Genomic DNA, 54,812 nt, shown 5'->3' on the forward strand with positions numbered 1-54,812 from the left:
TTCACAAAGTTTTGATGTGATCTCAACTTTGCTCCAGCTTAGCTTTGATATAATCGCTGCATTGCTAACGAAGCGTTGGTGTTATCAACTTCGCTCTGATACCAATTGATACGATCTCTTGAGTATCATAAGATTTCTTTCTTAAACATAAGAAAACTCTTCTTTATTATTTCTCTGTGTTATAAAACGGTAGTACAAAACGACTATTTAAAGATAATTACCTATGCTAATAAAATACTTAATAATTCTCCTAACCATTAAACACACGCCTATATCTATCCTTATAAGTATACTAACTCACGTCATCTATATATTTAAATATATTAATCTAATCTAATTATTAATAGAATACTAACTAAAATAATACTTAAATAATGTATTAAATAATATATTGTATCACCGTCCTCTACCAAAAATTTCATCGTTTTGCCCTCTTTGATGAGTCTAAGCAGCTCCTTGGCCAACGGGTCATGTTCGAGCCCTTCTCGAATGGTGTCTACCAAGTTTCCCTTGGTTGAGCTAATGGCTGCAAGTTCGGCCTCTCTTCTCCAAGCATCGGCCACAAAGTTTGCCTTCCCCGGTTTGTACTCCAAGACGTAGTCAAACTCTGCTAGAAAGTCTTGCCACTGTGCTTGCTTTGGCGAGAGTCTCTTTTGCGTCTGGAAGTAGCTTGTGGCAACATTGTCTTTCTTGACCACGAACGGCGCGTCTAATAAATAGTATTGCCACACTAGAAGGCAATGGATGATGGCGGCCATCTCCTTCTCTTGGACCGTGTAGCTCCGCTCCGTCTCGTTGAGCTTTCGGCTCTCGAAGGCAATCGGATGCCCCCCATACGTCAAGACCCGTCCAATGGCAAATTCAGAAGAGTCCGTATGTAGCTCGAACGACTTCCCAAAGTCCGGTAAGGCGAGGACCGACTCTTGGCTCACCGCTTCCTTTAAGTCCTCCAACGCCCATTGGTAGGAGTCGGACCACTCCCACGCATTCTTCTTCTTGAGAAAGTGGGTTAATGATGTTGCTCGTGTCTAGTACTCTTTTATGAGCCGTCGATAGTAATTTATTAGACCAAGAAATGAACGGAGTTCGGTTACCTTTGTTGGTGGTTCCCACTCGGTGATAGCCTTGATCTTAGCTCCATCCCTTTGGAGTCGCCCGTGACCGATAATAAGCCCCGAAAATTGGACCTGCTCACTGGCAAAGTCGCACTTCTCCTTCTTCACAAAGAGCTCGTCTCCCGAAGGACTTGGAAGGCGATGCGAAGTTTGTTGGCATGATCCTCCATGGTGTTACTATAAGCAACTATGTCATCAGTAGACCACCACGAACCGGTCCAAGTATGGATGGAAGATTTTGTTCATGAGACTGCAAAATGTTGTCGGGGCGTTGGTCAACCCGAACGGCATGACGAGCCACTCGTAAGAACCATAGCGGGCGATAAATGTTGTCTTAGGCTTGTCCCCTTCGGCAATGCGGACTTGGTTGCCCTTTTGAAAGTCCATCTTCGTGTATATCTTGGCTTTACCAAGTCTATCGAACAAATCGGCTATCAAGGGAATGGGGTACTTGTTTTTAACGGTTACCTTGTTTAACGTCTGGTAGTCCACACACATCCTCAAGGAGCCGTCGTGCTTCTTTTGGAATAAGACCGATGCATCGTAAGGTGACATTGATGGTCGGATCTTCCCCGTCTCGACCAACTTGTTGAGTTGCTTACAGAGTTCGTGGAGCTGCAGTGGTCACATGCGGAAGGGAGCCATGGCGGGTGGCTTGGCTCCCGGTTCCAACTCGATGGCATGGTCCACCTCCCTCCTAGGTCGAAGCTTGTCGGGTAAGGTCGTTGGCATCACGTCTTGGTTAGCTTCCAAGACGGTTTGGATGATTGGTTGCATTTCCTTCTCTATGTTTCCGGGTGGGCTGTCCTCTATCAAAGCAGCTAGAAACGTCAGCTCGCGCCGTCGAACTCCCTTGTCAACTTGCATGGCCGATAGTTCCCTTGGTTGAGTGCCTTCTTCCTTTGTGGTACCGTTGGTGGCCGACACCATGCAAGGTGTCCTCTTCTCTAAGATGCAAACTGAATTGAAACAAGGCATAGGGATAGCCATTACCTTGCAGAAGAAGTCCATGCCTAGCATCACCTTGAACTCATCCATTGGTGCTACCGAAAAGTCCACTTGGCCCTTCCAAGTGCCTAAGTGCAACTCCGTTTCTCGTGCTACACCATTGAGCAGATGCGCATTAGCGTTGACGGCTTTGAGCCAACTGTCCCCTTTGAGCTAACTGTCCCCTTTCTCGTGCTCTTGGCCTCGTCCTCGGTGACAAAGTTATGGGTCGCTTCCGTGTCCACCATCGCGTTAGTTGGTGTACCGTTGTTGCGGGCCTCCACGTACATCAACCCCTTGCTTGATCTTTCCGACATCGAATTAGCCTTAAAGTCGTTTAGAAGTTGGAGTGATCCATGTTGCCTATTGCCTCATTTTTGCCTTGCTCGGCCACCTGTTGTTGTAAGACTGCCGACAAGCACCACATTTTGGGACATTGACTCATCGCGTGCGGTCCCCGGGACACGATAGATCCTTCCTTGGGCACAAACGACTTATTTTTCTCCTCAAGTTTGAGGATGGCTTGTCTCCTCCCCTTTAGGTTGACGCTCGTCTTGAGTCTCGGTTGTCTCGGTGGTCTCGACCATGTCCGTCCCGTCTCTCTCCCCCGCCTTTAGTCGGGCGCTTCTCTTTTTGTGATTGATCTCTTGGTTGGTACTCGGTTAAAGACTCGACGGCGGCAATAGCTACATCGACGGATTTGATATCTCGTCGGTGGAGTTCTTGCTTGGCCCAGCATTGTAACCCGTCGGCAAAGTGGAAATGTGGATCCTCCTCAGAAAGATTGGGAATTTGAAGGGTGATGGAAGTGAGCTCCTTCACATATTCACGGATTGAACTTCGCTGCTTGAGTTCTCTCAAGTTCCTTCGAGCCTCATAACAACGTTCTCCGGGTAGAAGTGTCGTTTGAGTTCCCTCTTGAGAACCCCTCCCGAGTATCGATCCGGCGAGTACCCTCATCAATATCGGCATGCTTTCTAAGCCACCATGACATAGCTGTATCGAAAAGATAAAGGGAAGCAGTTTTACATTAGTGGTCTCGTCGACAAAGTCGATATCCTCGAAGTATTGATCCATTCTCCATAGGAAGTTCTCAACTTCCTTGGCGTCAGTTACGTCGTTGAATCCCGTTGCCTTCGGGTAGTCCACTCTTGGACTCGAAGTAACGCTAACGCTCACGCATCCCCTCGATGCTCTCTTGGGGGGATTGGATGATGGCCTCCAATTGATCCAATCGTTCATCCCGCAACGTCTGATTGTCCTTAGACAAATCGAGTTGCTCAGCGACATGACTCTTCAAGACTTCCGTGTCGTGCTCGAGCTTCTCAAAAATTTTCACCAAGCTCCGCTATGGCCACGTCATTCTCGAGCCTTTCACCATGATCCGTTAAGACGGCGTCGTTGGCGGCACTCTCCTCACGAGCTTTGTTGTGATCCCTCTCCTTCTTGTTGGTCACTTGGGCATCCCTGCCGCCCCTTGGTTACGTACAAAATGTCTTCGACGTTCGTCATCGCTTGAGAATTCGATCAACACTAAGCCCTAACATACTCTTTTACCACTTGTCACGGACTTGTTCCCTCAACAACGAACAGTGCGGTCTTAGCTCCTTTTCACCTCTCGAGATAGCTAATTCAGCCTTCCCCCAATGTGTTGCAAATGCTAAGTGATGGAGAACGAGTAAAGAACTTAAGAGAAGAGAGCTTTGTAAGAAAGTACTTGTATTGCTTAGAATTTCTTGGATTTATTGGATAGTTACAAATAATGTCCCTACTCCTATTTATACTAGGCCACCTCTAAGAATCTCCATGAGAATCTCTACAAAACCTACTTACATTTGGGCGTGAATGAAGAGTGAAACTCCATCAGGCTACTATTTAAAATTATTACGTAAATATGAGCAAACTCTTGATTTACACTTCGTATATGCTCAACTTTAATTTAGTTTTAGTTTTTGTATATAATCTTGGTATAAATGGGGGTATGCGGCCCCATTGCCTTGTTCTTTTTTTTTAGTTCTTTTTTTTTTCGAGTGTTAGAGCTAAGCTGGTTGGAGCTTGGGATTTCCTTAAGTAATAAGATGATATTTATGTGTTTAATTGATTTATATGTTTAGGAATCGGATTTAGGGGTCTAGGTCAAGAAATATAGATTTCAATGAATCCTAGTTCGAATTTCAGATTCGTAGCCTCAGCTTCCAGTGCATGTTTCATCGATGATTTATTTTATGAAAATTATTAGATTAATTTTGCAAGTATATGTTTCTGTTAGTTTCGTTATGATATATGGTATGCGTAAATCGGAATTATATTGATCAAGTTATGAACCGTTTTCCGAAATTGCACGATTTCTGAGTCATCTATGAATTGTGTGTTAAATTAGATTCTATCTTAGCCTGACTCATGCGATTCTAACTGGATATGATTGTAAACTTATAAATCCGATTCTCAGCCAAATTTCATGGTCTTTGGTTGAAAGAATGATTTATTTGGAATTTTAAAGTTGAATGCTCTGTTCTGAAATTCTGCTGGTGTTACTGTACTAAATTAATTATTTCTCTCCCATGGATAGGTATTTTACTGAACTGTTTTAATATGGTATAATTAACATATACATGAACATTGTGTGAAAATTTCATAAGGTTTGTATATACTATTTAAGATATATGAATTTTCAAAGTTGAAGTACCAAAGCTGCCAGATTTTCTAAAATATAGTACTATGACTGAAAAGTATTGTTAGGACGTTATTTAGAGGACATAGTTCTATTTAAGGATACCTCTCGATTGATTTAGGACTGATAACGGTATAGGTTCGTTTAAGTAATTTGAAGTTCATCATTAAGTTTTAATTGTAAATTGTTTTGGAATCTTAATGTGATTAGATTGCAAAGCTGATACGATTTCTTTATAGCTTTTTGGAATGGAGTATGTGGATTGGAATTTCATGTATTATGTGTGTATGTGCTATTATAGTTATCGTATGCCTATCCCTTAACAAAAATGTATAACCTAGAAAACGTATGAACGATGCATTTAAGATAATTACATTGGAACGTTATAACTGTGAAAGTGGTTATATGAAATAATATGATAATCCCCTTCTCTTGTATGTGACACGTAAATGTTAATTCATGTGTTTATTTGATTATGTGAGTTATTTGAATAAGAAACTGTAAGGAAGAAAATGCTTTGTATATGTTTGTTAGTTATGTGGTTATGTGTTTTGCAAGTTCGATCTAACATGGTTATATTATTGGAGTCAAATAATTTCTCATTTATGGTATTGCACGGTCAGGTATATGAAAGTCAGAATCTTAACATGGCTATCGGTCGAGTAGACACGGGAATACGAAGGGACCGGTATTTCAACTACAGAACTATAGACTATAGTGTGAAACCCGAGAAATTGTGAACACCTTGGTCGGGCGTTTTGGACTACAAGCCTCGACATCGACTCCTTCTAATGATGGTGGAGTATAAAAAGGGATGAAGTTTGTTTGCTTTTTGAATTAAAGTTTGAAACACTACATTATATGCTTTTAAGTTATTATGTACTTTTTGAATTTATGTTTGTGTGCTACCTTTTGATATATAATCCGTAAATTTGGTTTTAATATTTTTGATATAAGTGTTTATTTTTCTGTACAACAAAGCTGAATACAGGTTGAATTCGTCAATTGAAAATATAAATGAACCAGAATTTAATATAAAAAAAAACTTTGCGACTAAAATATGCAATAGTCGTAAACAAAAGCAATGACTAGCTTGCGACGAATCAAATAAATACACCGTCGCAAATAAGTTGTGCACCTTGCTACGAAAACTATTATTAGTACCAAACATATTTTCACACTTAGCGACGAAATCAGAACAAACGTCGCTGAATTTGGCGACGGAATAACAATTCGTCGCAAACATTACGCGACGGAAGTATGGGATCCGTCGCGAGGATTAGAAAACCATTTTTTTCGGAAAATACGAATTTGGCGACGATTTCCTTGATAAATCGCCAAACCTGGCATCGCAAATGATTTTTTGTGGCAGGCTTTGCGACGGGGCGTTTGGCGACGTTTTTTGTCAGATTTGGCGACCAAAAATTTTCGTCGCAAGTCTCAAAAAATCGTCGCCAAATATCTTATTCCGTCGCCAGTCGTTCATTTTGGCCTAGTGAGTAATAGGAATAATCAAAACCAATTATGGTTCACATATTCTCTTCCGGAGCAATTATTCAGTGAGGCGATTAGCATATATTCTTCCGGAAATATTTCAAGACATAATTTAAGTGAACGTCTCAACTCATACAAATATAATTTATGTTTCGTGGTCTGGAACTAATTGTGTCGGGAAAACAGAGTCCTTCAGGGACTTTCATATAATTATTTGTATCTATATCCTTGTAAGATACTTTGTGACCATGTATTTAATAACATTCACTATGAGAGAGTATACCTCTTTAAGATCAATCTCAGGTTGCTGAGGAAATCCTTGAACCATGAAATGAGTCTTCGAGCTCCCAATATCATTTGCTCATAAATCATTGTACTTATGAGATGAGTCTTCTGCATCCCAATCTCGTTCGAGCTATGAGATGAATCTTCTGGTTCCCAATCTCATTTCATTAATTGAGTTATGAAATGAATCTTCTGGTTCCCAATATCATTTCATTTCTGGAGCTATGAGATGAGTCTCATAGCTACTAATCTCGTTTGAGCTATGAGATGAATCTTCTGGTTCCAATCTCATTTCCTTCCTTGAGCTATGTGATGAGTCTTCTGGCTCCCAATCTCGTTTGAGCTATGAGATGAAACTTCGGGTTCATAATCTCATTTCATTCCTTGAACTATGAGATGAGTTTCATGGCTCCCAACCTCGTTTGAGTTAGGAGATGAATCTTATGATTCCCAATCTCATTTCATTTCTTGAGCTATGAGATGAGTCTCTTGGCTCCCAATCTCGTTTGAGCTATGAGATGAATCTTCTGGTTCCCAATCTCATTTCATTCTTTAAGAGTACTCACTTATATCCCATGGGTGAAATTTAAGGAGGTGTAGGAATTACTCATCCCTACACTCTTCATTTTATCAAGGAATCAATATTCAGTTTGGATTGTTTTTTTCTCATTTTGGCCCATCATCCATTTGTTTACACTTATCAATTGATCATCACTCGATAAAAATGTTCAGTAGCTACTGTTTAAGTAAAATGTCATTGATGATCATTTCAGCCTGATACCACATCTCATTCATGCATGAATAACTACCGAGATTTTCATATTCTCGGGAATGGATATTAATGTCAAGGTGTCCCCTGACTTCGTCTACAGGACGAATCCATAGTCCGGAATTATTTTATGAGATCGATCAACTGGGATTCCATTTGCACTAGTGCTAACCAGATTCAATTGTTGGGTATTCATCCACTTCCGGGGTTGAGAATCATTTGGTCCCATTGCGCTCCCCATCTCCTGAGCAGGGAGTCAAGACTAGTTAGCATAGAGTGATGGCCTACCCGTAATTGTCCTTCTACAACATCTATCCTTGCAGGCTTATTTGAGATCTCATCACTTTTTCAAATCAGAAAATGAGTCTGGAATTATTCGTCACGCACGACTTCACGTTGTTCTTCAGGAACATTAGTGTTGACATTCTTTGCAGATTTAGTAGTCGTCCCACACGACTTCACGCCATTCTTCAGGAACATTAGTGTGGATGACTATTAATCTATATATCAATTATCTGACGTAGGGGGTCTTGATGAGACACGGTGGGGTCGTCCCACACCAGTTCACGCCGTTCTTCAGGAAAGTTAGTATGGACGTGCTTTCCTCCCCCTAAGGGCGGGAAGACAGTCTCATCAAGTGACAATCCGCAATTAGAGGGGGTAAGTGATCGCCTGTCTAAGGTTCTAAATTTAAGTTATAGATGGTGATACATAGTCCACATATATCTTCTTGGATTGCCTCCAAGAAAGGAATTGAATCATTACATGTATGTGCATATGCTGATATATAATCAAATAACTTGATTTTTGAGCAATCGACAACTTATACTTTTGGCATTCAAATTGTGGTTCTACATAACCGTGTCGAAAATTTCTCTAATTTTCCCAGTACTCTTCTGGCCGTACACGTTAGAGGTGATGCACGCATATTCGATTTCTTTTCTTCAATGGTTTCAACATTATAACCATAAGCTCAAATATTTTTTTTAAAGTTCAACAACGTTCTACTAAAATGTGGAGAAAAAAGAGCTACTTTAATGGCAAAAAGTGGACATTACCAAAACCATCTATCAAAACTACATCTGCCTTATTTAGTTATCAAAGAGGTCTTTGCTACTAGTATACATAAAATTAATTAAGTAAGTTTGTACCAAATCACACAAAAAATAAGGTCTTAAGTTGTTATTCCCGATCCATAAAAAGGGTAGTGAATTTAGCAAAATGGTCGAATATATTTGTTGGTGAAAATACGAAAAAATTAGCCGATGCGAGAAAGTTCTTTCCTTAAGATGATATTGCCCCGCTACGGTGCTTACGGTTATTTGACAATCGTCTCCCAAGATACAATGGCTAAACTTGGAATATGAGCACTCAAAATCCCGAGTACATCGAACGTTACTTTGTGTCTCAAACTCTCGAATCGAATACGGAAGAAAATATTCTACAAAGAATATTTCCGGGCTAAAGAAATAAGAATTCCATAAAACAAAATTATGGAATTGAATTGATTTCTATGTTGTAAAATCAAACATGTTTTATTTATAAGTTTCCAATGGTTGTTATTTTTAGACACAACCTTATGAAATTAAACAAATAAAATGGTATGGTCACACCTCTTAATATTGTCACACCTATTTGATCAAATATGTGTCTAAAAACTTTTTAAATTTTCATTCAAAAAACAAATATATTTTAGTAATAAAATTTAAATTGTTCACTTTCTACTACAACTACAACTACATATAGTTAAATACATCATTTTGCCACCAACATTCGCAAAATTATCTTCTTCTTTCACATAATAAAATACATCTCACGCTATGAAGCTACTAATGCCATCAATATAAAAATATTTACATTGATGAATATTATAAATCAAAGGGTGGTGATAAATGCAGGACGTGTTTTAGTAAATATAGGATATTTTAAAAAAATTCAAGACCTAATATATCTATTCTTATTCTTTCAAACTCTTTTTTATAAGTTTCCATTAACATTAGTTTGGAAGAATATCACACAATTAATCATCATTAATCACCAAGAACATGGATTTATTGGTTTTGGATGGTTTTGGAGGATGATAAGGCTGAAAATAAGGTAAACAAATTCATTTCGGTGCGATTTTTTTTTCCTGTTTTCTGTGCCAAATTTTCCGTTTTCTATTTTATGTGCCAGATTTTATAATATATATTAATTTTGTTACTACTTTGGACCGGGATCATCTCAAGACGTTTAAAGAAGTCGATTACAGTAAATATTTCCATCGAACAAAATATTTTGTAGTATAAATGAATGTAAAGAGTTTCTTCAAATGTGTTGAGACTGAAAATTGTAGATAATAAATGTCTATAGATAGTTAATGATAAATATTTGATGAAAGTTAATTTTTATATTAAAATGCCTATAGCTACTAAAATACATTCTAAAATAAGGATAAAAATTAAAATAAAATAAAATGTTCTACATTTACTAAAAGGCGTTTTGTATTCATCATTTCCCTAAATCAAATGATGATAAATCATACGCCTTTTATACTAAATTTTTTTCTTTTATTGTGTCAAAATTGGTCCATTTACTATGACAAGAAAAGGACACTATAATAAATATTTACATTGATGAATATTATAAATCAAATGATGATAAATCATACGCTTTTTATACTAAACTTTTTTTCTTTTACTATGTCAAAATTGGTCAATTTACTAATACAAGGAAAGGACACAGTACTTTGCACGTGTTTATTTAATCTTTCATTTGAGACCAGTTCTATAATTACATGGATATTGGAACGGTGGCGATAATATGCAATCCCAAAATTTACTTTGGTCATGACCAAATTAAATTTTATACAAAATTAAGTATAAAAAGACTATAATGACCTTAGTAAAATATAAACAAAATAAAACTTATTTTTATCAATTACTCTTGCAAGACCAAATTAAAAAAAAATAAAAAAAAAATGAAAACACAATTGAAAAACGGGAGGGAAGAAAGAAGATGACCACTTGCAGATTTGCTGCCGCGCCGTCTTCGTCGCCGATGAAGTTGACCACCGCCTTGTAAAATTTCGACACACTGGTGTCGAATTTTTCACTAAATTTCGACAATAATTTGTTGTCGATTATTTGCATTTTTTTCGACATTTGTGTGTCGATATTTTGTTCAAAATTTGACATCATGTGTCGAGTTTTTGCTATTAAAACGACATGCTGGCGTCGATGTTTTCAGAAACTGAAAAATTCGACTCTATAACGTCGTTTTTATAGCTAAACATCGACCTGCAAACGTCGAATTTTTGTGTACGGGAAATTATTTTTGAAGAACGTGAAAAACGATCACAAAGCTTAAAAAAATACAATATTTCTTATCTCATTGAGTTCTTCGACCTTAGAATCATCCATAATGATGTCTTGTGTGTCCATAATGTCCTCATTTGCAAGTTTTAGTAAGATTTGATGGTTTTATTTGATAAGGGTTTTTGGAGAATATGAAAGAGTTTTTTTGGAGAAAATGTGTAGAATGAGTGTGAAGAAGAAGAGGTTGGGTTTTGTTGGTGAAGAAGAATGGTCATTTTTCATATATATATATATATATATATATATATATATATTTGTCTTGCAATAGCAATTAGGCCTTTTTTGAATTAATAATATCAAAATTAACATTGGGGGTTATATTTGTAATTTTCAGTATTAGTCTTAGCAAATTTATCTATATTTGGGTCTTGCATGAAGTAAGGTCTTGTCCTTAGAAATTTTGAGATTGCAAATAGGTGCAACCTATTGGAATCAGTTTGCCAGTTTTCAACTTTTCGATTTGAATCTTAATAGAAATCCCATTTGACATAACTTATCGTTTTTTATCATTTCGTGTGATTTTATACAATTTTTATGATCCTATCGATTCTTTGCGATTCAAAACTTTGATCTTATCTTTTTTGTTTAAAATAAAATCTACCAGCTTATTTTAAACAAATCCAAATAAATAAAAATAATTATAAAATGTAAATCAAATAAGATTTTTTCTTAAATGAACTCTTAAAGTTTACTTAATAGAAAATGATATGTAGTAGGCTTAACATACAAATATTTCTTTACACCTTCAAGCCAAACATAAATATAATTTCTTGCTATTTTTCACCGTCTGATAGTTGCTATATAATTTTTTTGAAGTGTTATTACTTCTTAAATCATTAAATATGAATACATATATTTATATTTCTAATATTTTTAGTAAAAAAAAAACTATTGTGATTTACAAATTTAAAATTTAGCAAAATGATTTTTGATTAATTTGCAATTTAACAACAATGAAAATATGGTCTATTAGAGAGACCCTCCTCAATATTTGTGTTAATCGAACTAGACCTAATTTGTTATAATTTGCATTTGAGCGATCCCCTAACTTCTCATAAACCCATTTTACCCTTATATTATTGCAATTCTCCACCCCTCTTACCCACTATCTATATATCACTATATTTTCTACATTTTTCCTTTTTTTTTTTTTAATAAATTTTATTTTTAAATAAATATTTTTTTAATAATTTTTTTTTTTAATAAATTGGTCTTTTTATCCAGGCAGATGTACCATATCTTAAACAACTACAAATTACAATAATCAACTGCAATTTACTAAATTCTAATCGACTACAAATTTCAGTAATCAACTACAAAACTATAACGCGCCTACAGTTTATAACAAAAACAACTATAAAAACACGTCAATCCAACTACAAATTTTATCAACCAACTACGAGCTACAATTTATAGTAATTCACTACAATTTACCGAAAAAAACTACAAATTCATCAAAATCAACTACAAAATCATCGAAACCAACTACAATATTATCGAAATCTACTACGAAAATAGCAAAATCAACTACAAAATAACCAAAGCCAACTACCAATTATCAAAATCAACTATAAAAAATTAATTGTATCTTGTACCACGCGACTAAATCGTAAGAGAAGCGCCGCAACCAATACCAAACTTTAACCTCGCCGTGTAAAAACCATCGACGCAAAACCTAGATAGCAATCAATACCAAATGCTAGAGTCGTTGCGCGAAATCGTCGTTGTTGGAACCAATATTTTGTTAAATTACATATATCTTCAATGTCCAGCTTTTATCCACAAAAAGTTCAACGATTTGAATCAACTTAATTGCAGACTCCAACAATGGTGGGATTATAATTTTACCTTTGACTAAAATTATAGAAAACACCCGCTAGAATTGAAATTCTCCATCAAATCATACATCGTCCCTCAATAAATCGTCGCTCTAGCTTCTCTGTAAGGAGCGGAGATACGGTCATCGGCGTCAGAGGAGGCGTCAACGATTACATGCTACTTGATCATTATTTTTTACGGAGGTCTCAAACTCATTCGAATTTAATGGCAATATAGCTATATGATTTTAACAACGAAAAGTACAATTACAAGTATCACGCGCGATACAATCTCCTCGTAAGTCAATAGCTCCTGGCAATGCCCTTTGACAGAGTGGAATGCAAAGCTCTATACTACACACAGAACCAGCCCCTTTCATGAAAATCTTTTGCGAACAAACTTTTACCTTATTTTCATTATCACCTGCGAAAAAAGAAAACAAAAATAACTTTACACATATAACATTCATTTGTTTATTATAAATAAAATATTAATAAACATTTAATTTAGATCAAAAAAAAAAAAAAAAAAAAAAAAAACTTTTGTATGTTTGACGAATGATGTGATTTAAATTTCGACAAAAAGAAAATCGGTGTAAAAAAATCACCTCGGCAAAGTAGAACTAGAAGCATAAGAACAACGAGGCGAAATGAGCTTTTCATTATTTTGAAGTTTTTCACTCTAATTCTTGAAGGTGGTTTAGGTTTATGTATATTAGGGCAAGATGATTGAATTTATAGGTAAAAAGAAACCATTCATAGCAAACTTGTCTAATTTTCTTTTTTGTTTAATCAATAATTGTAGGATTCATACAACTATAGATTTTCCATATACCACTAAATATTAATTATAATAATTGTACATATCACTGTACACTTATACATGATTTCTTCTTTCATTACAATATTTGGGTGAAATAAATAGAGATTGAAAGAGTCAATTTAGAAAAACACATTCAATAAATTGTTTTTTTTAATCGGATATGATTCCATATCTATAAGCCTAACTAGTTAGAACAAAAAGAAATAAAAAGACCTCGCATAATTAATTGAGAAAATCGTCTTCTTATATATTGTCATTTAATTCAGTCAAATAATTTGAATTTTTTTCTGGGCATCAAATTAGAATCATGTTTTGTTTTTCAACTTTAAGAGGTGTTTGGTAATGCATATTGTAATCACCTTGGGATATCACATATTCGAAGATTTATCCAAAAATAATCAATAAATATGAAAAATTATACAGAAATTTTAGTTAGTCTTTTATTTTAAAATCTAAGATTATAATAATATAAATAATTTATAATAACAATAAAAAAATTATGTATAAAAAAAAATCAAAATGAGTTGAGCTCGAGTTCGATAAAATTGACTCTCGAGTGTAGGAAATGAAAGCTCAATGAGCTAGAGCTCGTCAAATTCGTCTCGAGCACAATTCGAGCTGCGCGATTCGAGTTTACACCCCTAAAGGTTCAAATTAGTGTGTTCATGTCGAATTCAATTATTCGTGAACATAGTCTGTACTTCAATTGTACTTCAGTTATGTGATTGCATACAATATAACTAAATAGTATAGCACTGCTTGATGCCAATTTTCAATCGCATCTTATTATACCTATTTATTTTATGCTATCGAGTAAAGTTCGGAGGTTAAAATTGGAACAAAATTTTCAATTTTCGTTGGTTTTGATCGGAAAAGTTCCGATTTTAAAACAATTTTTTTTATTCCGATTTTCCAATATTTCCAATTTTTTTTTGAATTGGAATTGGAATTAATATAAAAAGTATTTGGAATTTTCGGTTTTCAATCCGATTTAATTAATGAAATTAATTCCAAAAAATACACCAACTATATATATATATATATATATATATATAATTCTTCAATAGTTTGGACTTTTATCACGTAGAAGGTTTAGAAGTTTGTACTATCTAAAAATAGGGCTACAAACAAGTAGAAGGTTTAGAATTCTGTAAAAAAAAAGACCTATTTTTACCTACAAGTATATCGGGGCAATTTTTTTGTTGGTGTTGTTTTTTAACGTAGTAATTAAAATGGGGTTGTTTTCAAGTTGGTAAATAAATTGGGGTTGAGCGCCACCACTACTGGCGGCACCGGTTAGAGGCGCCACCACCACTGACGGCTTCAATAAAATAATAATAATAATAATAATAATAATAATGTGAAGCCACCTGCACTTTGTTTTGTCATTTTTAGTTTTTTTTTTTTTTTTTGACAAAATAAAACAATTCCAACTAAATTCATATTATATTTTTATATATTTTCTTTATTAGCATTAAATTAATCATTGCATATTTTAAAGCTTGAAAATTTTATTTTTATCTAATTAACACACTAAAATAGTGTACAATCTTAAAAACATGTAGACAAAAACAAAAGGAGTTCTAGAAAATAAAAGAGTCATACAACATAAATATGCCCAATAGCAATAACAAAATAAGTACAAGTAAATAAAATTGGCACTATGAAGTCAGTGCCTATGTGAACCAGTGCCACAGGCAGGTGCCCGTCCAGTCCTGCGCGGCCTACCATCTCGACAAATGTCAGGTTCTGCTGGTACATCATCAACAAACTAGGTGTTATCCGCTGGATATGGAATAGGGGAAACATTATTGCTTCTCAATTCTGACATGGTACTAGAGTTATGACCACCACCCAATATTCTCCCTCCCCGGTGGTGAAACTCTTCTCTTCGTTTTTCGGTCATCGGGGAAACTTCCACTAATCAATCTGTTATATTTCCCAAAGACGGGCCCACTTAATCGTGTGATTTCGCAGGCAGTCAAGTTTTCTTTTATAACTATCTCTTTTTTTTATCGGAGAAGATCTTCAAACAAGAACCTCATGCCAGAATTAGGGTTTGAGAGATAATTATCGAAATAAATCGTGTATGTCTTGTATATATTTTTTGAATGCCCCTACATCTCCTTCGACGAGCATATATACAAGGTAGATTTCTCAAGTCCATCGTTGGTAAGTCTTTCTTTTTCCTTATTTTCAGGATACGTCTTCCTTATGTAACGAGATTTCCTAGATTTGAAAGTTCTTTGTTGATTTAGACGATGCTTGATTAATGAACTCAAGTTAAAGATGCATGTGGTTTTTCAACATCGAACTATTGTGTAATTACTTTTTTCGTAAACAACGATCTTATGCTTTCATAATAGTGAGAAAAAAAAATTGGTACTATAAACATTATATTAAGGGGTCTTTACAAATAAGCCCATCAATGGGTACTTATTTATAAAGAGATCAAGCCAAAAAACACCTTTACCAATAAGTCCACACATGGTCCAGATTTTTGTAAAGGACTTAAATAACCCCTCATACTTTAATATGCTCCAATTTCATCCTTAACTTTATTTAACCTCAATTTGACCCCAAATTTCACAGATTATTCAATTTTGACCAAAATCTTTTATTTTTTCAAAAAAAATTATTTTTTCAAAAACTTTTTTTTTTCACGCCGGATTCCGGCGTTGACTTTTTCGATTTTTTTTCTCTCTCTTCTTTTCTTTCTTTCTGTAACTTTTTTTTTTTTCGTTTACACAACAATATTGCTGTGATTGACAGTAATATTAACTATCTTACAGTTAAACACAGTAAAATTAACTAAACTACAGTTTAACACAGTAATATTGCTATATTAATCTCTAGCACAGTACTATTAACACAACAAAACTCATTATTATTGTGTAATAGAGTAATATTCCTATGTTGACCGTTCAACAAATGTAAACATAATAAAAAGCCAAAAGAATGAATATTACTGTGAGTGAAATGTAATATTACAATAACAACAGTAATATTACCGTCAACCACAGTAATATTATTACGTTACTCCGTGAATAGTTCTCAAACAAACAAAAAAATACAAACAAAATAATAATATTGATGTGGTTGACAGCAATATTACTATAACAACAGTAATATTACCGTCAACCACAGTAATATTATTGTGTTTACATTAATATTACAATAACAGACAGTAATATTATTACGTTACTCTGTGAATAATTCAAACAAAGCAAAACCCCCAAAAAAATAATAATATTGATGTTGTTGATAGTAATATTATTGTGTTTACAGTTATTTTACTGTCAACGACAGTAATAAAAGTTGACTTGTCAACAAATCAAAAAAAAATAACAAAAAATAAAATATAATAATATTACGTTAATATACTGTCAACGGCAGAACAATTACATAAAATTTATTGTCAACGGCAGTATAATTACGTTAATTAACTATCATTGACAGTATAATTACGTTAATTTACTGTCAGTGACAGCACAATTACGGTCAATGTTTAGCAACGGACGTAAAAAAAAAAAAACAAACAACACAAAATAAAAAAAATAAAAAAAAAAACTTAAAAAACTCTAAAAAAATTCAACGCCGGAGACCGCCGGTCAACGCCGCAAACCGGCGAAAATATCCGGAAGACAAGAGAAGAAAAAAGAAAATAAAAAAAAAATGAAAAAGTCAATGCCGGAGACCGGCGTTGACCGCCGGTCAACACCGGAAACCGGCGAAAAATCCAAAAGAAAGAAAGGAAAAAAAAAGAAAAAAAATTGAAAAGTCAATGCTGGAATCCGGCTGAAAAAAAAAATTTGGAAAAAAAAAATTTGGGGTCAAAATTGAATAATTTGTGAAATTTGGGGTCAAATTGAGGATAAATTAAGTTAATGATGAAATTGGAGCATATTAAAAATTGGGTATAAAGGGTTTAGGGTAATATTGGGATATACTTGAATGTTTTCCTTATTTATAATAAATATTAGGGAGGTGATAAATGTCGTTTCAGTTTTCATAATGTCGTTTTGACTTCAAACGTGATATTGACCATTTTCGAGTTTGAATTTGGCAAAATTCAGAACATGGAATTTGTAATTCTTTGAGTTAGCATTCTAATATAATTTGAATCGCCAAGATTGGATGTCCGTTGAGAAAGTTATGCATGAATTAATGAACACTGCCCACAACTTTGATGTTTTAAATTATGTAAAATCTAAAACGTAACTCATTCATGCATAACTTTGTCACCCGACATCCAATCCATGTCATTCATGTTGGATTAGAAACCTATCTCAAAGGACTACAGTTTCCGTCTTTTGAACTTTGCCAAATTCAAAATAGAAAATAGTCAAAATAACTTTCGAAGTCAAAACGACATTAGTAAAATTAAAACGACATTTATCATTTCAGTAAATATTAAAGGGTTGGGCTTATTGGTGAAAGAGATATAGCCCCTAAACCTAGAATAATAAAAGTGTATGTGGTTGGGGACTTTATCACAAAAACCCCTTATATTAATTAGGGGTAATATGCTAGGAGTCCCTCAAATGAAACTTAATTTGAACTAAATGACAAGTTCAAATCCAACATTTTAATTAAATCCTTAATTTGAAATAATATATGACATACATACTTAATTATTTTTTTATCCCTAAACTGCCCTTATACCCTAAATTTTTTAATCTACAAATTCACTCACGTTTTTTTTAATAAATTTATTTCTATATGTTCTTCACTTTTTCTCTCTTTATCCCTCTCTCGCCTCTTTCTCTGTCTGTTTTTCTTTTTTCGCTTTTTTTCCTTTTTCTCTTTTTCTCAGCATTCCTCTTTCTTTCTCTCTGTTTTTTTTCTCCTTTTTCTCCCAATCTCTCTCTCTCTCTCTCTCTCTCTCTCTCTCTCTCTCTCTCTCTCTCTCTCTCTCTCTCTCTCTCTCTCTCTCTCTCTCTCTCTCTCTCTCTCTCTCTTTTCTATCCCGATCTCCATATTCCTCGGGACTAATTTTTTATTTGGGCTCACAAATCAATTATGCCGTATGCTTGGAGAAGCAAACACGGGCGGCAGCGGCGGCGGACGAGAAGGCGGCGGTGGCGGACGAGAAGGCGGCGGCGGAGTGGGCTACAGTGAATCTTAAGGTGGCGGCTGCGGTGAATGTATGGTGACGGTGGATCTGAAGGCGGCGAGGCGGCGACGAGTGGGTAGCGGTAGCGCGTTGGATCTATGGTGGCGGTGGTGGATCTGAAGCGGCGATGGAGTGCGTAGCCACTACTAGAAAATCACGATATAGTGATGGATAAATCCGTCACTAATTCATTTAATCCGTCGCCAAAATATAGTTATCGACGGATTTAGGCCGTCGCAAATGCCATCACCAAATCCGGCCTCGCTAAATTTAGAGACAAACAGCAAAATTCCGTTGCTAACGTAGCTACGAACATATCTGTCGCTAATGCATAATCAGACGTCGCTAAAATTGACAAGTGATATTTGAGTAGTGATGGCCATGTCCGTCGCTAATGGAAAAATTTACGTCGCTGGTGTTTGTAGCAAAATCCGTCACTACATCCGTCGGAAAAATGAATTTTCAGAATTTTATGTATGTCGCTAAATCCGTCGCTAATACAATTTTAATTAAAAAATAATTTCAAATTTATAATTCCCTGTTCCAAAACCATTTCAATGCATTATATACTGAACCTCCTTACAAAAAATAAGCACCACACTTTCTCCCATAATCCACCAATCAAATCAAGACAGCAAACACATGATAAAAATCAAACACTATTATTTCTGCCATAATCAACATCCAGTCAACAATAAGATAAAAAACACCGACCTAAAAATCCATAAAATTAACCCAAACACAACTTCGAAGAGCTAACATATCTAAATATCCACGTAATGATAATTCAAAACACAATCTTCAAGATTGTAAGGCTAAGCGCCACTACTCGTCTTCCAAACGATAAAAAATAGTCGTGATAAAAAAAAAAATCTACCATATAAGTGCGATGCTACTGTCCATCTCTACCAGCTCCTCCAGGTTGCCTTTCACACATCTCTTAAATGGTTGTTTTCAAGGCTTGCAGTTCCTCTTGAAAAATAGCCTGCATATCGGTTAATTTTTGCTCCACCGCTCGATTAACAGCTTCTTCGAATGAAGGAGTTTCAAATAAGCATTGAGAAGGTACAATTGATGCTGATGAAGAACCTGTTGGAGCATGAAATGTAGGACCACCTCCTTGTACAACAGAACTGGACTCCGATCCGAGACCGTAAACTCTTATTTTTATTGGCCCTCCAACTGCCTCGAGCCACGCCTTATCAATAACTTCTTTAGGAAGAGCAGATGCTATTGCCATGAATGCATCATCTCCATCTTCTTCTTCGTCTACCTCCTGATTTTCGATTCTTGCGTCTTCATTTCCTTCGCCACCACCCTGTGTCCCAAACATGTCACTTGAATGACGACTCTTGAAATGATTTGAAATTTAGCTTGAAACATCACAAATTTTAAGAACTAATACATATTGAATAAATATACATTTCTTCATTAAACTATATAATACATTATCAAATAAATGAAACTTGTCTAACAACATGATCAATATTCAGAAGCAGTAACTGAAAACACACAAAAAAATATTAAAAAACAATCATAAGAAATTTCCTCCGGAACTCAATTCTTGCAGCATAACATTTTTATATTATAGTAAAATAGATGCTTACCCAGACATATTTTGATTTTCCATCAACCCAATCATTATTCTGTTTCGTTTTGTGAATCATCAAAAATAACTCAGAAGCAGTAGGCTCTACTCCTTTCTCTTTCACCTAAAAATAAAATAAAAAACATAGTTAATTGGTGGTAGTAAAATAAAATATAATTATAAGATATCAAAATTAACACTTACGAATTTTATTTTATATTCTGAAACTGGAATTGATCCTCCTGTATGCAACGAGGGACCTAAACCATCATGACTTGAGTTTCTGTTATCAGAATTAATTTCCGATTTATCTTTAAACTTTTGGGTGTTCCAATAGGCCAACAACTCATTCCAATGATTCTGATTGATCCACTTCGTTATTATATTTTTCTCATGAAATTGTTTTCTCGCTTTGTTCGAACTATTGCTCAAACTTACACTTCATTTATGTTCAAAATGTCTTCTTATTGTCTTGTGGTCTTCCGCGGGCCAATAGTACAACTTCTGCATGTATTCAATATAGATAACACATAAATAATTTTCAAATTATGACCGACAATGAATATTATATTATTTTTAAAGAGAATTCAAAGTAATGAGAAGCTCTGAAATGCAAGACATGTTTTGTGAAATATTAATTAGACAAACTAAAGTATTCAAGATTATACAAGACTATAAATTACTGTGTTGCACATATATATGATGTTATATTACTATGACAATCACCTTCCACGCTACCATATTCAGCCTACTATCACTTCGAATATACAGTATGTTGAGGTACACTTAGAAAATTCACTCAAGAAAAGTGCATAAACATAAAATGCAGCTTCAAATCAACACCAGTAATTACTCAAGAACTAGTTGTAGATTTTTTTCAATCTAAAGTGAACATACCTCAAATTCATTAAACCAACGGTCTCTAACATAATCCGATACCTTTTTTCCACGTAGGCCATGAACCACTGAATGCTCTTTTGAATATTGCAACCAATTTTCTGTAGCACTTGAAGGATCAAAGTTGTTAAATAAATCAAAAATATTTATGTTAACACAATATATAACTATTAAATAAGGTGATCAAAGTTTACCTATCTCTGTCCACTTTCAATAAAATTCGTCTGGTACCAATTCTTTCTTGTGAGATAGTCGTTTCTGAAAAGATATAAGTTCACCAACACCTCTTATAAACTCATCTGTCAATCATTTTCGACTTTTCACAAGTCTATTATACATCCAAGTACGATCACTTCTAATAGAACTCATTATATCTACATTCAAAAAACGAAGTTGATCGATGAATTACACACAAGAAAAAAATGTTAAATAAACAATTGCTCTTGTGAACAGTGCCACAAATTATTGTCAGCATATAATCAGCAATATCCCAAAAATTATACACATAATCCAATTAGTAGTGAAAGATAAGAGTTCCCCTAATATTTATAAATTTTGAGTAATTCTACATAATCGAAATTCCCGTAAGTTCTTGTGCTAAATTTACTCTTTTAACTACATAATGTCCCCAAAGTCTTCAATCAATATACACCGAGAGAGACAAGAGACATAATTAATTCAAGAAAATCAATCACATTAAAGATAGAAGTTAACCTGATTTTGGACCTCGCTTTGAGAAGTACGTTCGCGGGAGGGGAAGTTGAAAGAGAACTCGTCGGCGTGGAATGTTTGACGCCCGTTTGAGTCGAGAAACAACATCAGATTTTTTTTTCTTCTGAAAATTGGTGTTTGCTCGAGATTAGAAATTGGGGATTTTTTTTTTCTTCTCAAAACAACGATATAAAAGTTAGAGAGAGAAAGAATCGAAAGTTCTGGAACAAGGGTTTAGAGAGAGACAGAATCGGAGTTCAAATAAGAAAAGGAGAGATAATTAATGACTTAATTAGTTTATAATAAGGACTCTTAATTTAATTTAATAAGGAATGGTATCAGCATCGTATATTATTTCTATACACAATTTAATAATTGCATAAAATTGTTAATTTGCTCCTTATTTTGTAAATTTATAATTTAAGCATTTTTTTTTCCGTAGCTAATTCTGTTGCTATATATTAATTAACAAACCGCTTTGTTGTTCGTATGTGATCTCCGTACGTGAAGTTTTATATCAAAGGGACAAGTTTACTATCCGTCGCTACATCTGTCGCTAAAATATTTTAATTAGAGACGGATTTAACGTCCGTTGCTAATGCCATCGCTATATATAAACTATAGTCATCAAACAAACGGATTTATAGTCCGTCACAAATTCCGAAGCTAACTGGTCAATTTTGAAACGGATCTATATTCCGTCACAAAAGTTCGTCGCTAAATCGTCATTTTCTAGTAGTGAGCGGAAGCGCATCGTGTTTGGGAAGAGATGAGTCCAAATATATGAGTCGTGTTGGGTTATGGTGGGGGTGGTTATTGCAATAACGGAGGGGGTTATGGCAGTGACGGAGGGGGTGGTTATGGCAATAACGGAGGGGTGGTTATGGTGTTGGCGATGGTGGCATGGAGATGACTATGAGTTACTATAGACTACTATGAATTTCTGTGCGGTGGCGGCTAGGGTTCAAATAGAGGCTAGGGTTTTCAAAGTGTGTAGAATACTATGGATGACTACAGACTACTATGGATTTCTATGAGCACGGACTTCTACGGATTTCTATGGTATCTATGGATACTAGAGTCGAAAAACATTAAAAAAATTATTTTCATAATTTTCAATATTTATTCAGAAAAAATAAGGTTTTTATAATAGTGAACAAATATGGAAAAAAAAAGTGTACTACGTAAAAAAAATGAAAAATGTAAAATAAAAAATGATAAATGCAATTTAAATATTACTTTGTGCATATTTCATTTTTTGTATAGGAGGGCATTTTTTGAATGAAATTTATAAAGGATGTGAAGCAAATGTTTAGTTTAACTTGTCATTTAGTTCAAATAAGTTTTGTCACTAGGGACCTATATCTTAAGGCCCCTATTAATTATTATATATTTTAAATATATATGTTTATTTTGTACAGGGTGGACTATTGATTGCGAAAGTTGCATTGGACTCTCAAGAGATGAACATAGGCCTAATAAGGCACAAGAAAAACTAAATCTCAAAAAGGAGGTCCAAAAGAAGTCCATAAAAAGACTACAAATGTCGAACGAAATGTTAGACTAGACACAACCACGGGCCGGGTTTGACCCGGACCCGCCCCAGCGACCGCCCCGCCCCGGTGACCGTTGCCCCAGACCCGCCATTGTACGGGTCGGTTTCGGGTCCCCATTTTCAGGACCCGAGACCCGACGGGTCTACCCGTTGCCCGAGGACCCGGGTATTAAATAACATTTTTATCCAAAACTTAGACATAATGGGGTTGGAACCGGGCAAGAGTGGAATTAATGAGCAATTCTTATCACTGGGCCAACCAATATGTTTGATAAAATGTAGACACCAAATATATATAATAAAAACCCCGGTGTAAAATGATTTAAATGATATATAAATATGTTAAATAAATTATTAAGTTTTATATTAATTAATATTAAATAATTTTAATTAAATTATCAACAAATGCAATATAAGAAACTTTTTAAAAAATATAGAGCATCGAATATCATATAATTGAATCATTTTTTTTTACATTTACATTTTATTCAAATATTAGAATCGAATCGTAAAATTTAAATGGATTAAGCTCAAGTCCTTTCAATTTATTTTATTTTTTTATTATATTATATTTGTTAATTATTTAATTAAAATTATTTAATAATAATGAATATGATAATTAATAATCTATTTAACATTATTTATTATAATCATTTTACACTTTTTGTTTATATTATATATATTACTTGTTATAATAATTCTAACTATAAATATATAAATATAAATAACACTGTAAATTGATTATAATAATTGTATAACTAATGTTTAATAAATTATTAATTGACATGTTCACTAATATTAATATTAAAAATCTCCATTAATAACAAACGCATATATATTTAATTTTGAAAAACATAAAAAATTATGATTTAATTTAAAAGAAAGATTGAATTTTGATTTTTTTTTTTAATTATGAAAAATTTCTCAATCATTATTTTCATTAATAAATACTCATAATCCAATCTTCAAAACTTTCATTTTATTTAGTTTATGTCTCGAGGTTCTAATCGTTTTATTTTTTTCTAAAATTGTTTAGTGTTTAAATTCAAATTTTCTTTTGTAATTTTGAATAAAGTTAATCTCAAGCTTTTTCAAGTTTTAATTTAAGTTTTTTTTTCTTTCTTGTAATTATTTGGAAAAAAAAAACAAAGAAATCAAAACCGGTTTGGACCCGGAACCGGATGGACCCAGGTGGACCCGCCCCGGACCCGCCTCCCCACGGGGTGGTTTCGGGTCCTCCAAAAGTCGGACCCGAACCTGAACCCGCCCCGTCCTGTGGTCATATCTATGTTAGACTGCCCATGATTCATTTACTGTTAGAGATAGCAATGGGTACCGGTTTGGCGGGTTTTGGACCCGGAACCGACCCGTTTGGAGCGAGTCTGGGTCAGCTAAATGGTTTTGGATCGGGTAATGGGTTTAAGTTTCTAGAACCGGATGGTTCTAGGTCGGGTTACGGGTGGAACCGACCCATAACCGATCCGTATGTATATATATATATATATATATATATATATATATATATATATATATATATATATATATATATATATATATATATATATATATATATATATATATATATATATATATATATATATATATATATTCAGATTTCATTTATCAAACTATCAATTTCTATTTTGTCTATTTACATTTACCTATTTTCACTGTTTTATTTTTCGAATCTCATTTCTCAGGATTAATATTTATCAATTGTCGACCACCGCTAAGTCTTGCATTTTTTATTTTACTTTTTATCGAAGTCAAATATAATTAATTGTAATCGTATTGTTCATGTTATATCACTTGTAGAGATTTTTAAAATATTGTATTTTAGTATTGGGATTATTTCGTAAAATTATACAAGCAAAATGTTATGAAAGTTAAAAAAAAAATATTAAACTTTTTGTATGTTAACGGGTCTAGCGGGTCAGAACCGTTTAGTTAGGGTTTGGGTTGAGGCGGGTCTGGGTCTATGCTAAAACAGGTTGGGACGGGTCTTGGGTTTATATATTTTTCGTGGGTCGGGTCTTGGGTTTAGGCAAACCCGACCAAGAACCGACCCATTGCCATTCCTATTTACTGTTAAGTGTGCATTGATTTATATACTTGTGCTTCACTAAACAAATTTCAACCGAAATAGCTGGAATAGCTCAGTTGGTTAGAGCGTGTGGCTGTTAACTACAAGGTCGGAGGTTCGACCCCTCCTTCTAGCGAAATTTAAATACTATTATTTACATTTATGTACTGAAGAAAAAAGAAGAAAATATATTTTTAGAAATTTATTGCAGAACGAAGAAAAAAGAAAAATATATTTTTAGAAATTTATTGCAGACCGAAGAAAAAAGAAATGTTGGGGGTAGGTGAGTGAATATGAAATGACGTATAGAGGGGAAAATGGAATATGAAAATTGTATTATACATATTGATAAGGTGAAATACCAAGAGGAATATATAGAAAAATACATATAGAATAATATTTTATATTTATAAAAATAGTAAAATAATTAAAAAATAGAAACTTGGAAAAACCCGGGTTGACCCCGGTTGAACCGGTCCAACCGTGACCTGAATGCCTATCTGGTTTTATGTCTGGTCCGGTTCTGATAACATTGCATCTAACTTCTTTACCCATCACAAATTTAAAAATGCATTTTCTGTAGATTATGAGACATTTTTTTGTTGTAAAAAAGAAAAAATAAATTGAAGAATAGCAGGTACTAGTAGTTACCTCTATTTGCGATAATGAATATGATCATAATTGATATATTTTGCACTTAAAGGTGATCCGTGTTTAGGGGAAATAGGCTAAACACCCCTTATTTCAAACTTATATAGGTGGGGATCCAAGTTGTTAGATGAATATAGGTGTAGGTCCTTTGACTCAAAATAATAATATAAATTAAATAAAGTTGTTAGTATAAACACCCTTAATTAATTAGGGAGCAAATCCCACATATTACTCTCTCATTTATCTCCAATCTCACGTCTATATTTATTTATGATCTCACATCTCTCTTTCTCCTGGTCGTCTCTCTCACGTGCGTTACTCTCTCTTTCTTTTCAAACCTTTTTTTTATTTTCTTTCGAATTCTGTTTTTGTGTTTTTTGTTGAAGAAATACACAGACAAGAATCCAAATAATTTGTATGAGGGATAATGAATACATAGAGAAAAAAAGAAGGGAGCTTTACATTATGAGATTATCTCTTGGTCGACAACAAACACCTCATTGGTTACAAAAAAGTTAGTTATTTGCTTCTTTCCCTCTCTCTAAATTTATTTATAGTGAATTTATATTTTTTTTGATGCATTTTTAATTGATTTTTTGCTTCACCAAACACCAAAAAGAATTTCAATTGACAAACTAATTTTTGAAACATAAAATTGAAAACTGCAAATAGAAATCCGTAGCAAGTTGTAAATTCTATTTTTTGGCATTGAAAGATTTTGTTGTTGTGTTTTGTATTTGCGTACTGTGTATTTAAAAAAAAAAAACAAATTCTTGTTTTTGTTTGAATTTAGATGATGTTAATCATATTTTCAATTTATTGTTTACTTAGATGATGCATATTCGACTTTGCACTTTGTTGTTTGTATTTAGTCGAGTGTAGTATGTTGTTTGCAGTTAAATAATACATATTATAATTTTTTAGTTGGTGTCTGTTGTTTGAATTTGACGTTTGTATTTGATGAAATTTGAGAGTTTGAATTTTTGCAGAATTTTTTTTTCACGGATGAACTTGTTTTTTAATTAAGAATTGGAGAAGAGAGAGAGAGAGATTTGGGGGAATTTTTTTTGGTTGGGAGTTTAGGGAATTTTATTTAGTAGAGAGATTTGGGGGATTTAATTTGGTAAAGAGATTTTTATTTTTTTCTTTTATTAGGGGTATTTTAGACACTACAAAAATAATAAATATAATAAAAATAGAGAATTAGTAATTGGATTTATACATATAAAAACTCTTATAGGAGGACCTATAGCAAATTTCCCCGTGTTTAATCGCTCATTCTATAATTGCAAATTTGTGATTATGTTAATGTGAAAAATTAAACATTATTTACAATCCTTAATACGCAATTAAATGTTTAGGCCTATATTTTCGTATATTCATTTTGATGCGATTTGAAAGTCATAATAATAAATATTGCATTCTAATAAAATATATTCGTCGAATCTTAGCTTTAAGATTTAATTTTGACAACTCCAATTAAAGTTACACTTTTGAAAGTTTTATAATTTTTTTACAAAGTTGCATTTGAATACATAAAAATTGCATCTAAGTTGTACATTAGATTTTATAGAAACTTTTAATTATTTGGTATATATCTAGATTAAAAGTATTCTCTAGTGTTTTTGTTTTCTTGTTAAAATTCCAACATGTTATATTTTCTGAATTTTCGTAATTCCCAAGTCCTTCAACTTTTCAAACATTTCAGTCCAGCCCGCAAAATGGTAATAATCTGCATTTTACTGAAGTAAACAAAATTTATAATTTGGGCTATAAGGTATGAAAAAAATTACAAATTGTCCCTAAAAGTTTGGAATTTGCAATGTGATATTTGAATTTAAAGAATCTGTAATAATATGATTTTATATTATCTCGAATTGATAAACAAATGATGACATGCTATATCAAGATGATAAACAATTTGAATTAAATGTTTTGAGATCATGATAGGTGATATTCGTAATACATACTTTGTTAATTGTCTTGACAATCTTTCCATCGTTGGAGGGAGATAAGAAGTCGGTTCCTGAAGAACAACCTGAAATTGTATTACTCTCATCTTGATTTGTGCAAAACAATTTTAGCACAAAATGAAAAATAATCTGTTTGCAACAATTTTAGAAGTAAATCCAACATGCATTTATCCATAAAATGGCAACTTAAAGTTAATAATAATCTATGTGTGTGTGCGTCTCTCTCCCTCCCTCCCTCCCTCCCTCTCCCGCTCCCGCTCCCGCTCCCGCTCCCGCTCCCGCTCTCTCTCTCTCTCTCTCTCTCTCTCTCTCTCTCTCTCTCTCTCTCTCTCTCTCTATATATATATATATATATATATATATATATATATATATATATATATATATATATATATAATTCCGACTCATTCAAACTTGTTTGTAAATAAGGAAAATCCTTTTATATATACCAAAATTACCACCGAATTCTTTGAAACGCAGTTCAACTCCAATTTCATGGTTTACACCCCAATTAGCCTAATTTCCCCAATCAACCAATTTTGACCTGTCACTGCCGGAGACCGTCGGCCAGCCGCCATTGATAGCCGAAGACCATCGGTCTCCAGCGTTGATTTTTTTTTTAAACCCTTTTTTTTCTGAATTATTTTTCCAGCAAGTCAATCACTGTTGATTTTTTATTTAATTATGTTTCTTCTTAAAAAAAGTATTTTATTTAATATTATTGTCCTGGCTGCTAAATTACTGTCTCCAACAGTAATTTAACTGTTAATAGATTTTTTTTTAATTTTTTTTTTCTTAAAAAAAAATAATTTTAAGTAATATTACTGTGTTGGCTGCTAAATTACTGTCTCCAACAATTAACAATTTAACTGTCGGAGACGGTTATTTAACTGTTATTTAACGGTCTCCAATAATTTTTGAAATTTTCTTTTAAAAAAAAATATTTTAATTAATATTACTATCTTGGCTGCTAAATTACTGTCTCCAATAGTCATTTAGCTGCCGGAGACAGTAATTTTACTGTAATAATTAGATTTATCGTCTTGGCCTGCAATTTTGCTATTTTCGACCGTAATATTACTGTCTTCGACCGTAATATTACTATTCGGGAAGTAATATTCATAATATTACTGTCTCAAACAGTTAAATTACTATCTCCGATAGTTAAATTATTGTTGGAGACAATAATTTAGCAGCCAAACAGTAATATTAATCAAAATATTTTTTTTAAGAAAACAAATTCAAAAAAAAAAGTGAACGGCGGTTGACTTGCAAGAAAAAAACTTAAGAAAAAAAAGTTTTCAAAAGAAAAAGAAAAATTCAACACCGGAGAAGAACCGCCCGGTCAACGACGAAATCTAGCTGAAAAAAAATGAAAAAAAAATTATTTTCTGAAAAAAAAAATTATTTTTTCAACAACTTATTAAAATGGGGGTTAATGTGATGTATTTGTTTAAATACGAGGTTAATGTGTAATATTGAGAAAGTTAGAGCATAATGGATAGAATTCATAAAAAATATATTATGGTGGGTATTTTAGACTAAAGACATGGGGTTGGTTTATTTGAAAGACTATTTTTTGTGTGAACCAATGTGCATTTAAGTTCCTTATCATGTCCCTCCTTGCCATTTGACACACACACACACATATATATATATATATATACTAGTATTTCACCCGTGCGTTGCACGGAGGTCAGTTTCAAAATGACAAAATTAAACTTATGTAAACGACTATCTCTTTATAACAATACCAATTCAAGTAAAACAAAATGGAAGGAAAAAAAAACATAAACTTTATCTTTTAATTTAGAGTTGTAACATATGAAATTAAGTTAAATATTACAAATAAGAAAACATGAAGCGCGCAAAACACGATATCAAGATTAAGTGAAATCATTTAAAACATATGGTATAACTCTATTTCTTTGATTGCAATCTACTACACCATGTGAATCTTCTGCAAAATAACTAAGGTAACAACAAACATGGTAGGAGAGAAGTAACACAATAGATATTCAAATAACCTACAAATTTATCACTAATGGCATTCAATTAGTGATGCACATTACTCAAACAATAATAAAACTTATAAATAAAGAGATATGATGTATACGCCACTACCAGTACCGATACCAATGTTGATACCAATACCGATACCAATACTGATATCAATACTGTTACCAATAGTGATACTAATTCGACTAATACTAATACTAATACTTATACTAATAATAATACTAATACTAATACTAATACTAATATTAATATTAATACTAATGCTAATACTAATAATAATACTAATACTAATACTAATACTAATACTAATACTAATACTAATACTAATACTAATACTAATACTAATACTGATACTAATATTAATATTGATACTAATACTAATACCGATATTAATACTTATATTAATACTAATACTGATACTAATAATAATACTCATAGTCACACCAATACTAATACTAATACTAATACTAATAATAATACTAATACTAATATTCATATTGATACTAATACTAATACTAATACTAAGAATAATACTAAATCTAAGAATAATACTAATATTGATACTAATAGTGATAATAATATTGATACTTACATTGATAATGATAGTTATATTGATACTAATATTAATACTAATACTAATACTAATACTAATACGAAGAATAAGACTAATAATACTAATACTAATAATAATATCGATACTTATAGTGATACTAATAGTGATATTGATACTAATATTAATAATAATTGTAATACTAATATTAATACTAAGATTAATACTGATACTAATAACAATAATAATTATGATACTGATACTAATACTTATACTCATAGTAATATTATATTAATATTAATATTAATACCTATATTGATATTGACACTAATACTGATACTCATATATAGCAATATTAATATTAATAGTAAAACTAATACTAATACTTATATTTGATATTGATAATGATACTAATACCAATGCTCATACTGATACTCATACTACTATTGATACTCATATTCATACTGATACTCACAATCATACTAATACTCGTATTAATATTGATACTAATATTGATATTGATATTGATACTGATACTGATACTGATACTAATATCGATACTGATACTGATATTGATATTGATACTGACACTCATATCGATACTAATATTGACACAAATGTTGATACTGATACTGATACTAATATTTATACGAATACGAATACTAATACTGAAACTGAAACTGAAACTGAAACTGAAACTGAAACTGAAACTGAAACTGAAACTGATACTGATACTGATACTAATATTGATACTGATACTGATACTGATACCCATAGCGATACTGATACCGATGCCGAGGCCGATACCGATACTGATGCCGATACCGATATTGATATTGATGCTGGTATTGATATTGATACTGATATTTAGACTAATATTAATATTATTATTAATACTAAAACTAATATTAACACTAATATTAATACTAATACTATTAGTAATACTAATATTAATACTAATACTCATACTAATATTAATATTATTTCTAATACTAATATGTTAATATTGTTAATGTAAATGCTAATGTACATATTCTAATGCTAATACTAATTTTAATGTTACTATTAATCTCAATATGCTTATGCTGATTATAATTGTAATACTAATAATATCCAAATCCTTATCATATTCATAATCCTATTCATAACACTAATCATGATTCTAATCCTAATCATAATTTTAATCCTAACCCTATTTCTAACATTAATTATAATCCTAATAATTTTACTACTAATAATACTAATTTTAGTGCTAATGTTAATTCTATTTATAATTCTAATTTTAATTCTAACCATAATCCTAATTCTAATGCTAATCATAATCATAATACTAATACATGTCACTAATTGTAGTACTAATCAATAATCATAATCTTAACTATAATTCTAATACTAATATTAATCATAATTCTAATATTAATTCTAATGCTATATTAACCCTAATTACAACCTGAATCTGAATCCTAGTATTAATACTAATACTAATTCAAAGAATATTAATTATAATCCTAATTCTAATGCTAATCTTAATCACATTCCTAATTCTAATTTTGCATCAATGTTTTTGCAATTATCTATTATTTTTTATAAAAAAACAATTATATTCAATCTCGCAACTTTTATATCTAATTCTTTATGTGTGGTACCTGAAACATCAAGAAACATATATTAAATATATTAGAAATTAATATTTACTTATATTATCAAGCTGACATTAAAATAATTTAAAATAACATAAGGGTATAAGCAAACGTTAAGACGTGAAAAGAACGAATCGTTGTTAATAGGATAAATTACGAAAATCCTCATGAACTTAGGGTAAATTACAGAAAGCACCCCCACTTATCGGTAATTACCAAAATCCCCTAGATGATTGTTTATGTCTTACATGACCCCCTTATGGTGTGTTTTTTTACGGAATCTTTCTTATTCCATGTAATAGCCCAAAAATTGTGGATTCTACCCTAGCAGACGTGACATTTCTTTTATCTTATTTTTTAAATAAGAAAATTACCCTTAGGGGAGGTAATAGTAATACTAAAAAGTTGTGAAGATATTATTTAAGAAGAATAAATATTTCGTGTAAAGTTTCCCCTCAGGTAATTTTTGTCTTTAAAAAGTACCATAAACTAATGTCGTGTGCAGGGTAGAATTTGCATTTTTCGGGGAATATTCCACGTAATAAAAAAAATTGCGTGAAAAATCACACCGTAAGGGGTCGATGTAAGACGGAAACAAACATTAGGAAAATTTTGGTAATTACGAATATGATATTAAATTAGTAAAAAGGATAAACATTATCTCTGGTCATGTTCATGTAAAATGTATAATATCAAATAATTTATTATGCAATATTTTTTTTATATAAATCCAAGTTTATGAATTAAAATACAAAATTTTCGTAACACCATCAATCATACAATTGTAATAAGTGAAGATTTTAAATTGAATTTAAATAAATTTAAATTATATTAATTACTATTAAAATTAAATTAAAAAATAAAACTATTTAAAGTTTCCAAGAAAGTTGATATATTTAGAGCATTTTATAAATGGTATGATATAAATATATAATAAAATAATTTAATATCTTTTTAATTTTGGAAAATGGTGACATGTTTTTTGATGATTTATTTTCACCAATCAATTTGCCACATGGGATGAAATTGAATACATGTCACCAATTGAAATTGACAAATGTCAATCAATTAGGTGTGGAATTCAACTTTTATATATTATATATATATATATATATATATATATATATATATATATATATATATATATTATATATATATATATATATATATATATATATATATATATATATATATATATATATATATATATATATATATATATATATATATATATATATATATAAAGCCCACGAGCTAATAAAAATTCAAAGGAGGTGCTAGATTACCCTATTTTAGTTTTATTAACATGCTTAGATTATTTTAAAGCGTAATAAATCTAATCTATCAACTTACGTTTTAGTGAACATATTCGTTTCAGATTAGAGAGATATGCTCGAAATTGTGGACACATCCAAAACTGTTGTGAGATTCCTTCTTCCAATTTGATTTTATTTCCTTATCTACAAATTTTTCCTTTGTTTTTTGGGCAAATGACAAATAAGCCCATGACAAGAGCACTTAATTAAAAGAGGGACATCCAACTTTTTTTTCGTTTCAGATTAGAGAGATATGCTCGAAATTGTGGACACATCCAAAACTGTTGTGAGATTCCTTCTTCCAATTTTATTTTATTTCCTTATCTACAAATTTTTCCTTTGTTTTTTGGGCAAATGACAAATAAGCCCATGACAAGAGCACTTAATTAAAAGAGGGACATCCAACTTTTTTGTCTATCAAATAAATCTAGTCCATTCAAATTTATTTGCAAATAAGGAAAATCATTTTATATATAGCAAAATTACCCCCAATCTATTGAAACCCAATTCAACTCCAATTTCATGATTTACACTTCAATTTCATCAATTAACCAATTTTAACCATAATTTCAATTTTAACCCCAATTTTGACCCGCCACCACCGGAGACCGCTGGTCAGCCGTCGTTGACCGCAGGAGACTGCCGGTCTCCGGCGTTGACTTTTATATATATGTATATATATATATATATATATATATATATATATATATATATATATATATATATATATATATATATATATATATATATATATATATATATATAATTTTGTTTTTTTCTTAAAAAATATATTTTAACTAACATTACTGTTTTGGCTACTAAATTACTGTCTCCAATAGTTGTTTAACTGTCAGAGACAGTAATTTAACTGTTAATTGATTTTTTTTTCTTCAAAAATATTTTAATTAATATTAATGCTTGGCTGCTAAATTAGTGTCTCCAACAGTTATTTAACTGTCGGAAACAGTAATTTAACTGTTAATTGACTTTTTTTTTCTTAAAAAAATATTTTTAATTAATATTACTGTCTTGACTGCTAAATTACTGTCTCCAGCGGTTATTTAACTGTCAGAGACAGTAATTTAACTATTAATTGATTTTTTTTTTGAATTTTTTTTCTTAAAAAATATTATTTTAATTAATATTACTATCTTGGCTGGAATTATTGTCTCCAACGATAATTTAACTGTCTCAGACAATAATATTAATAATATTACTGTTCGGGAAAATAATATTCATAATATTAGTGTCCCAAACAGTAATATTACTGTCTGAGACAGTAATTTAGTAACCAAGACAGTAATATATTAATTAAAATATTTTTTCTAAGAAAAAAAATCGAAAAAAGAAAAAGAAAAAAAAAAGTCAACGCCGCAGACCGGCGGTTGACCGACCGGAAAAAAATTTCAGAAAAAAAAAAGTTTACAAAAAAAATAAAAATAAAATGTCAACGCCGGAATCTGGCCGGAAAAATAAACAGAAAAAAAAAAGTTCAAAAAATTATTATTTTGGGGTTAATGTGATATATTTGTTTAAATCCGGGGTCAATGTGTAATATTAAGGAAGTTAGAGCATAATGGATGGAATTGATAAGAATTATATTATGGAGGGTATTTTAGACTAAAGACATGGGATGAGTTTATTAGAAAGACTGTTTTTTTATGTGAACCAATGTGCATTTAAGTCCCATGTGATGGGCCTATTTGCCATTCGATCTTCCTCGCCACATTAGGGCTCTATTTCTTCAAGATAGGACCGGAATTCCTGCGTTTCATTCAAGATGAAAAGGAGATTTGGCAGGTGGAGTTGGTGGTTTGATTAGAAATTTCGATATTTACACTTTCAGATTAGGTGGGATCGGCACTACTGTAGTCTGACTAGGAAACTCCCCTTTTCGTTATTTCATTTTCACCCCAAGTTGGGTTGTTGCGTAATAGACTAAATTAGGTGGGATCCCCTCATATTTTTATTTCCATTATAGGGGTACTTTTTTTTCTTTTCTAGGCCTACAATGTTTTAATGAGGACCCAAAACTCTTTCAAATAATGGAATAATAAATCCTTTTAGCAGAATAAAAAAGGGCGAATGGCAAAAATGTCCATCAATGGGATTTAAATGCACATTGGTCCACAAAAAAAACAGTCTCTTAATTAAACCCATCCCCATTTAGTCTAAAATATCCTCCATAATACAATTCTTATCAATTTCATCCATTATGCTCTAACTTCCTTAATATTACACATTGACCTCGGATTTAAAAAAATATATCACATTAACCCCCAAAATATTTTTTTTTCAGAAAATAATTTTTTTTTCTGAAATTTTCCGGCAAGATTCCGGCATTGAGTTTTTTGTTTTTCCTGAATTTTTTTTCCGGCTGGTCAACCACCGTTGACCGCCGGTCTCCAGCGTTGACTTTTTTTTTGTTAGAAAAAAATATGTTAAGTAATATTACTGTCTTGGATACTAAATTACTATCTCCGACAGTAATATTACTGTTTGGGACAGGAAAATTATGAATATTATTTTTCCGAACAGTAATATTATTGTCTAAGACAGTTAAATTACTGTTGGAGACAGTAATTTAGCAGCCAATACAGTAATATTAATTAAAATAATTTTTTTAAGGAAAAAAAATAAAAAAAAAAGAGTCAATTAACAGTTAAATAACTGCCGGAGACAGTAATTTAGCAACGAATACAGTTATATTAATTACAAAAAAAAATTTAAGAATAAAAAAGTCAATTAAGAGTTAAATTACTGTCTCCGACAGTTAAATAACAGTTGGAGACAGTAAGTTAGCAACAAATACAGTAATACTAATTAAAATATTTTAAAAAAAAAAGTCAATTAGCAGTTAAATTAATATTACATTCTTCGCTGCTAAATTATTGTCTCTAACATTTAAATAACTGCTGGAGACAGTAATTTAGCAGCAAAGACAATAATATTAAATAAAATATTTTTTTTAAGAAAACAAATTAGTAAAATAAAAAGAGTCAACGCCGGAGACCCGGCGGTCAACGGTAGTTAACCTACCGGAAAAAAAAAGTTTTCAAAAAAAAAAAAAATAAATAAATAAATAAATAAGTCAATGCCGGAGACCGGCGGTCAACGGTGGCGACCGACGGTCTCCGGTGGTGACGGGTCAAAATTGGGGTCAAAATTGAAATTATGGTTAAAATTGGTTAATTGATGAAATTGGGCTAAATTAGGGTGTAAATCATGAAATTGGAGTTGAATAGGGTTTCAATGAATTGGTGGTAATTTTGGTATATATAAAAGGATTTTCCTTATTTGCAAATAACTTTGAATGAACTGCATTTATTTGAAAGATAAAAAAGTTGGATGTCCCACTTTTAATTAAGTGTACTTGTTATGGGCCTATTTGGCATTTGCCAAAAAAAAAAACCTTATAAAATATAAAATCTACCTATTAAAGCACAGATACAATTAAATGTCAACAAAACAATTCATGTACGTTAAACTTACTGAGTGTAAACTCTACACTCAAAACACTCCTAAACTCGAACTTTTGTTTGTTCTCAAGCAAAGACTAACGACTTGAAAAACAATAAATCCAACTAATGCATGTACTCACATAGATTAATGGCCAACTTTTTCAGAACATGCAATTGTCATAACCATTCTAAAAAAATAAGAACCAAAATCATGTTATCGCTTCAAATGTCCAATATTTGTAAACTTAAAATGTAGAAAATTTATACTTAAATATAATATTCGACTCCTAAGACTCGTCAAATTCCTCTACTCTGCTAAAGTTGAATAATTGAACTATTGCAATCAATGGGATTTTTTGGTTTTTTTTTTTGCAAGGTAGGAATCATAGGTATATGTGTCTAATCTTCTCATTTTTCATCTAACCATTTTTGACTAACGAGTTGCACTGAAGGGAGTTTTACCCTCTTTTCTTGAATCGATGTATTTTCGCCGATATTTGAAGATTTAGCTTTTTGGAACTATTGTTTCACCTCGAAGTACTTATTACTCTACTCGATTCTTAAGAGTTCAAAAGTCTCCACTTTTGCTCTTGAGGTATGGTTCGAGTTTTATTTTCGTCTGTTTTCTTTTTCATGTCATCTCTTTGCCTTCTAGTTCTCTTTTTTTTTTAAGAAGAAGAAGAACGCAACAAAATTTCCATGCACTACTTTTTTTGAAATGGGAATTGCGAATATTGGAGTATGTTGAACTGCCCATGATTCATTTACTATTAATTGTGGATTGATTATTTAGTTGTTCTTCACCAAACAAAATAGTTGGAATAGCTCAGTTGGTTAGAGTGTGTGACTGTTAACCACAAGGTCGGAGGTTCGGCTCCTCCTTCTAGCGAAAGTTATAGCTGGGATACTTCAGTTGGTTAGAGCGTATGGCTCTAGAAATAGCGGATACTAGGTAGTAGTGTGACTGTTAACCCCTCCTTCTAGCAAAAGTTTGTTTCTAATTTTATGTTTTACTTATTAAAAATAAAAATTAAACTGAGAAATAGCGGATACTAGGTAGTAGTTACCTCTATTTATCTCTTTCCATGGTTTAAATTTAAAAAAACAAATATGACACGGTTCTATTGTGGTCATCTAACTTTTTCTCTCCGGAAAAATTTAAAAATACTTCGTCGTATATCACGAGACATTGTTTTTGGTAAAAAAAAAATTAAATTGAAGAAGGTTCGGCCCATCCTTCTAGTGAAATTTATAGCAGGAATAACTCAGTTGGTTAGAGCGTGTGGTTGTTAACCACAAGGTCGGAGTTTCGACCCCTCCTTCTAGCGAAAGTCTATTTCTAATCCTATCTTTTACTTATTTAATCTTAATACCTTATCTTTTACTTGTTAAATATAAAAATTAAATTGAGAAACAACGCATACACGGTTTTATTGTGGTCATCTAAGTTTTTCTCTCTTTCACAAATTTAAAAAGGCGGCGGATATATGCAAGCCCATTTTTTTATTAGTTCAAGACCTCCAATATAATAATACTAATTTACCCTTAATGAAATTCAAAACCAAATAAAAAACAAAAAATATTAAGAAAAAAGTAAAAAATCGGCATTGCGACCCCGATTTTGACTTGTAAAGTCGACATTGTGTCGTCGATTTGGTTAACAAAAATCAGCATTATGACGCCGATTTCATGTACAAAATCGGTCTGGGTAAACCGGTTTGGAAAACCAACGAAAAACACAAAAAACCAATTCCAATCTCCATTTGTTTCCAAAATCGGCTAAAACATTGCAACCCAATAAGAAATAAGCATAGATTAATGTTCATCCACACATATTTATCAAGAATCGATGCTCGATTAATGTTTTCGAATTTACGAAGAAAAAAAATTAGTAAAAAGGACTTACTTGTTGGTGGTGGTGGTGATGGTGCGGCGTGGTGGAAGTCTTGCTCGTCGACGTCGCGGAAGTCGTACGGCAGGCGTGAGTTTTATTTATTTATTTCCTTTTGTTTTTCTTTTGTTTTTTGATTTTTCGGTTTTGAACAAATTAAAAATAGAGTTTGTTTGTATTTGGGTATTATTTGTGGATAAGGGTATTATATTCGTCATCTTTGGTCTTGATGTAATATAATTAAATTAATTTACGGGCTTGAACTAATAAACCCCTTTATGTGGGTTTGAACTAATAAAAAAATGGGCTTGCATATATCCGCCGCCATTTAAAAATACATTTTTGTATATCACGAGACATTGTTTTTGGTAAAGAGGAAAATTAAATTGAAGAAGGTTCGACCCCTCCTTCTAGTGAAAGTTATAGCTGAAATAGCTCAGTTGTTTAGAGCGTGTGGTTGTTAACCACAAGGTCGGAGGTTCGACCCCTCTTTCTAGCGAAATTCTGTTTCTAATCTTATCTTTTACTTATTAAAAATAAAAATTAAACTGAGAAATAGCGGATACTAGCTAGTAGTGTGAAATTAAACAGAGAAGTAGCGTCTAACTTTTTCTCTCTTTCACTAATTTAAAAATACTTTTTCGTATGCCACGAGACATTGTTTTTGGTAAAAAGAAGAATTAAATTGAAGAAGGTTGGACCCCTTCCTTCCAATGAAAGTTATGGCAGGAATAGCTCAGTTGGTTAGAGCGTGTGGCTGTTAACCACAATGCCAGAGGTTCGACCCCTCCTTCTGGCGAAAGTTTGTTTCTAATTTTTTTTTTTACTTATTAAAAATAAAAACTAAACTGAGAAATTGCGGATACTAGGTATTAGTGTGGCTCTTAACCCCTCTCGACCCCTCCTAGCGAAAGTTTGTTTCTAATTTTATGTTTTACTTATTAAAAATAAAAACTAAACTGAGAAATTGCGGATACTAGGTATTAGTGTGGCTGTTAACCCCTCCTTCTAACGAAAGTTAGTTTCTAATTTTATGTTTTCCTTATTAAAAATAAAAAATAAACTACGAAATAGTGGTTACTAGATAGTAGTTACCTCTATTTATCTCTTTACATGGTTTAAATTTAAAAAAAAACATGACACGGTTTTATTGTGGTCATCTAACTTTTTCTCTATTTCACTAAAAATACTTTTTTTGTATATCACGAGACATTGTTTTTGGTAAAAAGGAAAACTACATTGAAGACGGCTCAACCCCTCCTTTAGTGAAATTTATAGTTGGATAACTCAGTTGATTAGAGCGTGTGGCTGTTAACCACAAGGTCGGAGGTTCGACCCCTTCTTCTAGCGAAAGTCTGTTTCTAATCTTATCTTTTACTTATTAAAAATAAAAATTAAACTGAGAAATAGGGGATACTAGCTAGTAGTGTGGAATTAAATTGAGAAGTAGCGTCTAACTTTTTCTCTCATTCACTAATTTAAAAATACTTTTTCGTATACCACGAGACATTGTTTTTGGTAAAAAGGAAAATTAAATTGAAAAAGGTTCGACCCTTCCTTCTAGTGAGAGTTATAGCTGGAGTAGCTCAGTTGGTTAGAGCGTGTGGCTGTTAACCACAAGGTCGGAGATTCGACCCCTCCTTCTAGCGAAAGTTTGTTTCTAATTTTATGTTTTACTTATTAAAAATAAAAACTAAACTGAGAAATTGCGGATACTAGGTAGTAGTGTGGCTGTTATCCCCTCATTCTAGCGAAAGTTTGTTTCTAATTTTATGTTTTACTTATTAAAAATAAAAACTAAACTGAGAAATTGCAGATACTAGGTAGTAGTTACCTCTTTTTATCTCTTTACATGGTTTAAATTTAAAAAAAAAAATATGACACGGTTTTATTGTGGTTATCTAACTTTTTCTCTCTTTCACAAATTTAAAAATACTTGTTCGTATATCATGACATATTGTTTTTGGTAAAAAGGAAAATTAAATTGAAGAAGGTTCGACCCCTCCTTTAAGTGAAAGTTATAGCTGGAATAGCTCAGTTGGTTAGAGCGTGTGGCTGTTAACTACAAGGTCGGAGGGACCCCTCCTTGTAGCGAAAGTTTCTTTCTAATTTTATGTTTTACTTATTAAAAATAAAAATTAAACTGAGAAATAGCGGATACTAACTAGTAGTGTGGCTGTTAACCTCCTTCTAGCGAAAGTTTGTTTCTAATTTTATGTTTTACTTATTAAAAATAAAAACTAGTAGTCACCTCTATATATCTCTTTACATGGTTTAAATTAAAAAATAAAATATGACACGTTTTTATTGTGGTCATCTAACTTTTTCTCTCTTCACAAACTTAAATATACTTTTCCGTATATCACGAGACACTGTTTTTGGTAAAAAGGTAAATTAAATTGAAGAAGATTCGACTCCTCCTTCTAGTCAAAGTTATAGCTGGAGTAGCTTAGTTGGTTAGAGCATATGGCGGTTAACCACAAGGTCGGAGGTTTGACCATTCCTTCTAGCGAAAGTTATTAATTTCTGTTTTTAATTTTATTGTTTTACTTGTTAAAACAAAAAAATTATTGTGAGAAATAGCGAATATTGGGTAGTAGTTAACTCTATTTATCTCTTTACATGGTTTAAGTTAAATATATATATATATATATATATATATATATATATATATATATATATATATATATATATATATATATATATATATATATATATATATATATGTATATATATGACACGGTTTTATTGTGTTCATCTAACTTTTTCTCTGTTCACAAATTTAAAAATACTTTTTCGTATATCACGAGATATTAGTAAAAAGGAAAATTAAATGGAGAAATATCGGGTACTAGTAGTAACCTCTATTTGCGATAATGAGTATGATCATAATTGAGATATTTTATTTTAAAGGTGATCCGTGTTTAATTGCTTAATCTATAATTGCAATTTTTTTATTATGTGAACACTTACAATCCTAGATATCCAATTAAATATGTAGGCCTATATTTTGATGTATGTGATTTTGAGTGGCCTAATAATAAATATTGAATGCTAATAAAAAATACTTGTCGAATTTTGGCTGATTTAATTTTGACAACTCCAATTAAAGGTACACTTTTGAAAGTGTTTTATTTTTTTTCATAAAGTTGCATCTGGAAACATAAATATTGCATCTAAAGTGTAAATTTAGATTTTACACACACTTTTAATTATTTGGTATATACCTCGATTATAAATATTTTCTAGTGTTTGGGTTTTCTTGTTAAAATTCTAACGTGCTATATTTTCAAATTCTGGGAATTCCAAGCTTAGTCCTTCAACTTTTCAAACATTTCAGTTTAGTCCTCAAAATGTTAAGATATTGCAGTTCAGTCCACCACAGTTTTACTTCAGACCTATAAAAGGGGGGATAGATTGTTTCGAATGATTAAAACTCCAGAAGTGGATACACGTGTAACTAAAGTTTACTAGAGCTTGCAGTATCGTACTCTAATCATACTATCTTATTATCTATTTCATTATATTAATACGTCTTAAAGACGATGTTGGGGGACGCCTTAACACCAACATATATTCCTAAGTCTTGAGAGTTCCTTCAGCGAAACAAATTTGAAACAAATCAAATTTAGCTAGAAGATCTAAATTAGCCGGTTTTAATTTAAGTAAATATCACTTAACCCCATGTGGTTACAAGCTTTTGCAGATGACCCTCTTGTACTTGTAATATCAGCACATGGTTGATGGGGGTGGGTAGCTGCCGTTAGTTTTTCCGTCAAACTTAACCGCATGTGTCAAACGTCAATTTTTTTTTTTTGTAGATGACCCCTTTTTCTTTCATTTTTCCTTTCATTTTTGCAGATGACCCCCTTGATGTTTGACACATGCGGCTATGTTTGACGGAAAAACTAATGGAAGCTACCCATAAACTACAAGGGGGTTATGTGCTGATATTACGAGCACAAGGGGGTCATATGCAAAAGCTTGTAACCACATGGGGTTTAAGTGCTATTTATCCTTTTAATTTTATTAATATGTTTTGATTAGATTCATTTAAAGCGGAATAAATCTAATCTAGCAAATTGCATTTTTTGTGAGCAGATTCGTTTCTATCTTTAGGTATACGAACGAGTCCTCCCTTTTGGAGTTCGGATGAGAGAGATATGCTCGAAATTCTTGACACCGCCAAAGATGTTGCGAGATTGCTTCAACGAATTTGATTTTATTTTGTTATTTGCAACAAATTTTTTTTCGATCAATGTTCCTTCATGCACACCTCATTCTCGTTTTTCACCTATAAAACACAAAATCAACCTATTCAAGCACAAATACAGTTAAATACAAACAAAAAAGTCCATGTAAGGTAAACGTATTGAGTGTAAAATCTACACTCAAAATACCCCCAAATTTGAACTTTTGCTTGTTCTCAAACAAAGACTAACAACTTGCAAAACAACAAATTGAACTAATGCATCTCATAACATCGATTAATGGCCAACTTTCGCATTTTCAGAACTTGCAATTGTCATAACGATTCTAAAAAAATTACAAGCTCGCAATTCAGAGACACTTATTTGACTACGATTGCCAAGAACCAAAAATCATGTTAGCGCTACAAGCATCCAATATTTGTAAACTAAAAATGGAGAAAATTTATACTTACATAATAATATTCGACTCTAGAGATTCATCATCAAATTCCTCTACTATGCTAATATTGAGTAATTGAGATATTGTGATCATTGGGACTTTTTGGCTTTCAATTTTTGTGCTATTAGGTGCAAGGTAAGAATTATGGGTATAAGTGACTAGTCTTCTCCTTTTCGATCTAACCATTCTTGAATATTGAATTGCGCTGAAGGGATTTTACACACTTTTCTTGAATCGAGGAGTTTTTGCACAGATTTAAAGATTACTCGATTCTCAAGAGTTGAAAAGTCTCCACTTTTGCTCTTGAAACATATGGTTCGAGTTTTATTTTCTTCGAATTTTCTTTTGCTCATGTCTTCTTTTTGTCTTCTAGTTCTCTTCTTCTTCGTCTTCTTCTTCTTTTTTATTCTATTTTATTTTATTTTATTTTTTTGTTCAGAAGAAGAAGAACGCAAACAAATTTTCAACTATAATTCAAGGGATAATTTTCAACAAATCCTCCAACTCATCTACCTACTTTAATATGTAAAAATAAGGAACAACGTTTTTCCAATACACAATCAAGGTTTTAGGGAAAAATATGTTAAACTTATGCTTGAAAGGCTCAAACGGTTCAAAGAATGCCCATAGCACTCCCCGCTAACACGGCTTACTGCACTACAGTAAAGGGCTACACATAATTCAACCGTTGACAGAAGGAAAGAAAAATTCAACAAATTGGTTTTTCTTTATAGCTTGAAATAATTCTTAATTATATTAAGAATGAGGGATTTTATTAAAAGGTTTTATCTCATCAGAAGGTTCGGATTGGTCTATGTGATTCCTACATCTATGTTCTCTAAAGGTATATGGAAACGCATATTGTCCTAAGAGGAACATATGACCTAATTGTATATTTAATTACATTAATTAATTATTGGGTTCTTCAAAATAATTATAGAACCTCAACTAGCATAAATCAATCAAATAACGTTGAGGTACTATTAATTAAGTTGAAGTATAATCATTATTATATATGTGTTCTTTTAATTGAAATCAATTTAACAATTTAAATTAATAAATTAATCTAACACCTATTTACTAAAATAGATGATTGTTGATTCGATTATCTAATTGAGATTAATTGAAAATAATTTTACGAAAATTAAAATCAATTTGTTTTAAGTTTAATTTTAGAAATCAGAAATAAGTTTTTATTTTTTTCAATGAACCGGTTTGGCCCGACAGATCTGACCGGTTCGGACCGAAACGGTCCGGTTCTGCCCGGTCCAGTTAACCCAAATTAGTGGGCCGGGTCATTTGGACCGATAACCGGTTTGACCGACTCGAATCCACGTGGATTCGGTCAAGTGGATCGCACAGAACCATGGAACCGGCCGGTTCGACCGGTTCGATCCGAACAATCAAAAAACCGATGTTTAAAAAATAATTTCAGATCCGATTTTCCAATTTTAAACAATTTTAAAGCTGGAAAAATTCTAAACAATATTTCAAAAATATTTTAAACTTTCGAAAACTCCCAATTACATAATACAACAATCGCTACTTTAATAAATCGAATATGCATAAAAATACGACATATTAAAACGACGCAATTAATTGCGCAACGAGCTCTGATACCACTGTTGGGAATCGGACACGTGTACGCAGCGGAAAAAAAAAATGCGATTTAAACAAATTTAAAACACATAAACACATGCCCGATAAGTGAAAACAATTAATTGCGTACCTCTGCGCTTCCAACGAAATTAAAACAACATACATGCTTAATTACTTAATCGAAATCAATTAGCATGCTCGCGTTTAAATCAAATCACATGCTTGCAGTAAATCATGAATTTCATGTAAACATACAAAACATACAAATTCACGAAACGTACTATAAAAACGAACATGCGTAATTTTAATCTAATTAAATCATAATCAAACGAATACCGGATTCGAGAATACCTCTTGAAGCGTGAGGTAGGCGTGCTAAGCGAAGCTAGATTGCCACGGAAACCAATTCGTTCAATCCGGGGCAGCAACGGCGAAACGGCAGCAGCGGTGTGTGTGGCTCACGCGCTGTCTTCGGGCGGCGCGTGGGAGCGCGTGCGACGTTGGCTCGTGGGGCTGCTCCTCGATTCTTCGATCTTCCTCCTCTCGGATTTCACCTCGTATACTTCGATCTACTATAACGTGGCACTAGACACGAAGTAGTTAGAATAAAACGAAAGAAACGAAAAGGGAAAAGAACTACCAATATGGATCGGCCAAGGGATGGCCGATTCCGGCAAGATGGCGGCGACGGACGGCGGTGTTGGCCGCGGGGGGAGAACGGCCGAAAGAGGGAGCGGCTAGGGTTAGGTTTTCAAGTTATGTTTTGTGCAAGACCTATAAATCAAGTGTTTATAGTGTCTTGCATAAAACCCTAACGGGCTTAAGTTGGACCGAGCCCAACAGCTTAAGTTCGTTAGTTCTTTTTCTCGCTCGTCTCTCTCAATTCAATGATCCGAAAATTTTAACAATTACATTTTCGAAATCATTATAATGTCCTCGTCATTACGAGTGCCAATTCTCGATTTCCAACTTTCCAAAAGTGGAAACCCTAATTCAGTGCACTTTCTAAATTTAGAAACTTCCCGATTTAGAAAGTCCACTAAGATCTTCGCCTATTCTTTTCCTTTTCTTATTCTCATTCATAATTCCAAATTATGAATGTTGGACCCAATCTTATTGACTTCCAATCATGCAAAGATAAACCATTTTTACCTTTGACCGTTCATTCAAAGATCTCATGTGCACGAGCAGTGTGACCCTCGATGGTTCAGGTGTAAGCTAGCCGTGGGCCCACAACCCTTTGTGGTCAAAACTTGTCCCTTAGAGTTACGATTAAGATGAAGCTCGTTTCATCTTAACCACCCAACGAATCAAGATTGGCGTCTAGCAACTACGCGCCATGATTCCCTAGATACAAATGAAGTGCCTGCAAGAACCTTTTGATATAGTTAGCGTACAGTACGATCCCTTCTATATATGTTCCGATTGAAATGGAGACATTGGTTCATCGAGACCTCCTTAGTAGTTCAATGACTGTGTGATCGTTCTAAGTGTTGTAATCGTTACATGCATGACTTAGATAATCGAATTCTCTAATCATCACTTAGTCAGCTCTGGCCAGAGACTTAGAGATTACAAACTATGAGAACAAACAGGACATCCAAGACTATTCTAGCGATCGAATCCCCGACTAAAATGCACAGACCTCCCACTAGATTTCATATTGCACGAACACTGGCCCTTGGGGTGGTCCTCGGTGGAATCAGGGACAGGTCACGATACAGCTGGTCCTCTTGTGAAGTCACGGTGATGTCTAGGTCATAAGGACTAATGGTGTACAACTATACCATAGATATCTCTACTTGATTATTGAGAACCACTTAGAGATTTCTAGGGTGAGGGAGTTCAGTGAACTCGTCAACTGACGAGCACCCACTTAAGCATGCCGATATCACAATACCGTTTACTGATGAGATGCAGTACACATACACTAAGTGCTAGTCTCTTAATGGGAAAGGTCGATATCCTCATTGGTGGCGTAACCCTTCGACTAGGAACACGTTTAACAGTTATAATACTAATGTAAATATCTCACGATCCTAACGATCAATTACTCGTACTTGTAATAACTGTAAGGACTATATCTATGCTTGTGACAAATGGACAAAGATATAGAATGCCAGGGTGTTTTATCATTAATACGAAAAATGTTTGTTTATTACAATAAGAAATGGAAAGAACACATCCTCAAGTTGGCTTGTTGGTCACCTACTCTAACAATCTCCCACTTGACCTAAAGCCAACTACCCATGAATCGCAATCCCATCGACTCTCGATATTTCTCGTGGACCAATCTCGGTAATGGCTTCGTGAAGGGGTCTGCAACGTTCTCTTCGAGGTGACTCGTTCTACTTTAACTTCACCTCTATCAATGATAGTCGGATCACATGATAATTCCTCAGAATATGCTTCGACTTCTGATGAGATCTCAACTCCTTAGCTTGCGCCACGACTCCGGTGTTATCACAGTACAACGGTACTGGATCATTAGCATTAGGAATGACACCCAACTCTTGGATGAATTTCCTTATCCAAGTCCCTTATTTTGCAGCTTCGGATGCTGCAATGTATTCCGCTTCAGTAGTAGAATCAGTCGTAGTGCTTTGCTTGGAACTCTTCCAACACACGGCACCACCATTAAGCGTGAATATAAATCCCGAGTTCGACTTTGAGTCATCCACATCCGATTGAAAACTAGAGTTGGTGAAGCCCTCTAATTTTAACTCGGCACCCCCATAGACCAAAAATATAGCCTTAGTCCTTCTAGTGAGCTGGACCGGGGTTAGACTTATATCGGCTTGTGACACTCACAGCATACGCAATATCGGGTCTCGTACACAGCATGCCATACATTATGCTTCCTATGGCAGAGGCATAAGGCGTCATTTTCATCTCCTCGATTTCACTAGGTGTTTGAGGACACATAGATTTCGAGAGACGAACCCCATGGGACATTGGCAAGAATCCCTTCTTGGATTCTTCCATGCTAAACCGTTTCATAACGGTGTCTATGTACAGGCTTTGGGATAAGCCAAGCATCTTTCTAGCTCTATCTCTATAGATGTGTATTCCTAATATATAAGATGCTTCTCACAAATCCTTCATTGAGAAACGTGTGGACAACCATGCTTTCGTTTGTTGCAACATTCATACGTCATTCCAAATGAGTAGAATGTCATCAACATAAAGCACCAAAAATATCACTGCCCTCCCACTAACCTTCTTGTATACACAAGGTTCCTCCGGATTCTTCTCAAAATCAAACTCTTTGATAGTTGAGTCGAATCTAATGTTCCAACTACGGGATGCTTGTTTCAATCCTTAAATGGACCGCTGGAGCTTGCAAACCTTTTGCTCACTTCCAGAAGATACGGAGCCTTCCGGCTGCGCCATGTAAATTTCTTTCTCAATGTCTCCATTAAGGAAGGTGGTCTTCACATCCATTTGTCATATCTCGTAGTCGTACCACGCAGCTATGGCCAACAAAATCCTAATGGAATTCAGCATCGCGATTAGCGAAAAGGTTTCCTCATAGTCAATACCTTGCCTTTGAATATATCCTTTCGCTACCAATCTAGCTTTATAGGTCGATACCTTTCCATCCACTCCAATTTTCTTCTTATAGATCCACTTGCAGCCTATGGGAACTATTCCCTTAGGTGGATCTACCAAGGTCCACACCTTGTTGGAGTACATGGAGTCCATTTCGGATTTCATGGTAGTTAGCCAATGTCCATGTCCGCATCCGATACGGCCTCATTGTATGTTCTTGGATCTTGTCCAAGATCAACATGATCTTCATCATTTTCGAGGAGAAATAACCTATCCGGCATTTTCCGAACTCTTTCGGATCTACATACAGTAGGTTCAGGGGGTATATTAGTGGATTGTCGTATTGGTTCGATTACTTTTTCTTGCGCTTGAACTTCACTTTGCGGTTCTTGAACCATTTCAAGTTCTATCATGCTGCCTTTTCTATCGGATAGAAACTCCCTTTCCAAAAAGGTGCATTTCTCGAAACAAACGTCTTTGCTTCCCTCACATAATAGAATTCGTATCCCATTGAGTCTTCGGGATACCCCACAAAGTAGCACAAGTCGGATTTACTATCCAACTTATCTCCCACTAATCGCTTCACATAAGCAGGACAACCCCATATCCTAATATGTTTGAAGTTGGGTTTCCTGGAATGCCAAAGTTCATAAGGTGTGGATTTAACTGGTTTGGTGTTAACTCTATTCAGCAAATACGCGGCAGTGCAAAGTGCATGACCACACAAGTATGCTGGTAAGTTGGGGGTTTGAACCCCATCATAGATCGAACCATATCTAATAAAGTTCTATTCTGACTTTCGGAAACTCCATTGAGTTGAGGAGTTCCTGGTTAAGTCCATTGAGATTGTATTCCATTCTCGTTTAGATAGTCAATGAACTCGATGCTCAAGTATTCTCCACCACGATCAGATCGTAACTTCTTAATACTTCGTCCGAGTTGCTTCTCTACTTCGTGTCTAAAATCTTTGAACTTTTCAAATGTTTTGGACTTGTACTTCATCAAGTACACATACCCATACCTAGAATAATCGTCGGTAAAGGTAGCGAAGTAGTTGTATCCACCCTTCGCACTAACACTTAGTGGACCACATACGTTTGTATGGATAAAATCCAAAAGACCCTCGGCTCGTTTCATTTTCCCTTTGTAGGGTGACTTGGTCATTTTCCCTTTAAGGCAAGATTCACAAGTTTGTAGTGATTTCACGCCCTCTAAAGAGAACAATCCTTCACTAACAAAATCGTTCATCCTTCTTAAAGAGACATGACCTAATCTAGCGTGCCAAACAAAGTTGTGCGGGATTTTGATCTATCTCCTTACGTTCTGCTGATATAACATTAATAGGTATTTCATTTGGATTTAGTTCATACAAGTTGTTTAATATTCGTCTCTTGCAACTCAAATTTTAATTCTTTTGTATAATGCAAATCAAATTTCCAAAAAAAAAAAAAGTAAAACCTTCAATATCTAATACAGGAATAGAAATAAGGTTTCTAATGAGAGACGGAACAAATAAAAAATTGTTCAAAACAATAGGAAAACTAGAATCCAAAACATTTAAGTAAATCATGCCAATGGCTTCAGCAGCAACTCTTACTTCATTCCCCATCCTTAGGTAGGTCTCACCCGCTCTAAGCTTTCTACTTCTTGTCATGAGCTGCAAATCATTACATAAGTGTGAGCCACAACCCGTATCCAATACCCAAGAAGAAGAATTGACAGACAAATTTACGTCAATGAAATACGTACCCTTTTTCTGAACTTTTCTGCTTTAGGTAAGCCTTGTAGTTGCGGCGCCAATGTCCTTTCTTTCCACAATGATGGCAAGCATCATCAACTTGCTTGCTGACCTTTGCCTTGGGGCCCCCACTACCTTCACCCACTTCGAACTTGTTGTTTGGAAAGGGAACTCTTTCATTTATCTTCTTTTGGGTAGAACTCTTCTTTCCAGAAGTAGCAGCAATGAGAACAGACTTCTCTTTCTTAATGGTGAACTCGAAACTGACCAACATGTTCATTAACTCATCCAAGGGAGGATCTAGTTTGTTCATGTTGAAGTTCACTATGAACGATTCATAAGAACTAGGAAGAGACAACAGGATCAAATCCAACGAGAGCTCGGACGAGAGGGTGACATCGAGATTCACTAGCTTTTCAAGGAGAGTGATCATTTTGAGACAGTGTTTGTGGACCGAAGTCCCTTCACGCAGTCTCGCCGTGATCAACTCCTTTGTAGCAGCGTACCTCGATGCCCTAATATTCTCACTATACATGCTATCGAGATGAGCCTTTATATCGAAAGCATGCATGTGAGACTCATATTTCCTCGCAATCGCGGGTTCCATGGCGGCTATCATATAACACCTAGCATGAGTGTCATCTTTCTTCCATGCTTCATAAGTTTCCTTTTCAGCATCAGTCGCTGTGTCAGGTATAGTGGCAGGAAGTCTCTCGTTAAGAACATAGAGACGCCCCTCAACGGTTAGCACAAGCTTAAGACTACGCAACCAATCTAGGTAATTAGGGCCATTAAGTTTATTGTCGAGGATTGACTTTATGGGATTCTTAGACATGATTATCTGAGAGGTATAGAGAAGAGGATTATTAGAGATTCGTATTAAATGATTGTTACAATTAAATGTTTGGACTTATGTTATTTAATTTTTCTCCCACTAATTTTATCGAGTTCCACTTCCCTCTAGTAGACAAACGAGAAAATCGATTTTTCTTTAATGGGCTTTAGGTCCAATAGACAAATATAACCCGTAGTTAATCAAGCCCGATTATATTTGCCTAAAGGTAGATCACAATCACTCATATCCACAATATGACCCTAAATTAATTTTTCTCACACTTGATAATGACCTAAGTTAATCTCGCGAATTCAAAATCGTCGTGTGTCAAGTCTAACCTACCAATCAAAGATGCTCATAGAACTTGATTATGCCAAACTAATGCAGTCCCTAGTTAATCTAGCTGACCACGTTAATCTAGCATAACCCTTTTCTATGGCTACCTTCATCGTTATGTAAATTGAATTACAACTAACTTTACCATAGCACTCCCCGCTAACACGGCTTACTGCACTACAGTAAAGGGCTACACATAATTCAACCGTTGACAGAGGAAAGAAAAATTCAACAAATTGGTTTTCTTTATAGCTTGAAATAATTCTTAATTAGATTAAGAATGAGGGATTTTATTAAAAGATTTTATCTCATCAGAAGGTTCGGATTGGTCTATGTGATTCCTACATCTATGTTCTCTAAAGGTATATGGAAACGCATATTGTCCTAAGAGGAACATATGACCTAACTGTATAATTAATTACATTAATTAATTATCGGGTTCTTCAAAATAATTATAGAACCTCAACTAGCATAAATCAATCAAATAACGTTGAGGTATTATTAATTAAGTTGAAGTATAATCAATATTATATGTGTGTTCTATTAATTGAAATCAATTTAACAATTTAAATTAATAAATTAATCTAACACCTATTTACTAAAATAGATGATTGTTGATTCGATTATCTAATTGGGATTAATTGAAAATAATTTTCCGAAAATTAAAATCAATTTTTTTTAAGTTTAATTTTAGAAATCTGAAATAAATTTTTTTTTTCAGTGAACCGATCGGCCTGACCGGTCTGACCGGTTCGGACCGAAACGGTCCGGCTCTGCCCGGTCCAGTTGACCCAAATCAGTGGGCCGGATTACTCGGACCGAGAATCGGTCTGACCGACCCGAATCCACGTGGATTCGGTCAAGTGGATCGCACACAACCATGGAATCGGCCGGTTCGACCGGTTCGATCCGAACAATTAAAATACCGATGTTTTAAAAATAATTTCAGATCCAATTTTCCAATTTTAAACAACTTTAAAGCTGAAAAAATTCTAAACAATATTTCAAAAATATTTTCAACTTTCGAAAACTCCCAATTACATAATACAACAATCGCTACTTTAATAAATCGAATATGCATAAAAATACGACATATTAAAACGACGCAATTAATTGCGCAACGAGCTCTGATACCACTGTTGGGAATCAGATACGTGTACGCTGCGGGAAACAAAAATTTTATGCGATTTAAACAAATTTAAAACACATAAACACATGCTCGATAATTGAAAACAATTAATTGCGTACATTTGCGCTTCCAGCGAAATTAAAAACAACATACATGCTTAATTACTTAATCGTAATCAATTAGCATGCTCGCGTTTAAATAAAATAACATGCTTGCGGTAAATCATGAATTTCGTACACATACGAAACATACAAATTCACGAAACGTACTACGAAAGCGAACATGTGTAATTTTAATCTAATTAAATCATAATCAAACGAATACCGGATTCGAGAATACCTCTTGAAGCATGAGGTAGGCGCGCTAAGCGAAGCTAGATTGCCACGGAAACCAATCCGTGCAATCCGGGGCAGCAACGGCGAAACGGCAGCAGCGGCGAAGCGAGCTACGGCGGCGTGTGTGGCTCACGCGCTGTCTTCGGGCGGCGCGTGGGGGCGCGTGCGACGTCGGCTCGTGGGGCTGCTCCTCGATTCTTCGATCTTCGATCTTCCTCCTGTCGGATTTCACCTCGTATACTTCGATCTACTAAAATGTGGCACTAGACACAAAGTAGTTAGAATAAAACAGAAGAAACGAAAAGAGAAAAGAACTACCAATATGGATCGGCCAAGGGATGACCGATCCCGGCGAGATGGCGGCGACGGACGGCGGTGTTGGCCGCGGGGGTAGAACGGCCCAGAGAGGGAGCAGCTAGGGTTAGGTTTTCAGGTACCCTACAAATCAAGTATTTATAGTGTCTTGCATAAAACCCTAACGGGCTTAAGTTGGATCGGGCCCAACAGCTTAAGTTCGTTAGTTCTTTTTCTCGCTCGTCTCTCTCAATTCAATGATTAGAAAATTTTAACAATTACACTTTCCGAATCATTATAATGTCCTCGTCATAAGGAGTGTCAATTCTCAATTTCCAACTTTCCAAAAGTAGAAACCCTAATTCGGTGCACTTTCTAAATTTGGAAACTTCTCGATTTAGAAAGTCCACTAAGATGTTCGCCTATTCTTTTCCTTTTCTTATTATCATTCATAATTCCAAATTACGAATGTTGGACCCAATCTTATTGACTTCCAATCATGCAAAGATAAACCATTTTTACCTTTGACCGTTCGTTCAAAGATCTCATGTGCACGAGCAGTGTGACCCTCGATGGGTCAGGTGTAAGCTAGCCGTGGGCCCACAACCCTTTGTGGTCAAAACTCGTCCCTTAGAGTTACGATTAAGATGAAGCTCGTTTCATCTTAACCACCCAACGAATCAAGATTGGCGTCTAGCAACTACGCGTTATGATTCCCTATATACAAATGAAGTGCCTGCAAGAACCTTTTGATGTAGTTAGCGTATAGTACGATCCCTTCGATTCATATGTCCCGATTGAACTAGAGGCATTGGTGCATCGAAACCTCCTTAGTAGTTCAATGACTGTGCGATCGTTCTAAGTTTTGTAATCGTTACGTGGATGACTTAGAGAATCGAATTCTCTAATTATCACTTAGTCAGCTCTGGCCAGAGACTTAGAGATTACAAACTATGAGAACACACAGGACATCCAAGACTGTTCTAGCGATCGAATCCCCGACTACAATGCACAGACCTCCCACTAGATTTCGGACTGCACGAACACTGGCCCTTGGGGTGGTCCTCGGTAGAACTCAGGGACAGGTCACGATACAGCTGGTCCTCTAGTGAAGTCACGGTGATGCCTAGGTCAAAAGGACTAATGGTGTACAACTATACCATAGATATCTCTACTCGATTATTGAGAACCACTTAGAGATTTCTAGGGTGAGGGAGTTCAGTGAACTCGTCAACTGACGAGCACCCACTTAAGCATGCCGATATCACAATACCGGTTACTGATGACATGCAGTACACATACACTAAGTACTAGTCTCTTAATGGGAAAGGCCGATATCCTCATTGGTGGCGTAACCCTTCGACTAGGAACACGTTTAACAGTTATAATACTAAAGTAAATATCTCACGATCCTAACGATCAATTACTCGTAGTTGTAATAACTGTAAGGACTATATCTATGCTTGTGACAAAGGGACAAAGATATAGAATGCCAAGGTGTTCTATCATTAATACGAAAAAGGTTTGTTTATTACAATAATAAATGGAAAGACCACAGCCACAAGTTGGCTTGTTG

At 33.6% G+C, this 54,812-nt stretch overlaps 1 long non-coding RNA gene and 3 other non-coding genes across 4 annotated transcripts; 3 read left to right on the forward strand and 1 right to left on the reverse strand.

The window, feature by feature from the left end:
• Positions 1-20,039: 20,039 nt before the first annotated feature.
• Positions 20,040-21,565, reverse strand: LOC105966733 (uncharacterized). Its single transcript, XR_016030478.1, has 3 exons — positions 20,919-21,565; positions 20,226-20,525; positions 20,040-20,145 (listed from the first exon to the last, which is right to left on the reverse strand). It is a non-coding gene; the product is annotated as an uncharacterized LOC105966733 (long non-coding RNA).
• Positions 21,566-25,329: 3,764 nt separating this feature from the next.
• On the forward strand, positions 25,330-25,403 carry TRNAN-GUU (transfer RNA asparagine (anticodon GUU)). The gene has a single exon. It is a non-coding gene; the product is annotated as a tRNA-Asn (tRNA).
• Positions 25,404-39,493: 14,090 nt separating this feature from the next.
• TRNAN-GUU (transfer RNA asparagine (anticodon GUU)) lies at positions 39,494-39,567 on the forward strand. Its single transcript has one exon. It is a non-coding gene; the product is annotated as a tRNA-Asn (tRNA).
• A 776-nt stretch (positions 39,568-40,343) lies between these two features.
• Positions 40,344-40,417, forward strand: TRNAN-GUU (transfer RNA asparagine (anticodon GUU)). Its single transcript has one exon. It is a non-coding gene; the product is annotated as a tRNA-Asn (tRNA).
• Positions 40,418-54,812: the final 14,395 nt, after the last annotated feature.

This window comes from Erythranthe guttata, chromosome 3 (genome assembly GCF_056151865.1).
Source record: "Erythranthe guttata isolate IM_541 chromosome 3, IM_541, whole genome shotgun sequence".
Classification (NCBI taxonomy): Eukaryota; Viridiplantae; Streptophyta; class Magnoliopsida; order Lamiales; family Phrymaceae; genus Erythranthe; species Erythranthe guttata.